Source organism: Puccinia triticina, chromosome 5A (assembly GCF_026914185.1).
Source record: "Puccinia triticina chromosome 5A, complete sequence".
Lineage (NCBI taxonomy): Eukaryota > Fungi > Basidiomycota > Pucciniomycetes > Pucciniales > Pucciniaceae > Puccinia > Puccinia triticina.
Window position 1 is genome coordinate 38757 of NC_070562.1, and position 60948 is coordinate 99704.

Sequence of the window (60948 nt, forward strand, 5' to 3'; positions counted from 1 at the left end):
CACAATCCTGCTGCGTCTGTATCTTGCAAGAACAGATCACCTCCAACAAGACAGTCAACCGACTAGATGAAAAGTTTGCTCATTTGCTGTGGTCAAAGACTTGCCTGACAATGGCGCACAATCTCCAAATTTGCAAGAGACGTCAATGGAACACATGATGATAGCACATTTCTTTTCCACTTCTCTTCCTCCTTCAATTCCTTAATCTAAGCCAGTTTAACTTCAAGTTATAAATGATGTGGGCACTCTCCAAATATTTAGATGTGGTTTTTTTTAGCCTGTATATGCTTTTTTACCTCCAAACGGAGGGTATACACTATAGTGCACAATGTCAAATCAAATCTGCACTTAAAAAAAAAGGCCTGCATTGGACTGCAGCTCTGACTGCCTCCCGTGCAGAGTCGGCCACCAAAAACATTTGGTGGCTTTGGGGGGGTTGGGCCGACGCATTTCCCCACGTCAACCTTGCTTCAACACCGAACCGTGGTGTACACTCTCCCGCGGGCCGCTACGTTGGCCAGCAAGAGGGTCGGCACTCTCTTGATGGCCAGTCCCAGCCACCGAGCGGGTTTAGGAGTGTTTAGCTCTCCCGATGGGGGGCAGGTACCGCCGGTACACCGCCTGAGTACCCCCGGGGATGTCCGTCTGATTACCATCTCTCACCCACAGTGCAAGAGTTTTATTTTTTGGTTAAGGCCCGTTTGGCACCAATATAAATATAAATGATATAATTGCTGATTAATTCAATAAAAAATACAAGATTCAACATAAAGCCTCCAAATTTTTTTGTAGGCAACCTAAAGTGCTGGTCTCTTCAACTGTGAACCCAGAATCAACTTATCCAGCCATCTTCAGCACCATAATGCCATTATATCGCTTCATATTGGTCAAAAGTGATATAATGGTATTATGGTGCTGAAGATGGCTGGATCAGTTGAATCTGATTTCAAATTTGAGGAGACCAGCACTGTAGGTTGCCTACAAAAAATTTTTGGAGGCTTTATGTTGAATTTTGTCTTTTTTATTGAATTAATCAGTGATTATATCACCTATATTTATATTGGTGCCAAACGGGGCCTAAATGTTGCCTTGGAACAGAAAACCCATCACAGATACGCTGATAAAATATTTCTAGTAAAAATGTGTTGAAGGTTATATGTATCTCTTTCTGCAAGGAGTAATATTAATCATGGCAGTCTGTGAATTTATAAAATTTGAGGATTCTCTGGCGTCTGCCACGCATAATTACGTGATCTTGTCGAAAAGAGAAAGAATACGGCCAGGATGCTCTCTAGGAGCATTGTGCAATCCCCAGCCCATCATAATCCTCCCCGGCATGCCCCTCCCTGTACATGACTGATCCCACCGGATGAGGCAATATTATTACTGCCGGCCTCTCCCGAGCTGGATTATGTAGTGGGGTCCCACCCGGGTGGGCGTCGGATACTCCCGGGTGCTCTGCCAACTCTTTCCTGTTGACCGTCTCGCCTTTTTCCGCCACCGACTTCTGCCCCCAACCACCTCAGCTCTCCACCCTCAGCACTCCACCGAGCTACCTCGTCAGCATACAAACATCGACAAGCCAACCCAGTCGAGATGGGCGTCCCGAACTCAAGAGCCTCCCTGCTCAGTCTGGTCTCACTCAAGCGGCAACCCAACCAGGAATCGATTCGAACGATCAAGTTCAAACTCATTAGACCGGCCTCAACAACAACCACCAGCTCATCATCAACCACCTCGACAAACCCCCAACTCCTTCATCATCATCATCAACACCACCAGAAAAAGAAGATTCCTATCAACCATCGGTCGCTCACCAGTCTTCCACCCAATCACCATCAACTCTCCTTCTTTGACCCCTCAGCCAGCCTCAACTCATCCGACTATCCTTCTGGTCATCAGATCTTCCAACCTATCGATCCATCCGCCTGCCACCCTTCCACTGTCCCAGCCTCATCATCCTCTTCTGCCCCTCCCCACTCTCGCTCCCCCTCATCACCCTCAAATCAATCAGGAACAAGATCTACTCACACAAACTCTTCCGGTCAGACTTCATCAACCCTCCTTAACCATTCATCCGAACCGGATCCCACCCACGATTATCATCACCTCAGTAGTAGATCAACAACCTCCCATCTGTCTCCTCACAACCAATTCAGTCCACTCAATCTCTACGGCCACTCTCAATCCAACAAGAACCATCAACTGCTAGAACCATCGAAGTCATCATTCCTACAGAAAAAGAACGTCTTCGTCTTCAGGAATGGCGCTAGTGGAATTCCCAAGAACCGTTTCCATGGTGGCGCTGGAGGTGGTGGCAACTCCAATAACAGCAACAGTAGTACCCCCAACACTACTAGCATCAATCCTGAAGCTGAGAAGCTAAACCCGATGAGCAGTGTTCAAGTTGGAGAGGATTCTTACTTTCTGAGAAGTGACAGCCTGGGCGTCGCCGATGGTGTTGGTGGTTGGAGTGGAAAACCGGGTGCGAATCCGGGGTTGTTTTCGAGCAAGCTCATGCATCGTTGAGTCTACTTGATCCCACCGATAAACCAAAATCCTTGGCTCGAATTGACATGAATGTTTTTTTTGTCTCTTCTGTCTTGGCCCTACCCATCTGCAATCTTCCAGATTGTTCGACAGAAATATCTCGATATGAAGACATAGATGATGTTCGCTTTCTCTCCTACAATGCAATCGACCCTGTTGAAATCCTGCAACACGCCTTCGAACGCTCCATCCACGAATCAAAACTAGAAGGTTTATTAGGCTCCACGACTGCTTTGATTGCTATCCTTCGCGATGACGAACTGAGAATTGCCAATCTTGGAGATTGTTGTTGCTCGTGAGCTCCTTTCTTTTTTCCCAAATTAGTAGAACATTCAATCATCCATCGATTTACTTAGACTCTCCGTTTGTCCAGTGTTATTCGCGGAAACGATTTCATCTTCAGAAGCGAAGAACAGCAACATTCTTTCAACTATCCCGTTCAGATCGGTACCAACTCCAAATCCACGCCCACCAGGGATGCTCAGCGGTACAACATCAAAGTGCAAAAAGACGATGTAAGCTCGCATCCTGCACATACATTCCGAAACTTACTTCGATGGCCTCTTACTCTTGATCATGTTTTTCACTCGTTACTAGATTGTCATCTTGGGATCGGATGGATTGGCGGATAATCTGTTCGATGAAGACATTTTAGAAGAAGTGCTGAAGTTCACAACGATCTCAAACGAAGACCATGCCAATCCCGGTGGTGCCGGAGCAGCACTTCCGCGGCCGTTTACCCCACAAATGATCTCCGACTCGTTATGTCTAAAAGCTAGAACGGTAGTTGAAGATCAGCAAGCGGTTACCTCTCCATTTTCACAACGAGCAAACGAGGAAGGGATTCATTACGTTGGTGGCAAGAATGACGATATCTCCGTCCTAGTAGCTATCGTTGGCGATCAAAATGATACTTAGCGTTAGATGCTCCTTATTTGGTTACAAGTGAGTCCAGTTCAGTTTATTCACCCGCTCGTCTTGTGTCATGTTCGTAATAGTAACAATGTCGGATTTTATTCTTGGTGTAGATTTATTTCATCTTTCTTGGCATATTAATAAATACCGTTTCCACTTGATCTCCCTTTCGTTCTTGCCCCTTTAGCTAGAAAATTGGAACTTAAGTGAAAGTCGAACGAAAAAATAATTCTCTTGGCGTCTCATTTTCCACTCTATTTTTCTACCGCATCGTTATAATCAGTTGCATCCGTATGCTTCCAAAACCAAAAAAAAAAAAAAGTCGTCGTAAACATCTGCAGCCACCTGATCATATCATCTCTCGTTCCCCTTAGTAGCTTCGTCAGAAATTCATGCTTGCAGACTAGCTGCTCCCCCCCCCCAAAAAAAAAAAAAAAATATATGCAAAAATGATGATCCAAATGTTTACGGTTCAGTTGATTAGAGACTGGATTCTGCTCTAATGGAGCAGTTCGTTCTTTCCCCTACATTTTACTTTTATCTCTGTTGAACCCCTTTATCTATTGTAGGTGATTGATTATCTTCATGAATCTGTATCTTTTTTGATGTTCTCTTGCAATTGTTGTGTTTTTCTGTAGCCTATTTTTGTCTCTTTGGGGTGCTATGTTTGTTTGTTTGTTCTGTTGCTGAGAAGTCTGCGGGCTCTGGGTGTGCAGTGCACCAAGTAGAGCAGTCCTTCAATTGCCACAACACAGCCTCCTGGAACTTGAGTGTGTAACGAGCTTAACTAGGCCTCCGGGCGGGAGCGGTAGCGAGCAGCGGAGCTGTCCACGCCAGTGGAGGCCTATACCTTAAGTCGGGATTCCCGCGTGATGAGTTTTTCGATTTCGCGGGAAAACCCTCTTTTTTGACTTCCTCCTCCTGTACCCGCTTCTTTGATCTCATCCACCTGATTTCCTTAGCAGACAATGAAGGCCTGCTTCTTGTCTTTCTTTTGGTGTTATGTATCCTGTTGTACTGGTCCTCACTGATTTTATAAAGATTTTTGAAAACTGTCTGTTTTCAGCTCCCGAGGACTTGTTTTGGTGTGCGCGGGGTACTCGAACCGCTCGTTCGAGCAAAAAAAAGTTCAAAGTGTGATTTTATGAAAATCATTATAAAATCACAAGTTTATGTACTTGTTCTGAGTTTGGGTTGGATGAACAGGAAGATGCTGCTCTTCCATAAAACCTGCTCAGAGATCCTCAAAGTTTTGAGGACATTGTGTAATCCGAGGCTGGAGTTTTCTCCCACCAAAAGGTGGGAAACTCATCACGCGGGTTTGCCGACCTAAGGCGCAAGTCCCCCCTGCGGGGGGGTTCACTTCGCGAACCAACCAGCCAGCCAACTGGCTGGCGTACCCCGCAGCAGGGGACTTGTGTTAAGTTCGAGTGTGTAACAAGTGTGATTTACAAAAAAAAAAAGAAGAAAAGGCCCTGTCCAATACCCTGATATCATCTTGATCTTCTGCACCACACCTTTTCTTGAGTTTCATGACTCTATTGGTGTTTTCTACTCTTTAGCATTTCACCCAGAGGCCAGCCTTTTCACACACTCACCCCTTCACCCAGAGGCCAGCCTTTTCACACACTCACCCCCTCCACAGCTATATCTAATAATCTATCCCACAGAGTAGTCCCCACAATGCCAATTGGACCTTTTGGCTGCAAATATGAGGCCTGATCCACCTGATTGAATTTTTCAAGCACTGATGAAAATTAGCCATATAGGGAGTTAGATTTGCTGTACAATACTGTACAAATCTATTAGCATGGAACTGCAACACTGCTTTTTGATTACATCAGCTTAAAGGACTCTCAGAAAGTGATTTTCTTTGAGACCAGCTCCAGCTCATGGGAGGAGGGCAATGGGGAAATACCTACCACCAATTTGAAAAGGAGATGCAGGCCTTTTAACAGCTCAAGGGGCAGGAAAATATTATTTTGGGAAGTGGGTGATTCAGGTGCACAAAGTTGGCTACCTGCAAAAAACACAAACTGTAGCAATGGGCCTCTCATGCCAGGAGTCATCACCAGGGGAGAATTTGACACACTCTCCAGAGAGTGCAAGAGTCTAATTTTATGTTGTTCTGGGTCTGATGTGAGTAAGATTTGTATTAGGAAATGATTGATAAATTCTTCAGAAGTCAATGGGAAGTCTGTCAGAAGTAATGTGGAATTATCACAGGAACTTGTGCAATTTTGTATAGAACCATTTGATTTTCTAAGTATAACTTAATTACAATCTTTTATGAAATCACAGTTAATCAATGCCCAATTATTACTCATTTAAGGTGAATTCCTGTTGATCAATTTCTCTATGTCGAAGGGGTTCCAAACAATGTAAATGTGACCTCCGGGGGCTTTCATGGCTACCTGACCAGTTTTTACTTGCAATGGAGCTGTGAAAGGCGCCTCCAGTGATCTGTCACCCTAATGTACGCGCGTACACAAAGGTGACATTGGCAAAGTGGAAAAAAACTCACATGCATGTGCATGGAGAAATTAGAAAACAAAAAAACAACTCACAAACTTATATATTTTAAGAAGCCAGGATGTCTATCTGAAATCTGGGACCACACACCTCCAAGCTTGATCAAATCATATTTTCACCCTACTTTCATCCTTTTTTGGCTCAATTCTAGATGATACCGGCCTTCTTTAGGAAAATATGCCAATTCAGATGGGCCTTTCACATCATTCTAACAGGGATGTACATTTTGTTGATCTGCGGGAGGCCCAACCTGCAATTTCTAACAAACTTACACACACGCACATGACAGTTACATTAGCAAAGTGAAAACAATTACCACCTTCATGCGCATATAAATAATATGAATTGAAACCCAATAATTCATCTTAATTACCAAACACTGCAAATTAAATTATGCTTTGATTGTGGCCATTGTGTCTTGGTGGTTTCAACCACATTCCAGCTGTGTTTGAGTTGACTTCTGCATGACTTCTGTATGGTTTATGCATGAATCCAGGATCAGTTTCAGATCATTTGTGGATTAGTTCCAGAACTAGAGGCCAAGGCGGCTGCGCCACTGCAGATTTCAGAGAACATGTCCCAACTCGCCATCTGCTAGCTTTAGCCCAAGTCTCAAGAACAGAGACATTTTGAAACCAACCACTGTGTGTGTGTATGCCTGTTGGAAGACCCACATGAAATTTCTGGTATTTTCTAATTACCATTACAATTTCAAACAGTGTGTGTTATTTCTGCTTCTGACCCTGTTCAATCCCCCTCTGGTTTTGACGTCCAGACGGAGTCCATCATCTTCATCCCTTACTTTCAAACTCATGGCTTTTCTTGCAATTCCCACACCAAATTTACTGGACACCGTCTCCACAACTCCTGTCCCTTAGAAACACCCCTTTTTTGATTTTTGGGATAGATAATCATCATGTAAAGGAAGCAAAAAATACATATGAAAACACTAAGATAAGTGGGTGAAAAGATCAGTGTGTTTGAAAAAATTGGACCAAAACTTTCATTATCAGCTTGATTTGGTGTCTTCACCCATGTACCATTGAGCTGTGGATCATTGTTCAGCAGTTCTAATTCCAAATATGTTTCCATTGTGTCTGGTGTGTAGAGTGGAGATGTTGGAGGAGAATAATTTCAGGGACTGAGTTTGGAGGGTGGTCAGAAATGAAGTTACTGACAGATGTGTCATCTTCATCAACTAATTTCCATTCAATCTCAACTGTTGGCCATCCACACCAGTGATTTTTCTATTGATAGACTGGGCATAAGTCAAAGTGACAAAGGGGTGTTGACTACAGCCAGGACAGGCAAGCAAATTGACTGGAACCGTTGTACTCGGCATCTGTGAATGGGATGGAAAGCTGGAATGGTTGCAGACCTGGTCAAGGAAGTCTCTGATCTCACTTGAGGTTTTTGTTCTTAAGGGGGTGATAAGAGGCAAAGGATGGCAATTGAATGGGTGATTTGTCTGAATCTCAGCAAGACACAGTCCGCGTAATTGGCCAGCTGTTGGGTAAGTGGAGGGGGTACAAGTAGAGAGCATTTGGAGGCCTTGGAAGGGGCTGGCTTGAACACCGGATGGATGGCCTTTTTGGGAAGCGAGAAGATCCGTGGGGCAGAGATTCAGGATGGGTGGTGCGTCATTTGCCTGCTTGACGCCGGGTGAGGGTTGAGTGTCTTGGCATGGTGCCCTTAGTCAGCCCCAACAAGGTTTGGATCGGGCTCTCATCTCACTGGCCCCATAATATAGGCTTTCTTGTGCGAGGAGGCAGGTGAGACGTCGCTCAAAGGGCAAGTGGGGAAGCTGTGGATTTGATCGGGCGAGGCGAGTATGCTGGGGAATTTGGAGGGCAAAGCCAACACACCAAGCCAGCATGCGCGGCGCTGGATTGGTGGGAGACAAAGGAGAGGCGTGTTTGGCGCTTCAGAAGCGCCCAGTGGAGTGCGGAGGGGCAAAAACTATGAAGAAAGCAAGATCAACAAATCTCTGCGATTGATCTGAAGGAATCAAAAAATCTTATTGATCCATACTTCTTACTCGGAGTTTCACGATGGAGGCCGCCGCCTCCACCGTGTCCGCCGCCGCCGACGGTCTGGTTCAAGCCGTGGAAGACCGGCTGACAGGCGCCGGTGAGCTGGGAAGAGAAGGAGCCCAGGCCTTGGCCGTTCTGGTTGACTTGGTTGGGAAAGGTCATTGGCTCAATGATCAGGCCCATTAGAATCAGCATGAGCGGAATCCCAGAAGTCAAGCTGGATCAGTTGTACATCCAGAATAAATCAAGCGCGGCTGTAAGAACAAGCAGGATGGATTACTGTAAATTTTATCAATCAAAATCAGTTTTTTGCCGGATGATTTGGGTACATGTGTAGTTACCTATGTGTATGTGTGTGTGGAGACTGACTTGATGTAATACTTCAAGGACACCGGGGGTTGCATTGTCGAACTCATTGTCAATGTTTTAGAGGCTGTAGAGATGGATGGGGAGCGTGTAGGAGGGCAAGACGGAGACGGAGGCAACGGTTGACAGGCCAAACTGGACAAAGACAATCCGGTTTAGCTATTCTCGCTCGTTTCTGGTCTTCAGCTTGTGGGGTGTGGGCTGTGGTCAATGGCTTGGAGGCGAGGGTGTTGGTGGCGGGTTTGTTGCAATGGGAGATGCGGTGACAGTTTCGGTGGCAAGCGGTGACGGTCAAGGAAGTGGAGACAAGCTGGAAGGTGGGCGGTGGCAGGTGATAGTCAAGCGGTAACGGCAAGGCATTGGGGACAAGTTGGTGGGGGGGGAAGCTCCAGACAGCTTATTTAAGGGGGGCGGTCCATCAGATTTGAAGGCCCCAGGGGATCCGGTTTCGTCCTACCCCCTCCCTGGGAGCCCCCTAACTGCTTGGTTAGGCCCTCCCTGGACACCTTTAACAACCGGCCCACTTTTGCTCGTTGCTATGGCACAGCTGGAGGGTCATCCATAGGACCTTTGGGTCTTTGGGGATTTCAACTTGTGCTTGTGTTTAACTGTGTGTACTATTTTTTGTAGTGATTTGTAAATAAAACACCCCAAAACTTAGATCCAGGATTCTAGGATTCTGTGGATTTAAGAAAGTGGGATTTTTCATTAATTCTTACACTACTTTCATCAAAGGCATCCAGCACAGTTACAGAAAAGGGGTACAGTATGGCACTCTCTGGAGAGTGCACCAAAATCTCCCCTGGTGCATGGACTGCATGCAATTCCCTCCCTGACAGGAGTACACACTTTTTGCCCCTGTGTTCCAGCAGGAAAGGGAATTGTGCTGAGTGTTCTACACCTACACCTGTAGCCATTCAATTTTTACATTTCATGCAGATAGTATCACCAGGAAAAAACAATGTTCCCTTGGCATCAAGTGAAATTTGAACAGCTCTGACCAGCTGGTACATCATAGCACAAATGCCATAGCTGAGTATAAATTTGTTTGCCTTGCACAGCCAGCAGCAGCTAGTGTAGCTCATTCTGCCATGTGCACACACAGCTTGTGATGTGCATCTGCTCAAGCAACACGTGAGTTGTTTGACACCCCTCTCTCTACATTGGCACTGGGACAAGGGCGTTGATACACACACACCCGTCCCCCTGGTGCACGCCCACACCCACACCTTTTGAAAAGGGCGCGTGGGGCCACACACCCTTCAAAAAGGGCATGTCTGTATTTTCGGAGGGTGTGCACACCCCTGTATGGGGGTGCAAGGGCATGCATGCCCCCCCTGTATGGGCGTGCATGCCCTACATGGGCAGGGGTGTGCCCCGTGCCTGCTTGCCAAGAGAGATACCTCTTGGGCAGGTGTACGTATACCTGCTCACTGAGAGCCCCTTGGCGGGCAGGTGCAAGTATACCTGCTTGCCAAGGGGATTACCTCTTGTCGAGCAGGTATACATACACCTGCCCGCCGAGCCTCTCGGCGGGCAGGCACACATGCACCTGCCCGCCGAGGGGCTCTTGACAAGCAGGGAGGTGTATGCCTGCTCGCCAAGAGGGATACCTCTTGGCAAGCAGGCACAGTGCATGCCCTTTGCACGCCCTTGGCAAATACAGGGCATGCGGCCCCACACACCCTTTTTGAAGGGTGTGGGTGTGGGCATGTCCCCAGAGGACGTGCATGAATTTATCAACTCCCATTTTGCGGATCAGGGGAAGTATTTACAATTGTGTGTAACAGCACAAAATTCCCTGCCTTTGCTGTATGTACATCTACATAGCAAGAGGCAGGCCTAGGCAGGCTTGTTGAACTTGGACCCAACACTCATAAGCTCATAGCTCAGTGGCTCACTGTTAGTGCAGAACTGTGCCAGAATGGAAAATGCTGGGTGGCACTGGAGATCCTTGAGCTGGGCCAGTGAGCACTGAGCCATGAGGATATGTGTGTACATAAACCACTAAAACACACTGAGCACCAAGGACACAGGTGGCACAGGATCAGAGCCACTTTGGAGCTGCAACCAAAGCTGTCAAATGTCACTTTTCTCCAAGGGACTATTGTTTTTTCCTGGTGTATATTCACTCTTGCAAATTCTCAGAAAATCCAAAAATAGATCTTCAGAGCAATGGAAGATCATTCAGGATTACTTTGACATTCAAAAAATATTCCTTCAATCAGTTGTGGAGCTTTGAACTAGAGAATTTAGGGAAGATTTAGGTGAGGGTGTCTCAGTACTGCCAATAAAATTGTTTATGCAGATTTATTTTTACATGTTTTATGGATTTTCAAGTAGTGTTTCTGTGATTTTGGGATTGAAAATCCTTCATTTTTCTGCAAGCCTGCACACATTTTTCATAAGCCTCTGCTATGGAGAGCCATTTGGGCATGTTCCCCAAGACTCTCAGTTGAAGTGGCTTAGCTAAGCTAGGTGCTGTGTGTTATAAATTTGAAGATTTCTGATGTATAATGCAACATCCAAATGGGGCCAAAGTAAATGAATGAAGGCCATGAAGTAACAATAATAACACTGAGGCTCAGGATGATAATTGGGCGGGCCAACCCAAAGCCGACCTGAGACCCGTTGGGTTTTGGGTTGGGTTTGGGCACATTCTTGAAGAAAATGACATGACCCAAACCCGAACCAACCCGACTTGTAAAATTGCTGGGTCGGGTTCGGGCAGCCTATTTCCTAATTGGGTCAGCCTGCGACCCGACTATGACGCCTCAAACAGTCAAATTGGGGGCTTTTAGCGCCTATGAGGTTGGGTTGACCCAAGACCCAAACCGACCCGACCCAAAATAGTATGAAATTGGGTTGGGTTTGGGCAGCATATTTTAACATCTGCCCCAACCCAACCCGACCCGCGCTAAATTTTGGGTTGGGTTTGGGCGCTGTTTTTTGACCCGAACCCAACCCGTTTACATCCTGAACTGAGGCCCTGTTTGGATGCTTTGTTATATGTGATAAATGTGTGTTTTTATCACTGTCAACCTCTGTGGGTTCAAAATATTTGGTGGAGAGGGGGGGCAAACTTTGGGACACACTTCATGATAAATTTGCATATTTATCCTGTATACCAAGGCATCTAAATGGGGCGTGAAAGTTTGTGGGGAAATAAGAAGAAAAAAATATTTTACACAAGGCACAAGTCGCTCATCTGCCGGGGAGGGGGGGTCCAGCCCAAAATGCCTTGCACAAAGTGTGAAATCCCATCAGGGAGTGACTTTTACCAAATCCCTGATTTTTATGAGAACTCCACAGATGGTTTATATATTTTGTAGGTGGCCACCAACCCTGTATGTCAGCCTGAGAGGGTCCAAAAGGCTGATTTTTATCTTCAAAGGACTCTTCCCTTTCTTTGCCTTCTGCCTCACTCTCTCATCCCAGTCTTCCTTGATTTCTAGTATGCTCACACTCATGCTTGTTACACACACCTTGGTTTTCTTTTATTACTTGGTCATGCTGCTTTTCTTACTGATCTTGTAGACTTCTATCCCTTCCCAGAATAGACTGTTGGCTTTCCCTGATTACTGCTTTCCTTGTGTGTGCGTGTGCTCTGCCTGTGACAGATACTAGTGTCTTGTGAAATCTTGTATGAGAATTCCAGTGGTTTCTATTCATCTTTTCATATTCATTATTATTTTCTCCCACAAGTTGATCTCTTGTACTTAGTCTATATAACTATGGTATTCAAAATTGCATATGTCACTGTTTAAATAAAATCATAACACCAATTTTGCTTGGGAGATGTCAGCATGCATAAAACTTAAATTGACATCTCCCAGCCAAAATTGCAGTTTATGGTTTTATGTAAAAAGATCTTATGTAATTTTGAATACCATAAACATAGCCTAGCATCAAGAAATCAAACCCATCAGTTCTCCTCATTTTTTCTCCGCGCCCTTCCTTGAGCCGCATCCATTGAGCACCTCACCTCACTGTCCCTTCTCAAGCCTCTGGCTCAATTCTTTTCTCTTTTTTGTGAGGTACACAGTCCAAATCACAACACTAATGTTAGCAAAGTGCTTCACAAAGTACAAGAGTCCATGAGATTAAAATTCACATTTGAACTATTTAATTTTTTTTGTACCAGAGTATTCAATAGATGTAACAAATCCATTGCACTATCCAAATGTGTTGAATTATATTTTAAATATGTTACAGAAAGAAAGAGCCAGGCTCTCCAAATCTCACTTATACTGCCCCTCCTGACTCAAGAGGATTTTCCCCCACTTCAAAATTATACCAGAACAGGATATTAAATGCTGCATCCAGAAATTCCATCCGCTACAGCCCAGAAAGGCCTTAATCCCAGTTACCCTGCTTCAAGCACATTGTACCTGCAAGTAAGTAAATTTCTGGGCAACCCAGAATATTATTTCTCTCTCATTTCTTAGTCAATCATGCCTTCTTCTTGACTCCATATTCATTAATCACCCCATTATATATGCACACAGTGTTGATAACATATATACAATGAATAAAAACTTGAATAATCACATTATTAAGTGTTTGGTGGTATTACCAGAAAACCACATAGTTTTCCCCTTAAAAAACCTTAGTCAGTTTCTTTTGAAAAAATTGGGCTGATCAATGGTTGAACCTTAATCAGACCTTACTCAGTTTCTTTTGAGGAGGAGGCTAGAGCTAGAAATTCAAGCTCAAAAGATTATAAATAAATATCTTCATCTCTTAAAACATTTAACCCACATCTTTGTACTTACTTTGTCTTGCAAATACAACTTTATTGCCCCCCACATCTTGTGTCTGCCTGTCACGTAAGAGACGCTGGCTGAAATGTCTACTTTTATTCTACAATTTGGTGGCAGTCACAACAGCACTGGGCCTCTATTTTACACTTTTCTACAGGGGACGGACCCGCTAGTGATCAGGTAGCCACCCTTGCCGCAACCATATCATACGCTAAACTACAGCGCACCTACAGGCTAAAAGGGGAAGAAAGCCACTATAAAACAAGTAGGCACTACTTTGCAGCGTGTGCATGTAGTGTCGGCATAGATCCGGCGGAAATTCATCACAATATGCTAAACCGTAGCAGATTTTTGCTCAGGTACACCCCACCAACGCCACACTTAGCGTAGCTGGCCCACTGTTGTTTCAAGCTTTAAAAGTTGAATATGGCAGCCTGAAATTTAACCTGCTGACTCTGAAAACTGTCAGAATACAGGAGATGATGCGCAACCTGCAAAGAGGCGCAGGGGAGAAACAGACTGTGATGCAAAGACATGTAAGCACAGATGTTTCATCCCTCCAAACAAAAAGCCACAAGTGTGGTAGCTAACTTCGGGTTGTTTCATTGCGACTACAGCAGATGCTACTAGCAACAACACCCCTAGGATGCAAGCCACAGCAGCAAGGCAAGCACGGTTCCAAGACCTTCGGAATCGTGAGTATTTAAGCAGCAGACTAAGACGGACAGAACCATCAGACTAACAGCTCCATCGTCCGCATAGCTCTTTATACCACAGAATAACCAATCACCCAGCCAGCCTCAACTCTTGTATTAGTCCGCTGACCGACGAGTGAGTGCAGACTCCATTCATAGCTAGACCGTCACATGGTTGAGACTAACCAGGACGGTCTCTTAGCCACAGCCTTAACCAGAACGACTCATTGCGATCATAGACCGTCACTACAAGCGTGCAGATTACAAGAGGTAGAATTTCTCTCCTCCTACAATAGATCATGCAATTAGCATTGAGTGAGCTAGCTGACTCGTAGCGTTAACATCGCAGACAACAGACTGCTCTCTTGTCTGAAGCCGATCCCTTCCTACTTCAACCCCTCTCAAGACCTTGTGTTCTTTCAATTTCCTTTTTCTCTCTTCTACTCAAAAGCACGGCAAACCGGCCTGCTCTTAGGTGATTAGCTATTTCACTCCATCTCCTCATCATACTCAGATAGCGGCAATATGACATTGTACATAGTTTTGATCTAAGTTTTTCTAACATGAAATTGCATCTTAGTTGTCAGAATTCTTACAAAAACAAGTTTGACAGGTGTGTCTTAGTTCTGTTCCAGATAACATTATTCTTATGTAACTATTGCATGCAACTGATGATTCCAATGGTTGGTTTTACAGGGTCCAGATGGCCTAGCGGTAAACATCACCCACAGAAGCTTGGTGTCTCCCCTGCAACAACGTAGTATAATCACTTTGAAGAGAGTGAAAAGTCCAGTGTTTGAATCCCAGTGGACCCAACCCCTGGCCGCTACCACTTCTGGGCTTGGACAACTACACACCACCCATTCAACCTTCAACCCACTTGTTAGAGCATTTCCACCGCGGGCGGTAGTTTTGGGGCGCTAAAATTTGAACTCTGGGAGTGCGCAGCTAGTTTTAGCATCCCAAACTGCTGCGGCATACACCATGAGCCTCCAACGGAGTCTCTAAAAATTCCTGAAAGGCCTATCCCGTCGCCCCCGGTCCACTCCCCCGTCAACGACTATAATGGATTGGCTGGCAATCATCCGGAGTGCTATCAACACTCAACAGAGAATCATTTCAACGGCAAGCCAGTCAACACAACAGATATCAGCCGTTCTTCAAGGCAGAGCCGCCGCAGCTCAAGAGATACTCCGACAAGAAAGAAAAAGAAGAGAACAAGCACCACCAAAACAAGGCGGCTCACAAAAAGGACAAGCACCCAACATCTGGCAAGACTTTGAAGCAGGATACCAGCTCTTATATCATGATTACTTTTCCAAAGCACCCAGATACTCTGACTATAAGTTTTGCCAACGTTTCAGGATGCAACAAGGACTCTTTTTGAAGATTTTTCACAATGTCGAGCAGCACAATGTTTACTTTCATCACCGCTGTGGTGAGCCTCATCAAAAGCACCTTCACTCTCCGCAGGCTCCAGGAATCAACTATCAAGGCGACCAACCACTCAGGACAACAACACGGAACACCAGACACAGGACCCAGGCGCCTCAACATCAAACACTCCATCATCGCCAAATCCAGACATGCATCAAACATCAATCCACATTGGTCATCAACTCAACAGCCCTTTCCTTGTCTCTTGGTTTCACACTAATGCACCTACTTTGGGATTAGTACTTGTCTCATCTTCATGCGCCTCATCCCTTTTGCTCATTTCTCTTACACTTCTCCTTGATTGAAGTTTTTCACTGTTTCATTTTTCCCACAACCACAAGTCAACCGCCCCCCAGATTGTCTATATAAACTGCCCCTTTGTCCACCCTTTTGTCCCCCATCAGCTCATCAGACAGTAGTTGTTCAATAGTTATATAGTCTCATAGTTACCTTATAGTCAATTACAGTAGCCATTCTGCCTTGACAATTATATCATCTTGCCTGCTCAACATCCAGTAACCATTCTGTGGGAGAGCATTACTTACTTCGCCATTTCATCACCTTACCCTGATATCTTCTCGATCTTCTGCGCCACACCTTTTCTTGAGTTTCATTACTCTATTGGTGTCCTCTACTCTTTAGCATTTCACCCGGAGGGCAGCCTTTTCACGCACTCATCCCCTCCACAGCTATCTCTATCCCACGGAGTAGTCCCCACACCGCACAAACACATTGGGGAATCTAGGCTTGCAACACCAGGGAAGCTTTGGGGGCACTCCCCAGGGAGTGCCACAGCTGAATTTGGGGTTAGTTTGTGTCTGAACTGGGGCAGAAGTCCTTACAATGTGATGGTTAATTGTTCAATAACTGGGCAAGAACTATAGACCAATCTAATTTGGAGTGATATGTAACCGTTGGACGTGAACTATCATTCAACTCTGTTGGATTCATCTTGAAGTCAAGTTCATGTCAATCCTAACTTCAGTTCTACATTTCAAAATCAGGTAGCTCTTGCTTATCCATTTTTTTTTTTACATTGGGGTGAACTCCCTTCATCAAATATATATCACACCTGAAACGCAACTGCCTAGATTTGGATAAAGAAAATTGCAGAAGTGCAAAATGTTTTAATATTTGCACAAGAGCAATAGAACTATATTTTGGCTGGGTACAAAAGGGTGACACAGTTCATAAATCAATCAGCTGCAAATGCCCCTCTGTTCTAAAAAATGTGTGATTGGTGTGTGATTTGTCACCCTATTGTACGCGCGTACAATAGGGTGACAAATCATATTCCATCAGGGCAGTACTTACACTAATTTTTTCTTAAATTTTACCCTCATTTACTTGGCAGAAGTCCCCCTCTGGAATGAAAAGTGCCTGATTTGTCACCCTATTGTACGCGCGTACAATAGGGTGACAAATCACAAACTTTTCAGACCAGAGGGGAATTTTCGCCCAGTAAATCAGGGTGAAATGGTTTGGAAACACTTCAGCTGGACATGTCCCTCTGGTCTGAAAAGTGTGTGATTTGTCACCCTAGTACAATAGATTGACAAATCACACACAAGTCACACACTTTCCAGACCGGAGGGACATTTCCAGCTGAATTGTTTCCAAACTGTGTCACCCTCATTTAAATGGCAAAAATTCACCTTTGGTCTGAAAAGTGTGTGATTTGTCACCCTATTGTACGCGCGTACAATAGGGTGACAAATCAGGCACTTTTCATACCAGAGGGGGACTTCTGCCGAGTAAATGAGGGTAAAATTTAAGAAAAAATTAGTTTAACTGCCCTGATGGAATATGATTTGTCACCCTATTGTACGCGCGTACAATAGGGTGACAAATCACACACCAATCACATTCTGTTGAGGCCACAGCAATGGGTACAGGATGATGAAATGGTTCCAACACTATTCAGATTGACTTCACCCTTGGGTAAAAACAATGTGTGAGTGGTGCTTTGCACTTGAGTTAAAGTTTGGTTACAGACAATTTGTGTTCTGTGGTCCAGTTTAGTTACTACTGATTTACAGAAGAGTTCCAGCTGAGTTATGGATACTTCATATATACTTGTATATCATTTCATGTTTGATTACACATATGATGTAGTAGACATTGCGCTGAGTTATGGAAAAAATTCAACTTAAGGCACTCCCTGGGGAGTGCCCCCCAAGCATCCCTGGTGCGAGGCATCCAAAAAATCAGGGCATCTCTTGGAATCTTGGCATATGGTGGGTTGCCCAATGCAACCAATGAATACATTCAGATATTGTTGTTGTTTTTTTTTGGCTTTCTTCATTGATAAAATTTAAGAAAAAATAACTCAAGCATATCTCAAGGTCTCCTACTGACCATTGGAACTAGACAGATTTCTTTTTTGCAATGCTTTCTGTGGAGCCGGAGTTAAAATTTCTATTTCATCCAAGACTGAAAGAAGCCATGCAAAAATCAACATATCCTGCCCAACAACGTGAAAAAACAGGAAAGTATTGAAAAACTTACCGTGGTCGTTACTTGGCATGAGTGCTTGGAGCGCCGGGTCAAGAATCATTTTGGTATTCATTGCTGGATGTTGTTATTGGTGGGTATGAGGGATATGATGTTCAGGGGTGTGGTGGATGGGAAGTTGAAGTTTGACAAGGTGTTTTTTTGTGTGAAAGGAAGTTGAGAAGGGGATGGAGCAGTTCCTAGTGAGTCCCTAGAAGTCCCTACATGTAGGGACTCAAGGTTGATATTTAGGGACGGCCATAAATCTTTGACGCAAATAGCGCCCGCGGTGGGTTGGGTTGAGGCGGTAAACTCCTGAAATTTCCAACTAGGGCCCTGATTTAGGGCCCGCGGTGGGAATGCTCTTAGTTGTCCGCTTTACATGTATAAAAACTCTTCAATTTCAATACCCGTCACCCAATTGAATCAACCTGAAAAATGGTTGCACCCCATCCACCCCACAAACCCACATCACAACTCATTGTCCCTAGTTGTTAAGATTACCACATCCTCTACAGAACTTGGCCCCATAGAAACAAGTAGTGAAAAAAAAAACTACTACAAACATAAATAAATAAAATTCTTGTAGGTAGATATCTTGATATTCATAGTGTGCAATGCCAAAGGCAAAATTACACTTTAAAGAAAATGGCTGGTTTCTTCATAATGGGGGTACAGCAGAAGGAGAAGAAAACCATATGTAATAGTTTTTTATCATTTTCGTCTCTCTCAACGGTCCTTCAGAAAGGATAAAATTCGATACTTCACAGACACTCCCTTTTTTAATTTATTCCTCGAATATGATTACCTATAAAGGCTGGGTTAGTTTCTGAGAATTTCTGAAATCTGCTGCCATACTTCCAAGACCACCGAGGCTTGATGGAGTGGATTCGCAGAGGGTGAATGTTCGACGTCCCACGAGCAGGCTTCGATTTCGGGCCGGTTGAGTGGGCTGAGAACCCATCTTCCGACGTCCCGCGGATCCTTACTCGGGTTAGAGGCATCCCGACCGATGCCGATACCAATCGTGAACAGGCTCTGGGGTGAATGCGCCTTGAGACTGGCAAAGACAGATCTGAGACCGTTGTGACCCTTGTGCTTTGATGACTGAGGGGGCCGTTTGAGCCGAACGGTGAGCGGTTTGAGATCAAGCTCATCGTGGATAATGATAAGTTTTGTACGTTCGCCAGACTTGGAGAGTTGTGAGTGATAAGATTGGACAATCGGACCAGAGATGTTCATTGCAGCTCGAGGTTTGAGAAGGTGGAGACTAAGGTTGTTTGGGCTAGTCCCCTGGGTGGATGATAGCTGGAAGTCGTGCCTTGCGATCCAAGCTGAATGCGGCTTGGAAAGTTTCAGGTGATTAGATAGATCCGAGCTCGACTGCATAGATTGAAGCCGAAATGGCGGTTCCTTGTCGGAAGTGGGCCAGGATGGAGAGGCTGATACATAGTTAGCTTTGTACCGATGTTGGTGATTCAGCAGGTTGTGGATATTTTCAAGTGTGAGTTGAGAAATCTGAAAAAAAGAAAAACGGAAGAACCAAAATTCAGCACATTTTTCTTGATCACCCACCCAAGACGTTAATAACCTGTGACCTCCAATGGGAGACAGACTGACTGAGTGACGAGTGAGTGGATGGGTGTAGTTGCCCAGGCCGACGACCAACGCGTTCAGACGGGACATGCTATGTTTGCGGTCAGATGAAGCCGGCCGGCCAGCCGCGGCGAAAAACAAAGGCAGCCAGCGGACGGGGGAGTCACAATTAATCCACATGGCGTTTCAGCTCCACACCCGGTTTCTCTCTCTCTCTCTCTCTCTCTCTCTACATAGCTACATAGCTCAACGTTGACAACATCAGTGGCTGGCTGTCCCTTCAACGTGCAACGGTACCTGACACATTCACCAGCTCACAAGGGCTGCTTGCAACGTGTAGTGGTATGGCGTCGCCAGTGCAGACTAAATTACCATTGCTGAATCTGAATCATCTTTATCTCGAGAAAAATGAAAGCTAAGAGTAATAATAAACATAACAAAATGAAACAATCTGAAACAGAGATAGGTTGGAGTTGAACTTTTCTTCTTAAAAAAAATGAACGGATTGGGTTTCATGATGACCGATTTCCTGAGTCTTTAATTTGTAGCTCTGTCATCTTTTTGCCGTCCTTGGTGCCGGTCGAGGCCAGCATGGCTTCGTGAGCTTCAGCCTTGGGTATCAGTTCTTCTTTGATGAGTCGCTCTGCTAATGCTTTGACCGTCTCGGCCTGCGTGAGTTCGGCCTGGGCTGAAGAACCGAAACTCTGTTGTGATCGGCCTCTTGATTTTTTCCGGCCCGTGGTTGATTTTTGTTTCTCGAGTCTTTCCAATTCGAGTTCCCGTCTCGCCAATTCGTCGACCTCTTGGCCCCATCCGATCGGTCGATAGAGGAATCTCTGAGCCTTCAACGCTACATTAGTCCCTCTGACGGCATCCGTCCTGAGATAGTTGATCCACCGATTGATCACTTCCTCGTTTGCGTCATAGGCTTTGATTACCCTCCGATGGGTCAACCGCCAGAAGTTTTCTTGAGATTTCTTGTGAACGAATCCGGACCTCAGAACGGTATGTAGTTCGGTTTTGATGGGCATTGCGGCTGGTCGGGTGACGGGTATACCGAGGTGATAGGCAGCCTGGAGCGCAAAGCCGGCGACGAGGGGTAGTTGTTCCTTTTCTGGATTGTAGGCTTCGATGACCAAGGTGGCGACATGGATCCGATGGGTCGGTTTTAGAACTGGGGGGTCGTAGAGCTCTGGATGGGCCCTCATAGCCCAGCCCGGGCTTGCTGGAACATGGATGGGTTCTTCAGCCTGGCTGGTAGATTGAGCCGGAGGAATACTAAATAGAAGGCGAGATAAAGGAAGGCAGCTATTCATTAATTTTTTTTATCAAATTAAACAAGAATAAGAAAGACTGACGGTGGACTGATCGGAGTACTCGATCCAGCCAGTTGGGTCACATAATCCTCGATCGAGCTCGATTTTTGGCGTTCAACCTGAGTTTCCGGCGTATCGGATGATGATGGCTTGGGAGGATCACCCGGGCTTGCGACTGAGTAGGTTCTCCGAGGTATTGTTGCAGATAGCCGAAGCAGACGAAAAGATGAGGAGAGCATCGTTTGGGGCAGTGTGCTGGCAGCCTCGCTGTCCCCGCTGGCCCGAACATGGGCACTAGAGCGAGGCGGGGGGCGGGTGCTGCGGACGGATGGCACTCGGGGGTCCTCACGGGGGGCTGGGACGGACTTGAGCCGGCGGTCGTGAGCAGAAATGGGCAGCGGATACTTATTGCGGATACTTTCAAGATGGCATCGAAAAGCCTTCATTCGACGCTCAGATCATCACTATCAAGGAAAACTTCATGCCTCCTCATCAGGCATGTTGCCATCACCTCCAGGAGCACTCAAGCTAACGCACAAGTCCCCATTGGCTCAACCCTCGTCAAGCGACCTTCGCAATCATCCCATCCTGCCACTCGATCAATCCCCTCTCAGACCCCTCCTTCGAAACTCTTGCCCGTGGGAGAACCTGTGCAAAGAGCCTTGACTCGTAAGCATTTTTGTTTAATTATTTGGTCACCCTCTGCGTTCAAATTACAAGCTGATGATGATCTGCAAAAATTTGATTAGGGACAAAGAAAATCCAAACCAAGGAGAAACCTTTATCAGAAGAAGAGAAAGAGAATCAGCGAATTCAGAGGGAAGTAGAACTCACCGCACAACTAGAGAAATCCTTCAGACCGCCCAAGATTCTATTCGAAAATGAAAAGGTGGTCGTGATCGATAAACCAGCTGGATGTGCGCTACAGGCAGACCCTGGATCAGAGGCTTACATTCGATGGAAGTTAATCATGGATTGTCAGAAATTTTCCCATCCTTTTCTTTAACAAATAATCATCAGGAGGAAAATAACACAGGGGCGTTTTCTCATCAAGATCTCGAAAAAAGACGAGGAAAGCTGTTCATAGTTCACAGGTTAGACAAATCAACGACTGGGCCTTTGATCCTAGCCAAATCACCCACTGCATCACGCACGCTTTCGACTCAATTCAAGAACTCGACCATCAAGAAGATTTACTATGCGGCCATCCAGTTCTTGGGTGACAGGATAGGCCCGATTCAGGATGCTAAATCCTCCGGCCAGATCGAATGTAGGATGAGGGACCGGAATGATCGGATGGTGATTGCGGAAGGTTAGTCAAAGAAAGCGGTTTTCTTTTCTCTTTTTTTTTTTTTTTTGAGTTTTCGCGGTTTGGTTAAATATGATTTCCCAATTAGCAAATCGAACTGGTGCGGATTGTAAGCAAACTAAAACAGAATGGGAATTAGTCACAGCAACAGTTTAGCTCTCTCCGCATTTCTCCCTGATCTTCATTTCACCGAGCTCACCAATCCTATCATCTTGTCTGCTCATGCTGATCCCTTTTTTTTGGGGTTTTTTTTTTTTTTGATATCAGTCAAACCATGCAATCGTCAGATTGAGACCGCACACCGGTCGGAAACATCAACTCCGGCTACATTGTTCAAGATTCTTGGCTGGGCCGATCGTTGGTGACTTCAAGTATGACTTCCGCTATCTTAGCCATCAATCCCAAAAAGCCATCCACAACTTCTTAAATCGGGAGGCTCCTGGAAGAATCTTGCTGCACTGTTCTGAAATCGAATTCAAAGTTTGCCATTCGACCTCTCATCGCCTCACTTATTCCAAACAGGGATAGCTAATGTTCTCCTAATTTTATTATCGGCATGGGTTCATCCATCATCCAGCTTTACAAGAAAGAACAGCCCCGAGAGTATACAGTTCGAGTCAGCAGTCCTATTCATGACGATTTCAGGATCGTCTGTGATCAGCTGGATCTCAGTACAACTTCGATACTCTAGCACATTCCGTCATCCTGGTAACTCGAGTCGCTCGAAGCCCAAGATTGTCAGATTAGGAGGGGGAGGGGGGCGTGAAATGATGCGGTCGACAGAAAGATGTGCTCGTCACATCAAACTTGCATCACCACCCTTGTTTCGAAAACGGAAAGTAGAAAACCACCCCCACTGCGCCCAGGATTGGTTTTCTGCCCAGCTGCACAAAGCGTCAATATCTTCTTCTGATGTAAGAGTGGGGTGATTTGATTGTTGTTGGGACGGACGGGAATGGTTTTAGGGATTGCAATCCAGCTTTCAGATTGTTTTGCCCTTGCAAAAGCGTAGTCGCTGCTTGCTTCCTTGCACTGCCTAATTATTTACAGGCGTTGTCGGAAAAGAAACGCATGGGAGGCAACTTCATGTGGGGATGCTGTCGGCTGTCAGCGCGACACAGTAAATATGTAGAATTTGAATTTTCGTGGAGATGGAGTGATGACCGTGGCAGTCTGGCGCCATGCGGGATGTCCCAGCCCTGTTCCCGGTCTGTGACAGCCCGCCGGGTATACATATATCCCGCCTCCACCCACCCCCACCCAGCCACCCCCACCCACCCCCACCACCATGCTCGCGCCCAAGACCATCCCCCTGCTGCTCTCCTCCCTCCTGCTCATCCAGGCCAGGGACTCCCTCCCGCCCAGCTCGCCCCGCAAGTCGCTCAACTATGGCCCCGAGCTCACCACCCACGCCGCCAGAACATCGCTCTACGCCCACAACAGCAACAACAACATCCACAGCGAATTCCAAGCTAGCTTGATTCGCTTCAACGCTGCATCCGCCACCTCCCTCCTGCCCATCAAGGACTCCTTCCACCAGGCCGATCCATCCTCCCTCAAACAGTTCGGTGTCAAGATCGCCGCCGAGTTCCTCCACCATCTCCACCCCGCCGCAAGCCTTAGCTTCCAGCTCACCTCTGCCCATATCTCCAAACACACCAGCGTTCTCCACGCCTACTTTGTCCAGACCATCCCGCTCGGTGATCTCGATCACCACCTCAAAGTCCACAACGCTGTCGCCAACCTCAACCTGGATCTGGACCCCCGATCGCCCTCCTTTGGACATGTGCTCAGCCATAGCGACTCGTTCCATCCGATCGTCGAACATCCCTCCTCAAGCAATGCGATCAACTTCCTCAATGCCTTCGAGGATCACCAGGACTCTACCTGCGCCCACCTCAAGAATCAGTTCGATCGCGTCCTGCGATCCCTCTCCTCGAGCCATCAACTACTCAATCAGCAAGTCATGGGTCTGTTCTCTGCCCAGTCGAGTCAGCCCTCGGCCGAGGATGAGAAGAACCTTTTGACCGATTTCAGTGAGGATGAGCTCCGCCTGATTGCCGAGTGTGAGATGTCGAGCGGCGCGAAAAAGCCCATTCGCTCTGACATAGTCGATCCCAGAATCGCCCTCGTCAGCTTCCTCACCTTGGCTGCCGACCCAGAGACAGAGAACCACTTGCGCTCCCGATCTTTGGACGATTTGATCCAGTCGATCGGCATCGCCAAGAAAGCCCCCTCTTCCTCCTTCCAAGCTACCAGCGACTCGGCCGAAGGGCCTGCTAAAGATGCCCCGATCTTCGAGTTATTCAACGTGCCAGGTGCACTCGGCCCCGACTCGCTTGATGGTTCATCCGCGTCTAGAGCTACCTCAGCCGAGCTGGCTTGGTTGAGCGTTGATGACGAGCAGTCAGACTCCCAATCCTGCAAACGCGAGCTGAAGATGGTTTGGAGGTTTGAGTATCGGAGCAACTCCAACTGGTACGAATCCTACGTTGATGCCAGCTCTCCTGGCTTGGTGCCCATGGTGGTCGATTGGGTCAATGACTTCAGACCTACTAGGTTCGTACATCATACCTCTCCTTCCACTCTCACATCCTCGAGTTGTGCCGTCTGGAATGGTGCACTGATCCCTGCTATGTCTTTCCAGCGAATTGGCGCCCTCGTACTCTCAGCACATCGCTATTCAAACGGCTCTTACTGAGGAGTTTAAACGCCTCCCGACATCACTCGGATCCCTTGGTAGGAATCCCTCGCAGCCCAAGTCCGAGGCGGATCTTCCCGTCTTACCCAAAGGGGCTACCGAAGAACGACGGTCGGCTTCATATCGTGTATTCCCCTGGTCGGTCAATGACCCCACCATGGGCAAGCGCGAGATTGTTGAGGCTCCCTCCGACCCGGTCGCCTCGCCACTTGGCTGGCATACCATCCCACCCACCCAACGTATAAGTCAACAACGCGACATCAGTCACTTGTCCGCTGGCTGGTCTCGCCATCTACCTCACCATGGGCTTCGAGCTACCGATAGCCGTGGAAACAACGTCTATGCGCAAGAAAACTGGGAGGGATTGGATAACTGGGAGGCCAACTACCGACCCAACGGTACCGATGACCTCCAGTTTCACTTTCACTTGGGCTGGAATCATACTCATAGCCCGACTGAGACCCACATCAATCCTAAACGGTACATCGACGCTGCGATCAGTGAATTGTTTTTTACGTGTAATGAAGTAAGTGATGGCCTATCTTATAAGCCATCTGGTCGATTCTAACTTGGTGGCTTGGCTTTCGTTGGTAGTATCACGACCTGACTTACCTCTACGGATTCGATGAAGGTATGTGATTCACTTTATCCTGTTTTTTTTCCCATGGTGATTCCGATTATTGATCTAATTGCCATCTCAACCCCAGAATCTGGAAACTTCCAACAACACAATTTCGATCGAGGCGGCAAAGGTAATGACGCTGTGATTGCAAATGCCCAAGACGGATCTGGATGTGAGTTCGGTTGTCCTGGCATTGTAACAATTGGTTAAACTGATTTGATCCCCCCCCCCCCCCACCGCATTAGACAATAATGCCAATTTCGCTACTCCTCGTAAGTTGACTCAACTCCATTTACGCTCGCGCTGCAAATCCCGGTGCTGATGGCAACTGCTCTACAGCTGACGGCCGCAATGGTCGCATGAGAATGTATATTTGGAATGGTGCTGAGCCATGGCGTGATGGTGATCTTGAAGCCGGGATCGTTATCCATGGTGAGTGAGATGATCAAGTAGAGGATATTGTTCTTCACAAAATATTTAATGTCGGTTGGCTGCCAGAATACTCCCACGGTGTCAGCATTCGTTTGACTGGTGGACCGGCAAACAGTGGATGTCTTGGTTGGGGAGAATCGGGCGGTATGGGCGAAGGTGTGTGAAATGGCCTTCATCAGATCCTACCCCCTCTTCCGCTTACCCCGCAGCTAATCAAGAGAGGACATCCGTTTTCTTGCAGGTTGGGGCGATTTCTTCGCAACTCTGATCAGAATGCACAAATCGAAGCCGGTTGATTTTACTATGGGAGAATGGGCCAGTGGGGTCAAGGGGGGGATCCGAAAGTACAAGGTGAGGAACCCATCGATCGAGTCTTCGTAATTTTTGGCGTATTATTAACGACCTTGCATGTTTATTTTCTCAGTATTCATTGGACAACAAGATCAATCCGGAAACCTATCAGACTCTTGACAAGCCTGGGTACTGGGGTGTTCATGCGATTGGAGAAGTCTGGGCTGAAATGCTTTTTACTGTTGCTGAAGAGTTGATTGCGAAGCACGGCTTTCAACCAAGTCGTGAGTACATATTTATTGGAGAATTACTATTTGTTTCAGTTTGCGTTGGACCTGACTGCCTTCTTGACCCGTTTGCAGTGTTCCCGCCCACGGGCGAGACGGATGAGGATGGCTTTTACAAGGTGTCCAAATTGAGTGGCAAGAAGGTTCCCAAACATGGCAACACGTTAATCTTCCAACTGGTGTTGGATGGAATGAAGATCCAACCCTGTCGCCCCGGCTTCTTTGATGCCCGTAATGCGATCTTGGAAGCCGACTCGATCTTGACTGGGGGTGAGAACCAGTGCGAGATTTGGAAAGGATTCTCTCAACGTGGCTTGGGACCCAAGGCCGCCATCAAAGGAAACACTCCTTGGGGCGGCGGTATTCGTACCGATGATTTTTCTCTTCCCCACGGTGTTTGCGAACCTTGATCCTGGAAATATCTGGGATCTCGTCCTATCAAAAACTTTTTTTTGTCTCTCATGCATTTCTAAGCCACTTTCCTTTTTTCATCTCACGCAACCGCTAGCATGGATCCCTCAAACAATCATCACAGGTTTCAAGATCCGCTACAAATGCTGACCGATCAAACCGGATCTTCAAGCAGGCGAATGTTGTTGTACACAGTCTTTGTAAAACCACGATTGATAGCTCTCATCTCTCTATTGATTGTGTTCAATTATTTCTTTCTCTTTTGTGAATATTTCTCCTTACTATCATTCACAGTACATAAATATGTACATATTTACTACATTGTTGTTTTCCTAGAAATTTCTGACCCTGCTCGTCCCTTTGATCAATTTCTCCTGGGATGCAATGTTCAGATCATCCTTTCTCGCAGTGTGAAGAGCACATCCCTACAACCATTTTGCCTTAAACTTAGTCAGTCCCTCTTCTGCCTCCTCCACAGAGACCCTGCCGGGCTCTCCTCCAGAAAAGCTTTGTTAAGCTCGATTTTGCCTCGCTTTGCATAAGCTCCAAGTGCTGAATCCGCGAGGGTAGGCGAGGATGCTGGTGTCCTGCAAGCTCGAGTACATAAAGTTCGAAATTCCAACCAAGTCCCACGCTGCTGCGAGTTCAGCCTACCCCCAGGGGCCCAAAGTCTCGAGGGACTGTGTTCAGTCGGGGTAAGATCCATTTGCATCACAATGCCCATCTTGTCTTCTGGTCGATAACAATGCTGCTCTGCGTCCATGGTGAGAGATTTGGTTGTGAGCACGTCAGATGGGGGCACTATCCAGGCCGGCTTTCAATTCGCTGTTGAACGGGACCGGTGATGAATACGCTGTGACTTCTTCTCAATCTGCTCAAGGTGGTCCCACTGGGAAATTCACCCCTCTTTCTTCATGGACCATGTGAATGTAGGACCTGATACCAACGAGACAAGAAACCGATTTTACCCGCTGCGCCTATACCAAACATTCATGGTGATTAGATGACAAAGCGGCTTGGTTGCTCTCAAAAAGAATATTCTTCATTACGGACTTGGACCCTTATAGCGTTAGCTGGGGAATGCCCGAGCCTACATCGATATCACCCTCCAGCTCACATGATGTTGGTGCTTCCGCTTTGTGGCGCAGGCCGGAAAAAAAAAAATCGGCCCACGTTTCCAGATGGTGATCGAGTCAAATTATCTAGGCCTCTCTCTGTTCGACATCTGGACTGCAAAGTATTTTCGACACTTGAGAGTAAATCCACGTGCAATCGATCGCGCAAGACCATTCGCTGACTGAAAGGGTTGTGTTCTTCAATTTTTACTCACCCAGATCACCTCATGAATTTCTATAAGTTTGAGCCCCGACAAGTTGGACATCGCTTCAAGTGTAGCCAACTCCTGAAGGACCACTCAACCATCCATCTGCATTGTAACAGGCTTGGTAAGAGTTTTCCATTACTGATTCAATTTTGAACTTCGCTAACCTTTTCACCGCCAATGAAAGCAAAAGTTTTCAGCTTTCCATACCCTCTTTATCATTATTCATTCGTTTTACAACTACACACCATCATGCGTGTATCATCTTGCTTCATTTCTGCCGTGATTTTACTCGGTAAGTCAGCACTATATAGTGGACCTCGTTGTCATTTTCCAAGGGATAATGAGACTATTGATATTGAATTTCTAATTCTCTTATAGCCGGTCAATCGCAGTCTGCCCCGATCTTTGGCCTGGATGGCGGGCTTTTGAGCACTAACGATCAGCTCCTCGGCGGCCTAACACACACCGTCAATGCGCTTCCCGTCACGGGTGAATTGACTCACGGTTTGCTCGGAGTGTCTAATGATGGTTCCACTGAGGCACGTTCCACTGACGGCTTACTTGGAGAATCGAAATTGGAGGATGTCCTTAACGCCCCGAAAACCAACAGCTTGCTCGGAGGCTCCCAATCTGGTGGATTATTAAATCTTTCTGGATACGACGGCGGCTCTTCTCTCCTCAAGACACATGGTCTATTGGGCGAATCGTCACTCAGAAAGCGAATCAGCCTGCCCTTAATTGGCGAACTGGGAAGCTTCAATGGATTTGCATCTAAAGCAAAATCGATAACTTCCAGCGTAGGTTCTAAGCTCGGTGGGCTTCTCCGCAGGCGTGATACCCGCTCGAGTTTGCCTTCGTTGAACTCCGTGCTCAGCAAGATACCGGGCGTGGGCTACCTACCGGGTGTGCCTAACATCCCAGCTCTCAGCAGCTTGCCGGGCATCAGCGACATCCCCGGGCTCAACCTCGTCCCTGGTCTTGGGAGCACAACGGCTGCCAGCGGCCTCGGTGCTACCGTCACCCGCATAGCTACCACCCACGAGAGAGCTACGATGGCTACCCTGACTGACGGCCCTGCGCAAGGCATAAACACGGCATTTACTGGGTTCTTCGGTGGCTTGAGCCAGGTCCCTGTCACTTTGGACAACTTCTTTTGAGGTCTTCTGAGGGAAACCCAAATGTCAGTGTCCGCGTTTGAATTTAACTAGATGCAAAGAAAACTCACGTGTGCTTTCGAATCTAACTATCTTCCAGCTGACAAATTCCCAGAGGCTCGGCCACGGCAGCAATGTCTTTATCACAATGACATACCGTGTACAACTTGCGCCCATGAGCTTCCGAACTGAAAATTTCGTCCAAACCGATCTCATTACTATATGGCTTGTCATAAGAACACTCGATCATTTCATCTAAATATCACATGAGCTATCCAATTCCTCAACGTTACACCCACACTGTCGTAACCGGAGATTATTTATTTTAGAGATCTTTGCAAGCCTGGCAGTTAAATTACTACTTACATTGACCATTTCCTACACGCAATTGTTAAAGATACATTTGTTCATCCTACACAAAGCCCTCTCCCCCTCACTGTAAGTGGGAAGCGTAACTGCTGTTACCCAGATAATTAAGGTGAACAAAGCGTGCGTTCATCGAGGGTGACCAGTAATAATCACTATGGGCTGTAAAGCTTCGTATAATTAGTGCACCGAATGGCAATTAGCCCACTCCCAGCCTTATTTTAAAGTGCCAGTAATAATCACTGTGAGCTGTAAAGCTTCGTATAATTAGTGCACCGATTGGCAATTAGCCCACTCCCAGCCTTAATTTAAAGTGATTGTGACTTGAGTAACGTTGAAGCAAGTTGCATGTTGATTTATAATGTTTCTTGTTTACAAAAGCTTTGCCATTTTGCACGTCCATGAATCCCAACTCGTTAATTATGAGGACACAATCTATTTGTTGAAGTCTGTATCTGATTGTATGTATGTACAGTGACTGCGCATGCACCCTGCATTATGGGGGAGATGAATCTAGCCTAAGCAATTCTGCTTTGGTAGAATCACCATGGTTATCTACACACAAAAAAAATGGTCAAGTACGTATCCTCCCACCCAGCCGCGGGCGGATCTCATCCAGTATGACCAATACCAATCGCCGGCGCGGGTATTGGTCATACTGAAACGGACCAGAATGGCCGGAACAAAATGTCCATTGAGGGGAGTAGTTTGATCCCTTCTCAATGACCGGTCGGGGTCAGCCATCGACGGCTTGGTTGGTGAGTTGTTCTTGAAGGCCGGATGGCAGGTCGCGAAGGGAGTGTGTACCTGACAATGATCAAGACAAGGTTCACACTCCCTTCAATGACCGGAATAGACGGGCCATCGATGGGAGTGTGTACCTCCTCTTGATGGCCGGCTATCGAGTAGTGTGTTGCTCTCGATGACCTGTACAAGCGCCGGCCATTGAAAGGACATTTCGCACTCCTTTCGATGGCCGGATGTACGAGAAAGTAGATTATACACACCCGGCATCAAGAGCTCTTCAGCCTTGATGACCGGTACGGACCAGCTACCCGGCCATCGAGCGTGATCGCCGACACATGCTGACACATATGTAGATGAGCGCCGAGCGGTACAACCGGCCACGGGGAGGGGTAACATACAAGTCCCCTCGATGGCCAAGTTGTTCCGGTCATTGAGCCTCGATGACTGGTCCGTTCCAGCAGTTAAAGCACCCGCTTCCCGGGGAGGCTACTCGGCATGTCGGTTGCTTTTTTTTTGTTGCACTTTTTTTTTGCTGTTGTTGCAAATCCACAACCAAATTAAATTGGTGATCTTTGTTTAGGCTACATTCAGGTTCGCTGCATTATGGCAGCAGGCGCGCGTTTTCCTGGGCAGACGCGTCCGTTGGCAGTGGCTGGACTCCTGCGCCGCGCCCGCCGGTGTCCAACTGTCGCGCCAGCTCGCCTCAATCCCTGTTGACCATCTCCACCACCAACCAACCACCAACGGAATATATAGCAACGAACAGATACATCATACACGACTACCAAACGACAGACATACGCAGGAGACATCCGGGGCAGTCCTCCATCTCATCACCCACTCCGACTCACGCTCGTCCCCCACGGGATATTCTATTCCAGGATGTTTTTCTCATCGGAGATGCTCTCGAAGCGAGGGCCACTGGCTAAGGTCTGTCTTACATTCACCATCCCACTGCCACCGAGACTGACTTGTCAATGAATTCTCTTGATCACTTTCAGGTTTGGCTGGCAGCCCATGTAGAACGCAAAGTCTCGAAAGCTCAAACCCTTCAAACATCCATCCCCAGCACTGTCACCGTCATCCTCGAACCTGCTTCGACGATGGTCTCGGCTCCTCCCATGGCCCTGCGTCTCTCTGGCCAACTCTTACTTGGAATAGCGCGGATCTACAGCAAGCAAGCCAAATATCTGCTTGAAGATTGTAGCGAAGCATCGGATAAGATCCGGACCGCCTTTCGCTCGGAAACCATTCAGGCTATGATGGACGAACCAGCTCGGGAAGACCATCTAATCCTACAGGTCCAACCTAATGTCACCGGGCGTGATGCAATCAATCTCAGAAGTGCTGCCAACCGAGACCTGTTTGATTTTGAGCTCGAGTTTGGAGAAGGCTTCGGTTACGGCTTTGGGGAAGGCTGGGAAGACTTAAATCAACCGAATGGAGCTAGTGAGATCGTACCCATCGTCAGCACGAGTAGGTCGAGGATTGACGGCAATATTGGTGATATCACTTTGACTGAGCACCAACCCTTCATGCCTGGTGGCGATCAACCGGAGGATAGACTGGATGACCTTGGAGAAGAAGATATGAACTTGATGGGCGAGGGCGCCCCGCTCGACCTCGGTCTGGTCTCCGAGACCGAAGGTTTAGAATCTGAAGCTAGAACCCACAGAAAAAATCGCCAAACACGCGACGGTTCCGCCGTTGATGATGAGAGACAAGTAGCTGATGATACCATGGAGATGGAAGTAGGTCGTGATGCGCCAGGAACAGCTGATAGACGTAGTGCTCGGGATTCGTTGGTGCCGGGACAACTGGGTGATCTATCGGTTGACAAGAGCTATGATATGCCTTCCGGGATGGGTGATATGAGCTTTGATCTTGGAGGCCCCGCTCCTGGCTTCGAACCGGCCGGTCTGGATGTGGAACCTGGCGTCGATCTTGGTTTACATGAAAACCAAGATACAGGCATGCAAGATATCACGATGGCCGATGGTCAAGACGTTGCGGCAGGTGGTAAGATCAGTTTCATTTAATGCTGCGTGCCAATAGTTGATGGTCAAACAGTATTAACCGTGCTTTGACTGCCTTCGGAATTAGATGGTCAAATGACTCCCCGGGCCACAACACCTGTACCCAACCCCATGCTCGATCAAGTTGATGTTACCCCTCGTACCTCTCATCACCTTGCGCCCCACCTCACTTCCCCAGCTGTAGGACCAGAGGGGGCTGATCAACAGCCACCCAGGAAGAAGACAAAGCATCAACTAGTCGATCGCGTCACCGAGCTTACCGGGGGAGACCATCTCTCCTCTTCGTTCAACACGGGTATCAACCAGCAAAGTACTCTCGATCCACCTAGATTCTTACCAAAAGATCGTTACCAACTTCAACATCATCGCTTGATGCTCGACCCCTCGTGTCACGAATTTCTACCCAAACTTCTTGATGTTGATGGCGAGAGCTGGCTGATGGCTGCCCCAGCGGGACTTTGTAAAGAGTTGCAAGAATTATTCAAGTTTCCGGCTAAGGCCAGCGCGTTGTCAGCGCGAGGACAGGGTACGAAGAGACTTCGAGACGATGAACCGGAACGAGAAGAGCTGGGAAGTGAACACGGCAGGCGGGCACATAGTGTTGGATTTGGAGAAGGGGATTTCAGCCGGATCGATACCGTTGGGGACGAGACCTTTGATTTGATGGGTCACCGAGAGGACGACCAGGGAGGACTGTTCGGAGCAGACGACGGTTTCCAATTCGAGTTGCCCGATAAATCACACGCCGAACAAGAATCATCCGCGCCCAACGATCCGCTGCAACCAATCGAAGGACCTGAAGCTGATTTAGACCAACCTCTCCCGCCATTACCTGCTGAGCCAGAGGTCCGGCGGCAAAGGGCCGAAGGAGAATCTTCAAAGTTGGACGTGTTCGATGACTCAGGTGATCTTCAATCCCTAACTCAAGCCGTCGAGTCAGCCGAGATACCCGGAACAGCAAGTCGAACCAAGTGGAGTAGGAATACTGTCAAGGCTCTTACGGTCTTGAAGACTGAGCTCGCAGACGGACCTCCGATGCTCAAATTTAAAGAAGTATCCGATAAAGTAAGTACACTCCCTCCCTTCCTGACAGCGATTCCTACAAGCCCCCAAAACACTAACACCTCTCATCATCATCATCATTTTCTCTCAACCTCAGGCAAGCAGACGAGCTGGCGCTGCTTTCTTTTTCGAACTGTTGGTCTTGGGTACCAGAGATTGTTTAAAACTCAGTCAATCCGAACCGTTTGGGGAGATTGAAGTCGAGAGTCAAGATCGATTATGGGAAGTTTTGGAAGAGCAAGCCATTTAACTCTGATTAGCGTTGTCCCATGATGAAGAACTAAAATGATTTACCGAGTGCTTTGAACTTAATTTACCGAGTGCTTTGAACTATAACAAATTTACCGGGTGCTTTCCAAAAGTATAGTATCTGTACGAGCATTGACTCTGGACATGGTTTGGCTTTTTGGTTCATTTGCCTTGTGTTGTGTTGTAGGAATGTGTTATGATGTAGGTTGTGTAGTAACTTTGGATGAAGATCTGGTAATGTTTGTATACCTGCATCTGATGTATCTGGGACTTATGTGTGGAAGCGGGAACTTCGGAGAGCCTGGGTCCCCACAAAGCCACAGCACAGGGAGAATTTCAAGTTTAGGAGGTCTATGTAGTGGGCATTAAAGTTTTATCCCCTTGTTAGATCACCCTGGCGTATGCTACAGCAAATATATGTGCAGCGGAAGAGTGAGATCGGGCCTCACTAACCTTTTGACGGAGTCACAGTGTCAGGTGGCTCACAGCGCATAACGAAGATGCCAAGTTATGTATGCGTCCTCTCCAAGCATCACCATCACAATGACTAAGAAAAGTGTCTATTGCGAGTGGTATTGTGTTTTTCGGCCATAATATGACATATCGCCTGGCCGGACGTCTCAACCTCTCAAATTCCAATTTGGCCAAACCGCTCCTGATGGACTGTTTCCTACTTTTGATAGGCTCTTTGGAAAAAATAAAATAAAAAAAAGGCGGCCGGTGGGAGTCGAGACCACTCACTATCTGATCAATCCGACTTATTCAAGTTGTTTGTTTGAACATGAAAGTTTTCCATCAATAGCGACATGATCCTCGTGTATAATTATGCCTCCTTACTGGGACGCTATCAAGAAGAGGAGTTAAGGCCTCGAGGAAATTGAATAGAAGACTTTACGGTCCAGCTGTGTCGCAAATTGCTGCTGCTCACACGTGTTCTCCAAAAACAAGGTAAGTCCACTTCCGATGTCGAAGTGTTCTAATGGCCAGAAAATCAGCGAGTCAAAGTCACAGGAAGTGTAACTCTCTTCAGCGCTCATGATTGCGAAACACGATAGTTTTGAGCTTCAGAAAACTATACAAATAGCTTGGGTACATCGGGGGAGGAATGCCGAGCTATGCCGAGCACGGAAGGGAATTCCATTTACCAAAAAAGTTCAAGACGGATGATCAGCGGTAAAAACATCACATGTATTCATTTAGGTGGCTAAATCACTGGGTGAGGGATGGGGATCTTTCCCGCCAAATGTTGCAAATATACGCAGTGCACAGTCACCCTTGTAAGTTTGAGGAGCTATATATCAGGTCCTGTCCTGTCCTGTCCCAAGGCATTCGGGAAAAATCGAAAGGGTTCCTGAGCTGAGCAAAGTCTGGCAAGAAAGTCAGAGTATAGTGGGCCAAAATAAAAGCCATTCTCATATTTGAAAAACCAAGTCTCCAAAGTTGGAGATTGTTGCAGTCTTTCTTGCCATTGATGGTAAACAGATGATGTGGCCTGCATCTCTCTCCATGATCATGTTTTTGGATACATCCGCAATGTTGTTTGTGGTAGACAATTTTAAATGTGAAAGATATGTGAGCAAAATAGACTTAGGAAAGTGATAATTTGTTATGAAGCTTGCATTATCATACTAGGCAAGATCTGGTTGGACCTCTAAGCTGGAACCCCCGGGCCACTTTATGGGTTACTATGTCACTGGCAAGTTGAACTGTTTCAACGTTCTAAGTGTACAATTGCTACCATAGCTTGCTGTTACACGACTTCTTGGCAATGTTGCAAGAGATCTACATCAATGACAAAAGCGGACTTGGCCTTTCTCGGGCGGTTCCTCAATTGGATGCAATCTCCTAAACACATCTCCAATGGTGCACCTAGGGTTGGAAGAGGTTCATTTACACGCATCTGGGAAGACCCCCCAGCGGCATCCCTAACAATAGACAAGGTGTGATTATACCTTGAGAATGTTAAGCCTGAAGCTTGAGGGTGGGCCTTTGACCCTCTCTGCAGGATTTTATCTTTGGATCAAATCTTTCTGGTAGGCAACCGTATCCTTGAGCTGACGCATCAATAATGTTGGCCAAAATTTGAGTTGACCCTAGTTGAAACTTGCCCCCATCAGATCACTGTTGCACTGTCACCGGCAAAGCTTGATTAAAAACAGTTTTTGATTTCACATAGAATTCAACAAGCCATGAAGCTGCTACATTCATCAAGCAACGACTCTAAAAGTTGATCCAAGTGAGCCGGGGTTGAGGCTGATTATCAGATATCGTCGTATTTTGCTCACAACTTTAACATTATTCAGCATTGTGTGCCACTATTGTCAGGAAGGCTAGGCCAACAAAAGATAGCAGAGCGGATCTATTTACTCAATGTTGCAAAGGAATCCGCACATCTAAATGAATATTTATGTGGCCATCCGTTTACATACTCTTCCATCCATTGTACACACTTCAACCACTACCAGATATCCAGTAAGAAATCCAGGATACCCTGTATCCCAAAGCACACTCTGTAATAGATAGGAGTGTGCCAAAGCACACTCTAATAGATAGGAGTGTGCCAAAGCACACTCTGTAATAGATAGGAGTGTGCCAAAGCACACTCTGTAATAGATAGGAGTGTGCCAAAGCACACTCTGTAATAGATAGGAGTGTGCCAAAGCACACTCTGTAATAGATAGGAGTGTGCCAAAGCACACTCTATAATAGATAGGAGTGTGCCAAAGCACACTCTGTAATAGATAGGAGTGTGCCAAAGCACACTCTGTAATAGATAGGAGTGTGCCAAAGCACACTCTGTAATAGATAGGAGTGTGCCAAAGCACACTCCGTAATAGATAGGAGTGTGCCAAAGCACACTCCGTAATAGATAGGAGTGTGCCAAAGCACACACTCTGTCATAGGAGCGTGCCAAAGCACACTCTGTCATAGGAGTGTGCCAAAGCACACTCCGTCATAGGAGTGTGCCAAAGCACACTCTGTCATAGGAGTGTGCCAAAGCACACTCTGTCATAGGAGTGTGCCAAAGCACACTCTGTCATAGGAGTGTGCCAAAGCACACTCTGTCATAGGAGTGTGCCAAAGCACACTCCGTTATAGGAGTCACCAGGGGGGGATGTGTTGCACTCTCTAGAGAGTGCCGGACCATAATTTCTATCTAGAATTCTGGCAGATATGTTCCATTGCCTCATGTGTAACTGAATTGTGGGTTGGTTGTATGTTTATAATCAACTCATACTGATCTTATCTGTGTCTAATCTTGTTGTGTCTGGCAAGTTAAACTGAACTAATGGGTATTTCCACTCAGTGGCAAGTGCACAAAAAGGGATTCTCCGCCAACCAATTTGTACCCGCCATCAAGTGGAGACATCCTCTGCTTTTTTACTTGGTTGGATGCCCATCAAGTGGAGGAAACCTCCACTTGATGAATGATTTAGATGATCATCAAGTGGATAAATCCTCCATTCTATGATCTTTGCTATTGACCATTGAGTGGAGAAATCTTCCACTTGCTGACCACGTATAAAGCCCATCAAGTGGAGAAATCCTCCACTGCATGGACAGTTTCTATGTTCATTGAGTGGAGAGCATCTTATCTCAATTACTTGTGTATACCCACCATTGGGTGCAGGAATCCTTCACTTGATTACAGGTGACTGGGCTGTGAAAAGACCAGCTCAACAACCAGTACATGTAGGTAATTGAGGAGTCTCTTTACCAGCCATTACTGTACATTGAGCTGTGCAATTCCCAGCTAAAAGGCCAGTAAATTCTGGCCATTTGGCGGCGCTTTTGCAAGCTGGGGCGCCACTTTATACTGCCCACAGAGCTTGGGAATGTTGGCTTGATGACCAGTATGTGCTGGTCATCGCACTAGGGTTTTGCCCATGTAATGACCAATAGGTACTGGTCATTGGTTTTGAGCTTGGATAGGCAGCGGATTGGTGTCCATGGCACTTGTCCACCACAACACTTGAGTGAACATTGCAGTGGACAAATGACAGGGGTCCCCGAGTCGGGGAAGCCCTATCCCAATAACCAGCAGATACTGGACATCGCACCGGCCTTTCCGAGCTTGTTTTACAGAACATACTGTCCAAAGAGCTCGGGAAAGCCCAGCTATAAGACCAGCATGTGGTGGTCAACAAGCCAGGAATTTCCCAGCGCGATGGACAGCACCACCTGTTCATTGAGTCTGGGTACAGGTGTTAGCTGCTGGCCAATGTCCACCCTGACGTTCAGACAAACATGAGGGTGGACATTACAGAAGTAAAAAAACCCTCCCGAGTGAATAAGGGCCATGCTGAGCCAATCCAAATTTCCTCACCCGGCCATAGCTCACTTGTGCCAACCTTCAAACACCCATAGACAATTTTTTTAATACTTGTCCTCACATAATTATGCTGCTCCTGCTATCCTAAGGCCAATGATTTTGAGTGGTCTTGATACAGCAGGTCCACAGTGCGGAATTAATAATTAAAAGCCAGTGCTACGTAAGCACCTGTATGTGATAAGAGCATTCAGTACTATTTTTTTGAACTATGCACATGGAAATAAAGGTACATGTGATGAAAAAATGCTTCAAATAGGAGAAAATTTGTGGAAAACATTTGCAGATAAGATGTGAAGATGGTCAATCCACAAGACAAAAGGTGTTACCCACACTGGGATGTGCGTGAAAATTTAAGAATTGAATGCTCACTGTGGAGTTCTCAGATCAGCTGCTGAATTATTTCTCCAGCTGGTTCCAGGAGCAAGGGAATATTGGTGCGCCTGTCAATATCCACAAATATACCCCCCTTCCCTTTATAAGCTTTATTTTGGCCTCTAGGCCGTGTGTTTTCCAGTCAGTTGTAGATAAAGTTTCAGAAATTGTACCAAGTTTAGTCATGTACGAGGCAAGATGTAGATTCCCAAATGAACAGCTATTCACACTTCCAACTTGAAAATTATTTTATGGCTCATACCTTGGTAAAAATGGGAAGGAAAACCAACTCCGGTATTTTCACATTTCATATTGCTTGGAGTGCAAGCCCACATTACGCAGGTCTTCCTAGCTTTGACACTGTTTGATACTTGAAGAATACAAATTGATTTCAAACTAATTTCTGCCCAATTTGATATGGGAATTTGCATGACATAAATACGCTCAAAGGATTCATCTCGCAGCTGGCTGATCCTCTGAATTTGCTATATTTCACAAGAACTTTTCATAATTTGATGTCATGTTTGTTTTGAATGAAAAATTCTGCAATGCAAAATATTCCCTGTCACTTGGCTGAGGATATATTTTAGCATAAGGATAGGGGAATTATTGGATAAAATTGTGTTCATTGAAGCTCAATTCCACAATTGTGGTAATGATGAACCCAGCACAAAACTTCAGCAGAGATATATTCATGCGTTGGAATTGTGTGAAATATTAATCCAAAACAACTTGAACTAAAGTTACACCTGTGTTGGAAATAAAGTGAACAAAGATTCAAAGTTAACATTGAACTAACATCAGACCTAATTCAATATAAAGTTACAGCTTGGCACTCTCTAGAGAGTGCAACACATCCCCCCCTGGTGAGTGTGCCAAAGCACACTCTGTAATAGGACTGTGCTTTGGGATACAAGGTATCCTGTATTTCTTACTGGATGTCCCACTCAGGATATCTGGTGGTGGTTGAAGTGAAGCCCAGTTTGACCCCATAACCAATCCAAAATTCTAGGCCGAAGGGAGGCCTCTAGCCTAGCTCACGTGTGCGCGGGGACTAGGCTACAAGTCCCACTTTACAATGTCCCCATGTGCACAGACCTGCACTTCTGGTAACAGAGAATGACTGTGACCCCCAAGCCCCGTAGGGGATTGGGATTTGTTTTCCCCCCTCGAGCCCGACTTCATCAACGAAAGTCTTCACGCTACCCATGGGTAGCGTGAAGACTATTGCAATATTTTCTTCCTTCACTAATCACACAGACGACCTCCTTGGGACTCAAGCAATAAGGCTGTGCCCCAAAAGAGGGTTTCGGGTCATGCCCCAGGGTCCGGGGCATCGGGATGGGCCTTAAAAATGCCCCGAACCCCGGTGCATATAGTGTTATTTCGCGGAAGGAGGATTTCTTTGGGGGTGGTGTCTTTTGTTTTTATTCTTGACATTAAAATGGCCATATGTAGTATGTACAGGTTTATTTTAATGAAACAAGTTGAGAAGCACAAGCAAGAACCCCAAGGAAAAGGGTGTAGGCACTGATAAAAGATGAAAGGATGTTACAAGGGGCCATTGAAAGCCTGGTACCATCCCTCGAGACACAGCAGGTGCTTGATGTTCCTTGGTTTGAGGGCGGATTGCTGCCAGTAGACGATTTGTCGGCCTTTGGAGAATACACGCTTGGAAGCTGCGCTTGTTGCCAGGATTGACAGGTATTTACAAGCCATTTTCAACAGGATAGGATAAGTATTGGGTTGACCGGCCCAATAGGCGAGGATCTTAGTGCCTCGCGGTTTGGGATCCTCCTTCAAGTAGCTTGGGATCCTCCGTAGCTTGGGATCCTCCTTCAAGTAGCAACTGATTCCAGAATCAATCCCCTCAATTGGTGCGGGTTGATGATAAAAGGCAGTTGGAAAGAAGTTGGAGCCTGATCCGGAGGCTGGGGATTGTGCTTGGGTTGATAACAGACTCGGCCGTCCCGTCTTGTCGACACTCCCACTAATTTTCAACTTAGAATGTTATCTTTCAGCGGCGTCATAGCTATGGGTGATAAGTCCAACGCAAATATCTGCAGGATATTACCACGAGCACGTTTAGAGAGTAACACTTTCAGAATTAAACCGTGGGGATAGTGAAAAAGGCTAGGATTTATATTGGAACTGTTCTCCCAATGGTTGAGTTTGGTCGGATAATTGGGAAGATGAAAGGAAAGTTTTTTATTTTTTATTTTTTTTTTATTTTGTTATATTTAGTCAATTGATTATTTATATGTTGATTTTGTTTCTTTATGTTGGAGGTTCAGTGGAGCTATAACAAGAAATTCTATTTGTTGATTGGTTGTGTACAGCTTTCAGGGTTTACGGGAAAAGGAAAGGAGTATGTAAGTCTGAGAAGAGCTCGCCGGCTGACTACTATGTTCAATGGTTTGGTATTATTTGTCAAAGGTTACTTGTCTGAATGCCGGCTACTGATGTCTGGGGAATGTGGAGATGTTATTGGCTTGCTGGTTGACTACTGGGGTTAACGGTGTCGGAAGAGAATACTCGTCAAGGCCGGCTACGGGTGTATGATAAAGATTTTTAGAACAATTCAAGCTGCTCTAGCAAGAGCCTCATAAGCTGTTGGAGGTAGAGCTCAAGGAATCAATGATTTCATTACATACACCAGGGGGGAATCCGTGGCACTTCCCACAAAGTGCCATATCGTAATTCCATTAGACCGGGGGACTGATGTCATGCTGGATTTAACCATAACTCTTGTATAACTTTTTACCCTATGGCAACAATCACTGAAGCCCAATTTATGCACAAATATCTGTTGATCAAATGTTTCATTAGGGATCATCTGGAGAGGACAATGTATTCATTTCATGAAGATCCCCATGTTCAACCAATGATGAGGTTGATTCTGGGCCCCCTTGGGTAAGACACAATTCAGCTTCTTGATTTGTGATTGAATCAACAAGCACTTTCCAAGCTCCTTTTGAAAAGAAGATATTGGAAGATTGAATTAGGCATCTTTGTGGACGTATCCACCTTGTATTTATACTACTGTGGCTGGTTGGTTGCTTTAAATCATCTCTAAGATTGGAGAGAACATTCTTCAATCTTGCTTCAGATTTGGAATTTCTAGTTTCAAGTCTCCAGGTGCAGATGGTCATTCCTCCTCAAAATGATTCTAAAAAGACTTTCAAGCTGTCAACACCCCTAATGTGTGGAAAGCTGTGACCCTCTGGTATGCAGAGTGCCCTGACAAGATTAATGGGGACATGATGTGCTTTAATAATGGGATTTCACCGGTGACATTCCCTCAAGATTGCTGTACCCGCCACGCTGGATCCAGGGGACACAGGCACCCTTGGAGTTGGACCACACTGTTTTGTGATCACCAAAAACAAGCTGGCCCTGATGTCAGTGTATCAAGTGAGTTCTGACCATGTAGTGTACGTTCCTTCCTTTGGGCTGGATTGGAATTTATTATTGGGTTCTTACAAACGGATGCTGAGAGGTGTGAGGGCTGATGCAGCTGATCTTCCGTGCAATGCATGTATGTTGGTGCAAAGGTAGTATTATCTGTGCGTGATAATTTCTTGAACTTACCATGGTGGGCTTCCAGGTTCAGGGAGAGCCAGCTGTATTGCACCGGATATGTCTCAAATCACTCGTCCAACGTGCGGGTGGGATGGGAGTTGAAGGGTGGATGAACGCTGTGTGATGTCCACCCTGACGTTTGCGTGAACGTCAGGGTGGAAATCTATCACACAGCTGCTTGCGGGGACTCCAGGGCATTTTCCCCATGGCCCCGACCCCGCTCTTCTTGGCTCACCAGGGTTTCTTGGCCTGCCAAACTTCCTGGACATTGTCCCCAGCCAAGAAGGTGTTAGACGCTCAACGTATGAACCCTCATGCGATGTCTGAGCGTCCTTGTGGCAAGGAGACCCAAATTGACCCCTGATGCAAAACTGTCACGGAGAATTGCCGTCTCACAGTGCAATCAGCTTGCATGTGATGACCCGTCCTCACCCCAGCAGCATGCTCGCAAAGATAATGGAGATATTCCCCAATCAAGAAGAGTTCACCCAACAGAGGCCTCTGCCTACCGCCAGAGATGTCACAGTTTTACACGCGGCATATGTTTTTTACCCATCCCCATCTTTCCAACATTTTTTAAATTGCTAAATTCTGGTTGGCTCCTTTTGTGGCTGTTGTTAAGTGCTCCAAACATCACAGCCCATCAGCAACAACCCGGTCATGCATCCTGGCGTTCCTGCACACCCCTCCAGCCTTCTCTTCATCAACACAACACCCAATCAGGACCTTCCCAGCAAACCCTCTTGCTCTGGAAACCCCCGGCGAATCATGATCACTTTGACAGACCTTCCTCAGATTATCACCAATCACACCCACAAGACTTTGTTCAATTCTTTGATTGTGGGTTCAGTAAAGGCTTATGTCAAGAGTAAATTACATACTTGCAAAATGGCTGTTGGCTCAGAGATTAAGAGCCGTTTGGATCATGAAATGAATCATTTTTTCTGTTGATGTAAAATGAATACATTTTACCTTTCCTCCCCTACCTTCCAGTAGTTTGGTTGGTTTAATTAATGCAATCAAATTCTACCATGTAATTTCCTAGTTGCTGATACATTAGTTAGACAAGACATCACTATGAATTCAAGATCATATGAACAATCCTTCAGGCATTATTTACAGATGCACAAGTAGTTGACTTCACGAGAAGTTACTGAAAAAAACTACGGTATGGCACTCTGTGGGAAGTGCCACGGATTCCCCCCTGGTGATACATATGGAATGACTCTAAATAGTATCTACAAGAGTATGTGACAGGCCACGTAGTCAAGGTCACTGTACATGTCATCTACATTTACCAAAAAGGCTGAGCTCCTTTTTGCAGGCGCATCAGTGGTATCAAGTGGCTGCGACTTGTTGGATGTCCCCCCGGTGGAGGCCTCTTCTTTTTTGGTATACCCCTTTGTCACCTGCGAGTAGGTAACTGAAGTGCTAAGTAGACTGGCAAAGAAGAAGGCCTCAGGGCCTGATCACATTCCCAATGAAATCCTCTCCATATGCGCAGCAGAGCTGGCTGACACTCTTGCTACCCTTTTCAACAGATGCATACGCGAGAACTGGTTTCCCGCTGCCTGGTGCATCGCCACCACAGTCATTATCAGGAAGTTTGCAAAACCGGATTACACCAACCCAGGGGTGTACCGGCCAATAGCCCTGCTCAACACAATCAGCAAAGTCTCTGAGTCAACCATTGCTGACCGACTTACTTTCTGGGCAGAATCGCAGAACATCATCCCCGACGGACACTCAGGAGGACGCCGAGGTAAAGGGTGCAAAGACGCTCTGCTGGCGCTAACTATGTGGGTAAAGCGGAAATGGAGGGAGGGAAAGACAGTCACGGCTCTGTTCTTAGATGGGAAGTTGGCCTACCCGTTGGTCAACCCCTGCTGCCTGGTTCATTCCCTCCGTCGGAAGGGATGCCCCACCTATTTGTGGAAGATCATAGGCCGTTTCCTGGAAGGTTGACGCACAAGAATTTGCCTCGCGTATTACAAATCAGCTGAGTTTGAAGTTGATAAGGGGCTCCCACAGGGCTCACCCTTATCAGTAATCCTGTACATCATCTACAACTCTGATCTGTTGCTAAGGCAATTTGACTTTGATAGGGATGAGGTGTCTTTAGGCTTCATCAATGATGTTTTTGACCTCTCGGAGGGAAGGACCGTAGAAGAGGCCAGGGCGCGATTGAATCAGATAGGGGAGGAGTTGCTCTTGTGGGGCAGGAGCCATGGGGCTATCTTCAATAGCCGGAAGGCACAATTCGTGATCTTCACACATTCAAAAGCGGCTAAGTCCCCTCTCCTCTTTAATGACCAGGAATTGGCCCTGCAGCGGGATGTCAAATGTCTGGGCCTTTGGCTTGATGAGAAACTGACGTTCAGGAAGCAACACGCACAGGTTAGGAAAAAAGCCGATGACACTCTAGGCCAGCTCCTTAGGATCGGCAGCTTGGCGTGGGGAATATGGGAGCAGGAGCGCGGGATTCTGATCTTGGCTGTTCTTGTGCCCAGGGTTCTCTACAGGTTGCAGGTCTGGTTCACCTCCCTGAACAGGCAGCAAGTTTCAAACATGATCTCATAGAACACTTGGCGGCACGTTTTGTGTTAGGGGCTCTGAAGTCCATGCCGGTCAAATACCTCAACAAGTATTGGCCCTTCAGATGCATCAAAACAACCGCTATAAACCGGATTACAAACTTTTACCTGAATAAGCTGACTAGGGTGACTCACAGGGCTACGGCAATAGAGCAGCAGATTTGAACTGAACTGTTGTGGACGGCCAGGGATTTCCCTAGCCCGGTCCACGCCTCCCTCAACCAGGAGGTACTGGCTGGCCTCGCGGAGAAAAGGCTCAAGGTGGTAAATTTGGACAACGTTAGCAGGCCCCCATGGCGACCCAAAAGACATGTGAAGCTTGTTGTTGACAGGGCCAGCAAGCAGGAGGCAAAACAATCAGTGGTATCGTTCCTCAAAACAGTAAACCCCGCTTCTGACCTGGTTATCTTCACTGACGGCTCTGCTCACCCAGAGGAAGGGCTAGGAGCAGTGGCGGTCTCAATAGATGGAAGTATGTCTGAACTTGCATTCTTAGGTCCGCCGGGCACGGCCTCCAACTTCAAGTGTGAATTGGTAGGCATCCAGCTTGGACTGGAGATAGGCAGCATGGCAAAGCTCCCGGTAACCAGGGCCCGAATAATCATCTTGACGGACAGCCAAGCAGCCATTGACAGGTTGAGGAACCCAAGGGCTCCAAAATCAGGCCAATACATTCTTTCTCAAATCCAGGGTACAGCTGACTCTATCCCAATCTCAACACAGATTATGGTCCGATGGTGCCCGGGCCACGTCAGGATCAAGGGCAACAAGCTGGCCAACAGAAAAGCGGCGGAGGCCAGAAGAGCTTCCCTCCTCAATGAGTCAATCAGGAGCAGCGTGTCAGCCAAGAAGACCAATTTGCTCCAGAAGGAGAAACTATGGAAAGGGTCCCTGCGAATGACCTTTCCTGTCCAGGCGGCATTCCATCAAACTTGCTCAGGGCACATCCATTTGAATGCTTTCCAATTCAAGTGCAGTCAAGCTCCATACCCAATTTGCTTGGAGTGTGGGGTCCCCAAAACAGTGGATCACTACCTTGTCTCTTGTTCCAGGTACACCAGGGCTAGGGCAGTAGCCAGGACAATCCTCCGCAACAAGAGGATCACCACAGTCACGACCAGAACTCTCCTCCACAACCCCTTGGCCTTCCTGGCCACAAAAATCCTTCATCAAACTCTTGGCCAGACTCCCTCAATTCCAACGGGAAAGCAAATTTGGGGATACCCTTTGAGATCCCCCTTCCAGCTCTTTGGACCCAACTTCTCCCCACGGGTTCTTCCCTTTTTCTTTCTTCTCTTTTAAATAAATAGCGAAGAAAAACTCTCAAAAGCAAACTCCTAGAAAGCCCGTTAAAGTTCTCCCCTCTATTTTCAATTGTAAGGCTGTGCGGTTCTGCTCCGTAGTTAAATTTGTAAGCTAGTTGAATATGCATAGTTCACAATGTTAAATCAAATCTGCACTTAAAAAAAATAAAAAGAAGCCCCTTAACCTGTTCATGGCCTGTTGTTATTTCATTTATTTTCATTGTCTGGGTGCAAGTCACACGTACAACTGGAGGTTTTATGGTAGTTTCACAATCTGAGATGTGGGCGAGACAGGGCCCAATGGATGCAAGAGAGTTGGCAGCTTTGCATCCATGATCCATTTAGCATTCACTGCCGTTTATTTCTAGTACTCTTGTCGAGGATAGTGTAAAGACATACGCCTGTGTTTACTGCGCCGATGTCAAAGCCATGCGCCTTAAAGGTGTAAATTTTCCATCTTCTAGGGCTAGTAGGGACGTTGAGTTCTCAGCTAGCCCAAGTGTGGGAAAAGATTGAGAGTAGAAAAACCCTTGATTTCCTAGCCATCCGGCGTATCAAAGGGTTAGTACTCAATCAGACTAGAAAAGATATTTTTGTTGATTGTAGAATTTTTCAAGAGAGAGTTTGAAGGCAAAAACCCTGCCTGCCCTCAAAATGGGGTGGGTGGGTGGTTAAAAAAAATTGAGTTTGAAACCTTTTTCCCCTAGATACGTTGTTGTGAAAAAAGGGTCTAAAACGAAATAGCTAGGATGGACGGTCGGGGAGCGGTGAGCGAGGGGAAGAGGTCTCTGAGGAGGATACTCTTTATCGACTCAAGACTATCTTCTTGACCAACGCTCAGGCCTGTCTATTCTATTCCGGGCGGATCATTGGTCTACGAAACACGCCCGTCCAATCCTGCGCATGGACTTTGGCACCCTCCTGCGTTCCTTGCTCGCGTGCCATCAATCTGAGATGTGTGCGAGACAGGGCCCGATGGGCTCGAGAGTGGGGAGCCCAATATTCCGAGAATCCGACCAGATATTCCGGGTTTTTACCGGATATCACGTGACCGCTACCGGATATTCCGCGCGGATGTTTGAAGTGTACAAGGTGTTTCGCCAGCAGACGGTTTGATGGCGCTGTTCCTTCGAGTCTATGTGGTGCAAAATTTGGTACATAAATCCCAACAGGCCCAGGCCTCTACTGAAGTCCCAGTGCATTTTGAGGTCAGCAAATGTGATATTCAAACCCTCCCATTCCTTGAAGTTCAGTTGTATATCAGAATGGAACTAATGCTTGTCTTGGTCAGCTCGAGAGAGTTCAGTACCCCAAACTCTGCTCTCAGTGGTACGATAGTAATGAGGATCAGCAACTTGATCAAGCCCTGAGATCGTCTTATGAGAAAACTTTAACCATAGTTGCAGATACATAATTGGTTCAGTGACCTCTTTGCAAGCATTGCTTGCCCAGGTCTCCTACCAGGCCGTTGATAGTCTGAGGCCGTGTTGTGTTTTTGGAAAAACGTAGTCCATCGGTGGCGGGTGGATCAGAGAGATGGGAGACTCCCTGTAGATACCACTTCTGCAATTAAAAAGAGGCTTCTCTCTGAACTGCAGCCCATCGAGTTTTTGAAAACTAAAACGAACTTTGTCGGGCGTTGTAGAGGTAAATATCCTAGCAGCTGATTAAGGCCGGTAGGGAGTATCGTCACCCCAGTCGCAAGCCGAATGGGGGGGGGACTTCGGCGGTAGACATTATCATCGCTCATTAGCCCAGCTTTCATCTCCTTAGCTTTACTTTCGCAAGCCCGGCTCCCTCAGACACCTGCAACTTCAAGGCAGACACAACCTTCCTCCGGATAATCGCCCTAGACCCCAACCTCTTGACATCTTCGTGAGGCTTGATTTTGTGTCGAAGCTGCCGGTTTCTTTTTCACGTACCCAGCAATATTTTTGTGTTCGTCCTCCTCCTGCATAAATAAAATACTGAGCCTCATCATTAACTGGGGAAACATATCCTCAACAGCCCGCTTTCTCATCTGATCATCTAATTGTCCAAAACTCCATCTCGCCTCGTACTGATTACTAGTTAAGCGGTCCCGAAAAAAAAAGAAAATAAGACAAGAAACTACTACATAAATAATAGTCTGTGACCATTAATCTGCAGTCTTGAGGACAAGCTATCTCAAATGAGTTTACCTGAAGCCGATGGAATCCGGGCAAGGACCAATAGCAACGGCGGTGGCAACGGCGGTGGTCGTTTGGACCATGAGATAATACCAAAGGTATATGGCGAAGATGGGTGTGAGATACCGATAGCGTCAGCTTTGTAGATTACCAGATTTCGTTGCTCAACCCACCCCAGCTCAGTTTCAAGTTCAAGTAGCTGATTTGATTTCTTCTCGTATCTTTTCCTATCTTTTCTCAGTTTCAACGATCACAGCCTCGGAGAAGAATGGTCCAGTGCGAACAATTTGAGCCGAAAGAATCCGACCTACACTGGTTCATGTTCTACTTTACTGGCGCCATCACTCGACTTGAGCAGCCCTGGCCTTGAGCTACCTGCAAACCCAGTTGTGCTACCGCAGGGCACGTGGGATCCACTCCTTTTTCCGAACCAATTGGAGCAGATGAACTTGGGGACTCCGACCTCTGAAGATTTCTTGAGGCATCAATTCGACTTTCTCAATACCAATGGCCAACCTGAGCTCTTGAGCTATGAGTATAACCAGCCAGTAATGGTTTCAAGCCCTACCTACCAGCTCTCAGAAACAGATTCGCTTCTTCCTTTCGAAAACCACTCGCACAGCAGCTCGACCTATCATCAAGCGCCGGTAGCAAATTCGAATTTCTTCGCCAAAGCGATGGAAAGTCGAGATATTTCACCATTCATGCCCTTCAGCCAAGATACCGCTTCTAGTTTGATTAGTTGTCCTTCTGGGCCACAGCCTCTCCCAATACTTTCGTCTCCCCTGGGCCTTGATTATTATAATTTAGAGACTAGCCGAGCTGCCCCGTTGATAGGTTTGAAACGATCACTACCCATACTGAATCGAGGAGAAATAAACCATAACGCGCACGAGATCAAAGAAAGCTTGCTTGGATTCGACGCACGTGGCGGCCCGAGTTTAATGTCTGATTTTAACGGCTTGCCCGATTCAACCACCTCGAATTATCATACCGAAAGGTTCCCTGAAGCTGGCGAGAGCTCTTCCCAGCTTTCATGGGATATGAGGACGCGGTCCTCCCCATCCCGTTCCCCATCTTACGATCAATCTTCGAGTGAGCCTGCGAAATACCTCGACATGAACACTTCTGCTCACCTCGGCTCCTCAGGTCTCATCTCGTCCCTGCGTACATCAGGGGGTTCTCCCTCCAAAATCGTGGCTCATGGCGGCACTCGAGAACCTGATAAAAGTACGAGTTCTGGAAAAAAGCAAAACTCGCCACAGATGACTGGAAATCGAGAATACCAAGCGAATCAAAAACGAGTAGGAAGTCTGATTGATATACATCATCTAACGAACCATGTGCCGAGAAGAAGGTTAACTGTCGAGCAGGAACAGATACTCTTGAGGCGTTTCGCAGTTCAAGAGTATCTTAGTAAACGTGAGATGGAAGAACTCGCGGAGAAGTTAAAAATACCAACAAGTCAATTGAGGACATGGTACGCGGATGCTTTCCTAACTTCTTTCCCGTTCTCTTGTTTTCTGTAGGGTGCTGCTTGACTGATTGTCCTCGGCTTCAGGTTTGGGAATAGAAGATCGAAGCTTAAAGCTGCTGCTAGACAGAAGGCAAAGATGGAGGCGGGAATGGGGCACTTGTGAGCTTTGGAACCCAAGGCGCGCAAATAGACCAAGTATTGAAGCTAACTTGGAGAATGTTCACTAGGACTGACGCCGAACTCAGAAGCCTCAACAAGAGAAGCTAAGGAGAAGATAGAATCCGATTCTTGCCAGCTTTGCTGAAAGATAAAAAAGGAGATTATGACTTTCTTCCTTTCCTTTCGAGTGAGTTAAAATCAACCCGAAAAATGAAGAGAAAGAATGATGTCCGTTCAACATATCATTCATCTGCAACGTTGATACTTCCCATCGAAATTGTTTAATTGAATTTCTATTAATCCTTTCGTACTTCCGCTCAACCCCAAAATCTCTTCAAAGGGAATCCCATGTCCAAAACAATATGATCCATAGAGCTCATTATTCAACTGATCAAATTAAGTAGCTGGCTCATAGAAAACCCCGCCTGTTACATCAATTGCTCCACTTTTCTCAAGACTTGTCTCAATATTACACTTTCAGCCCCAAATAATGTTTTTCACTGTAAAAAATAGAGAACCACCTGGGCCATGTAAACAACAAACTGAGTCTTCTTGAAGAAAAAAATAAATCATTGTCCATGGTGATCTACATGTGGATTATAAGCTGTCAAGGATGCCAGCAAACAGTACCAACAGTGGGCCGCTACATTGCACTGCGCTAAACGGACACATCGCGCTAGCGTAGCGGCGCTTGCCGCAGCCCAATTATGATGTAGTGTTAGAGATTCTACGCCGCGGGCCCTATATGGATCAAATAGGGCCACAAAAAAGATATGGGCCCGCGCAAATTCTCTTTGTCCACTGCAAGGGCTGTAATGACCGATGAAAGTCAACCAACTGGGGTTGTGGTGTGCATGAGAGTTTGTGAAATCTTCCAAGGTGGGAAGGATCATACAGGATGAGGCATTAGGGCTGGGTGTATTGAGCTGTATATATAGATCTCAATAGGGACACTTGATCCTTTTCCCTATTAGGATGGTTAAAAATCAAAATTATTCAGTAACAGAAAAATGTCAAACCAGCAAAGAACATCAGGGCCTGTAACATAGGGCATGAAAATTCAAATTTGGCAAATTTATTTCTCTCAATATTTCTTAGAACTAAAAGCAAAAGTGAAACAATCCAATACAATATAAGTATTGGTTGACACACTGTATTGTATTATTTTTTTAATAAATAAGAACTCAATACTATTGTATCAAAAAAAAACAATAGAATACTGAGTATTGCATCAAAAAAAGATACATTACAGACCCAAACAATACACCAAGTATTGGATTGTATTGGTTACCCAAGCCAAATTTATTAGATTGTATTAGTGACCCAATCCAATACTGATGCATGTGAATTGTACTCAAACCCAATCCATCCAAAATCCAATTTTGCTACCAAGCAGAATTGTTTTTTTTTTTTTTTTTGCTTAAAATCCCAGTTTTGATACTGTTTATGTGAGTATGTTCAAAAAAAAAAAGCTTTACTCCCTCCATGAATTTTGTGAATTTCAGTGATTATTTTTTGAAAAATTATTTGGCCAATTCAATCAATTTTTTTTTCTTACTTCAAGCAGTTTTGCTACCAACACAGACCAACTTCATCATGAGTATGTGAGTTGAAAAAAATCCAAAATTGCTGCCAAATTTAAAATTTTCATGAGCATCCACCATGGGAGTTTGCTTGGCACTTGCGTGCAAGTGCCATTGCACAATATTGTTTAAGAACCCTGTTAGATATATCCTGGAACTTGAGCCTCAATGTATGCTGAATTCATGATGAATTTATGTTTAAACTAGGGAAATTGCGGCTGCGCCGCAGGAACTTAGACTGAACTCAACAGATAATCAAAGGAAAACCAGTTAATGTCCGCAAAACTTGCAACCTTTGCAACATTGACGCACGGAATGCCATTACCGCTACAATGCAACATTGACGCACGGAATGCCATTACCGCTACAATTTCTTGACTCTTGAACCACAGTTATGTACCTGATCAGACACATAATAGCTGTCACATTAATAAAATGTATAGCAAACCACAAGAACAGTTGTGCTGAATAGTTTTACAATGAGTACACTTTTTGTAATGTGTCCTGGAGACTTCAAATGTTGGCAATGTTTTGTTCTAATTCCCAGTGGAGTGCTCCACATTGCAGGAATGTGTTGCTGCAAGTTTTGCGACCAAAATTCTCCAAAATATATTCTTCTGCAGTGTGGTGTGATAATAACTTGGTAACTATACCAGGGGCTAATTGAGGGATATTATGAGTGAAGATTTGAATAATATTCTTGTATTCAGAGGTGTTGAGATTGGTGATGGGGAAAGTATTGCATGCAAGAGTGTAAGGGTTGGGAGACCCTTCACTGTTTGGAGGCTGAGTGGTGCAGTGGGACAAGGCACAAGGCCTGGGACGTTCTAGAACCAACATCATCGGGGGCTATATATTTCAGGGCTAGCCAGGCGGAGAGAGATAGCGTTCCAGTTCTTTCTGTTAGTCTAGGTAAAAGCAGAGAGTCAGAAAAGAGAAGAGAGAGAGAAATACACAGCTCACCTGGCCAGGTGGAGAGAGATAGCGGTCCGGTTCTCTGCCAGGCTAGGTGGGGGCAGGGTGATGGCTGGACTAAAGTCACTGTCATTTGACATGGCCCGTGAGGCCTTGTGAAACCCGCAGGGAGTGCGGGGCTTCACAAAGAGTTGGGTACAAGAGCGTGAACTGATATGACCCTGATTAATGTATACTCCTGGTGATTGAAAAATTGGCTGCATCCCAAGAATATTGTTTTCCAGAAGTGCAATTCATCACTGGCCCACAACCAAGTTGTTATGGAGAGTATAGACTCACCCCTAAATGTATGTGATAACTGACCCAACAACACAAATCAGCAGCCGGCTCCGGATTGAGCATTGAGAAGGTTGCTCCGAGGCACAGGATTAGGACCTCATCTACACCTCACAGCATTAAATATTGTAGATGGTTTGCATTGACTAAAAATGTAAACCTGGGATGAGTGGGCTGTTTTTGGACCAGGTATGCCCCTGAATATGATTAGGTGAACTGGGTGAGATGTTACTTAAATTTGTTTGTTACATCACAAGACAGGTAGAGTACCAGGGGTATAGATGTGTGAGGCATACCTGGGTGAATATAGATACATACTCTGTCTTGTAGGCAAGCTGGTTGGAAAATGGAAACACATTAATGTGTGGGATTGTAGATTAGCTGGACCTGGTTGATAGGTTTTGTATAGTTAATTTTTGTTGGATGAAGCCATCTCAACATGGAAAGCACTAATTTGGATATAATGGCAAAAGGACACTCTGGCCACACAACCGGGATAAGAAATCCAATCTCAGTTACCAGAATTAGGCCTGGGACTATTTATTTTATGGTTTAGACTTTTTGCAGCGGTTTCTTAATGCTACAGGCACAAGTCTCATTCAGTGGGCTAGAGTAGTGCAGAGGAAGAGGTGTCATCACAATCCATCACAGGATCACAAAATTAGCCATAATAGGAACAGAGACTTGTGAACATGAAGCCAGGATATTATTCCATTTTAATTACTGGAATTGGTGTTGGTGTGGCCTGCTAAGGCCCATAATTTGGGCTAGGAAAATGGTACAATATAGGAACAGAGATTGTGACAGTGAAGCCAGGATATGGTTACATTTTAATTACTGGAATTGGTATTGGTGTGGCCTGTTAAGGCCCATGATTTGGGCTAGAAAAATGGTACAGGGCCTCGAGATGATGCAACCGGAATGCAAGTAAATTTACATTTAAATCAAATTGTACACAGTGTTATCGGTTTACGGCACATGATTTGGCGGTGGAATTGCAGTTCAGGGTTGAGTGGAGGAAAAGAGGTCAGGTGAGTTAATTTGAGCACACAGAATAGGAACATGGAATGGTAATGCAGGCAAAGCAATTTATTGGAATTGGAACAATAGTTTTGACGCGCATGGTACATAGAAATTCTGATTTGTGGAAATGACCGCACTGGGAAAAACTGCTGTGGAAACAACCAAAAAAATTGATGTGCTGCATTTGGTGTTTGGTTTCAGATAGTTCTGAGTCATGGAGATGTATCTAGAACCAAATGTTTAGAGGGCAGAGCTGAGGGGCAGGCCAGGTGGCATTAGGAATTGGGATAATGCCACTCACGTGTCATGTGCTGCATTTGGTAGTTGGTTGTAGATAATTCCAAGTCATGGAGATGTAACTACATATATCCAAATGTATAGAGGGTAGAGGGGCAGCTTAGCTTTAATTGGGAATTGGGATACTGCCACTCGCGCAGCTCTTGCTGTATATATGTCTTGTGAGGTAAGAAGCATCAGCATGCCAAGAGCCGAGGATAGTGCGAACCCCATTGGAACAACATGCCAAGAGCCGAGGGAAGTGCAACCCATTGGGCCTCAGCTCTTTGGAAAAAAGTTGTTATGTGCTCAGCGTGTGTGTCCATGGAAGGAAATCTGCAGAAACAATGGAACTATTTTGATGTATCCCCTGGACAATAAGTGTGTGATTAACTGCTGAAATGCGCAGAAGAAGAAAAACAACAGCTGTCAAACTAATTCAGTAACTGGGTCGTGTATAGCAAAAGGAAATGCTGTGGCAAGGAAATGAATGATGCGGCTGTATCAAACGTAATAAGACAGGGGCATTCAAGACAACAAGACACATTTAGATGATAGTATAACGTATTGAGTTTATCAATTGGTGCAATGCTGCAGATACCAAATGCATTGCAACAGACGTTGTTGTGATGCTTGCCGGTTTCACGAGCGGGAAAGGTGTGAGCAAACTTGGTTGGGGGTTCATTGCAGGGATGGGGAGGTCTATTTATAGCTCGGGAGAAGGTGGAGCTCGCCTAGAAGAGCATAAAAGGTATACAAGAGGACCCGAGACTTATTGGATGAGCTCGTTGGGATCAGGGAAGATAGAAAAAGAAGGCCGGACTGGATTTGTACCGCGAACGGCTATATATGAGATATTGGGCCGAGAGCGGCGAAAAAGCGAATAGGAAAGAAACGCTACTGACAGCTGGGTCTCTTACCTTAATAGGGCTACCGGAGGTCGTTTACTATACAAGGAAGTGGGAGACTTCACATTGTCATGGGTGGAGAACACCAATACGGAGAATGTCACATATAGCGGTGTGAGAACTCCTTTGGGACGGGTGGCAGTTCTGTGAGGGGGAGATAACAAATATGATATTTGCAGTTAAGCAATATTTATGTTACAGGTGGTTTGAAGGACCTGCCCCTCTATTGTACTACACAAGGATTCTGACAACAAAATTTATTTATTGTTGTGGCAAAACCTTGATAGAGATCACTATGTGCAGTAGTCTCTATATCAGACCTAGATCAAACTTGAATTCAGCGGAAAAGTGGATTTTGTAAGGGAAATGGAGTTAGAGTGGTTTACAGCAGCCTTGAGTCAGATAATGGAAATGAGCCTAAACGTAAGATAAGTTTTATATGGTTTTATATGTTTGTGATATGAAAGTGGAGATAAACTGATACAAAACTTCTGAGAGAACTGATGTTATATGTGAACTATTCAAAGTGTCTTTGCCCTCTTCCTTAACCTTCAGTTAAGAGCACAATGGGTTAAGATCACTCTGACTTGTTAAGAGCACAAGTGGGTGATGCTTGCTACTTGACTACTTAGAACTACTCTGAGGCATGAAAGATGTTGATGGGCAACTTGATTGAGATCACACTACTGGATTTTATGTGGATGTGACTAGTAACTCTGAGTGAGATGTGTGTTCTGGTTAGGATTGCCTGAGTGGCATGCTGAAAACTGAGGAGGGAAAATCTCCTCCTTTTATAGTAAAATGTGAGGGATTTTTGCTGGTGGGGATCCTTGTGAGGGATTTTTGCTGGTGGGGATCCTTGTGAGGGATTTTTGCTGGTGTGACCACCACACAGGTGTCCATGTGGTGATGGTATCCACGTGGTTGTGGTGGTGGTGTCCATATGGTATCCACGTGGTTGTGGTGGTGGTGTCCATGTGGTGTCCACGTGGTGGTGTCCATGGCGCCTACAAAATTATGGAGTTGTCCACAGGTGGAGCCATGCTGTGGTACGTGGGTGGAGCCAAACAACAACCCTGGAGGTGTCCACAGGTGGAACCATGCCGTGGTGCGTGGGTGGAGCCAAACAACAATCATGGAGTTGTCCACAGGTGAAACCATGCCATGGGCAGAGCCAAACCACGCCACTACATACACTATAAATATGTCCTTCAGTCTAATTCTATACTATGTACTATCAAGATATCTCTACAGTATGTAATTATGCTTATGAACACAGTATAATAATAGTAACTTTTGACTGAGTGCAGCTAGCCTAGTGGTTCCAGTGAGTGACTAGGGGTTAAATGACCTGTAGAATCCAATTATGCAATAATACATCTAGAAATATTTCTCCTTCTCAATATTAAACTGTGACTTTATGTGATTTGATACTTGAAACACATTTGGCACACCACAGCGGTGCAATGTTACGAAGATGGTTGAAGTCCCGGATGTGGAAATTGCACTTAACACTATGTTGCGGCAGAGTTAATGTCGCATATAGCGGTGCAATCACAAAGATGGTCGAAGTCCCGGATGTGGAAATTGCATTCAACAATGTGTTGCGGAAACAAAAGCAAAGCCTTCCGGAAGAGAACCTGGCTGCAGGAGGAGACCCTGGCTAGCTGCGACCTGAAGAATATAAAAGGAGGACGCTGACGGTCAGTTGGAACGGCAAAGCCGCTGGGGGGTATTGACTGGCAAAGCCATGATTGTTGTCCTCCCAGCAATGGTCTTTTCTTAAAGATCACTGATTACATCAACAACTCCTTTTCCTGCAGACCCAACATGGGGAAATGCTGCACAAAAAATGGGGTTGTTGACGTAATTAGGGATTTTTAATTATGCTCAATTGAGCTGAAGGCACTTTGGAAAGGATTTGAATTCAATTGAAAACCAGCTCCAACTTGACTCTAGTTATTACTGGAACTACTAGAGGCCAAGGCAGCTTTGCCGCTGCAATCTCCATGTCATAGGCTGGCCTCCGCAGCATATTTTATAACATTATAATTTACCCATAATGCACTAAGTAATTGTCAATTTATTCCCACCATCATACTGATGGAATGTTCAACACTTTCAACAACTCAAGATATGCAGGCCAATAATATGGAAATTGAGAATAAAAAATCACACATGATGATGAATGGGAATTAAGCAGGAGCGAATTGCAATGTATATCAATGGCCTCTCCATGTCAATGATTTCCTCAACAAGGGAAGAAAATAGGCTTGTACTTTAGATTTTCATTGGCAAAGCCATCTTGAGACTTGGCCCCAAAGATCCCCAATGGAGAAGTTTTGATTCATATCTGTACATGCTGTATGGGTGGGAAAACCAGATCTAACACAACAATCAGATTATCTACACTTCATCACGCAGCTTCACCAGCCAAAAAAAATATTTTGAAAATGAGAGGAAGGCTGAGAGAAGATATATCAGGAGGGTCAGGATTATAATTTAATGAGAAGCAGATGTGAAAACATTGATTCACCAGAAAACTCACCAAGCCCAGCCCAAACCTTTCAAGGACAAGGATGTCCGCTGGGCCCATGTCTCTCTCTCTCCCTTGACCCCCCTGATCCATCTCAAGAGGAACGATACCATTTCTTTGGCTTCAAGGATCCGTCTCCGGTAAGTTCCTTGATCCCCCAACAAGCGAGCGGTTCTGCATCTAGTGATGGACCAGGCTGTCAAGCTTCTTAGATATTGAAGATGTATGATTTGTACTTATTTCAACAAAATATTACAAGTTTGATTGCCTATGCAATGATAATGATGATGGTACTGATGCTGATGGTCATGAAGGCGCATTCAGACTCCACATAAGACTAAAAGTACACAACATGCTTACCCACAAAAAAAGGGGGGTGAGGGGGAAGATGAGAGATGAAGAGGAGGGGGATGAGTTCTAGAAGTTGAGAATGGAGAGGCAGTTGATGAAGCTGAGGATGCCAAAGGGGGGCACAGTGTGAGAATAAAAGCTGATTAGTCGGTGGAAATGTCCGCTGACCGCCTCCTTCAAGAATATTAGTGTCCAGGCTGTGTGATTATTGGTAACTCAGCTCCGCACTGCTACTTTCCGCTAGCCTTCAGCGCTCCTCTACTGAGCCTGATCTATAGCGTAATAATCCGCAAGTGAATGAAGCTCTGCACTTCGTAAGCACAAAATCTGCAAGTAACTCTTCAAAGTAAAGATAAGATCGCAGATAATCTCCTAATAACTCTAGTACATCTGTAGTTGTAAGTACAATCATGAGTAATCCCAAGAATGATAGGATAATAGGATAAGGCAAGAGAAAATCCCTCTGTCCCCCTTTTCCCGTCCTTCCCTCCACGCACATCGCCGTTGTGGTAGAAACTTTAGTTCTGGATGGAAAAATTCAAAAATTTCTAGTTTACATATGTAGTGTTACATTACACCATCTTTTGACACACACACTCCCTTCAGTTTACATACACAGTTTTACAAAACTGCATGTATATAGCTTACATACTACCCTTTTACATATATATGTGGCTGCGTAGCAACCAGCCAGCCTCATATGCAGCTGTGTAGCAACCACAAGCCCTTATTACAGTAACCCAGCAACCACAAGCCACATTAATAAAGCGGCATAGTAACCATGGGGCTGTGCAAGTCAATCAAGCAGACTACACAGCAATACAGAAAGCTGTGCAGCTCACTTGAGAAGATTCCATAGCAACCAGAGGGCTGTGTAAGCCACACTTGTAACTAGATCACCAGCTAAATTTGCTCATGTATACACTGCCACACTGTACATAGCTGTATTTGCACAGCATTTGTAAAGGCACACCAGACAAAACCCCTCATGTACATAGACCACCAGCATAAATGCCTCACATTTTCCTATATAAGGAGGGGCTCTCTCTTCCTTTTCCCCCCATCCATCGAAGGAAGGAGATCATTCCCCCCCCGAGATTCAAATAAATTGTCACCCTCACACTCTCCACCACATAATAAAATACTAGCTTTATATTTTGAAATACACAGTCCATTGTGAGCCACTTGTGAGAAATGTATTCAACTACACTAGACCACTGTCTTCTTGCTTCCAGCCTAGCTGGGGGTGTTGTCAGTCTTTGTCTTTCAGAGAAGCAGGGGTTTCCCCACACATACTTCTCTAAATTCAGCCATAAGAGGTGCAAACCGCTTTTGGAGTCTCACACCGTTCCCACCCAATCCCGCATGTCTGGCGCTTTCCCGCACTAGTCCTCCAGCTCCGCCCGCTATCCCGCTCGTCACTTTCCCTGACTCCGCTCCTCTCCGACGCTTGACCTCCCACCGTCCTCTGTCTAGCCCCCGCCAGTCGGTCTCTCGCCACCGCCTCCACCCCGGTTCCACCCGCTGGTGCAACCCGCTTAGGCTGCCATGGCTCACCCGCTGACGCGCCGCTGATACCAGTCCACGTGTGTAGCCCTGCCGCAGTCCAGCCCTGTCTTTTCCGCTCCAATCCGAATTAGGGATGATAATCAGGCGGGTCCGCCGACGGGCCGCCCGAACCCGGTCGGGTTTGGGCCGGGCTTGGGCAGTTGTTTTTGGTAAATCTCAAATGTTGGCCCGGCCCGGCGGACCCGCGAGAGTTCTTGGGTCCAGGCAGTCAGCCCGTCGGGCCGACCCCGTATCACCCGGGGGCAACCCCCGTGCAGATATATGGACTCCAGGAGTTCCGATTCGGAGTTCCCAAGGCCAATCCATGAACCACAACCAGAGTCCAGACTACCAGTTACTTTGACGATATTGGCCGCCACCCTCAAGTCTCGACGTCATGGCGGACTCGGAGGCTCCCGGTGAGGAAATCAACATCCAGGTTACTGCCGGCCCGACCAAAAGCCAGAGCAAATCACAAGAGAAAGACCAGCAAAGCAAAAGGTGAAAACTCACCAGCGGGGTTTGGGAGCACTTCACAAAGATAATAGGTGAGTCTTTTGTTTCTTCTATCTTTGGCTTCCCTATCAAACAAGCTCAGTCAATGATTTATTTCTGTGTCAATATCTAGATTCCAATGGCAAAGAGAAGGCCAAATGCAACTACGGCGATCTGAAACTCACAGGTTCCTCGTCCTCTGGAACCAACCATCTCCGTCGCCACTTGAAGAACTGTATAGTCAAAAAGGGTGGCGTTGAAGTAGCCAAACAGTCCCTCCTGAACTTTACCACATCAGAAGCTGCCGCTGGACAGGCCGTCTGGATTTACAGCCAAGATCAATCTCACACCCGCTTGGCCAAAATGATCATACAACACAAATACCCCTTTGCCATGGCCTAGCACAAAGGCTTCATCAACTTCATGAAAGAATCCCAGCCTCAATTCAAGATGCCAGGCCGTCAGACTGTCCAAAACAATTGTATCAAAATCTTCACCAAACGAAAGGCTGTCCTCATTGAGATGCTTTCCAAGGACGCCAAGCAGGTTGCACTGACAACCAATTTATGGACCGCCTCCAATCAGACCGGGTACATGGTGGTGACCATCCACTATGTCACCAAGAGTTGGGACCTGGAGAAGCTCATTGTTAGTTTCCGACCGCTCCCCCCTCCCCACTCGGGCCCTGCAATCGCCGACCAACTCAGCCTAGTGCTTTGTGACTGGAGGCTTATCAGCAAGATTGCATTTGTCACTGTTGACAATGCTTCCTCAAACACCGCCGCCATGACTAGACTTCAACAATATGTCGATGATTGCAGGACTAACCCCAGTGCAGCAACCTTGACTTATTTCCACTTGCGCTGCTTAGCTCATATCATTAACCTGGTCGTCAAGGATGGAATCAAATTCGCCGGCACCGCCATTGATCAACTCCGAGATAGTGTACATTACATCCATGGATCCTCGAGTCGCATGGACGCTTTCAATAAGGCCCTCATTGCGGTCAATGTTGACATCAGGTCAAAGCATCCTTGTCAGGATGTTCCGACCCGATGGAACTCAACTTATCTTATGATTGAGGCCGCTCTTCCCTGTAAGTTAGCCTTTGAAGAGCTAGCCATCCAGGACAACAAATACAAATATTGTCCAACCAAGCTCCAATGGGAAGAACTCGCTTCCATGGAAAGATTCCTTGAACCCTTTTATCAAGGTATGTTGTGTATTAGTGTCAGCTCTCTGATTAATCATTCACCTTTTTTTTAACTCATTCTTTGTTGTAGCTACCGTGCTGTTGAGTG

General features: G+C 46.2%; 7 protein-coding genes across 7 annotated transcripts; 5 read left to right on the forward strand and 2 right to left on the reverse strand.

Annotated features, from left to right (window-relative positions):
* Window positions 1-1596: 1596 nt before the first annotated feature.
* PtA15_5A6 (uncharacterized protein) lies at window positions 1597-3468 on the forward strand (the record flags this gene model as incomplete). The annotated part of the gene is made up of 4 exons (XM_053169489.1): window positions 1597-2524; window positions 2632-2845; window positions 2924-3065; window positions 3148-3468. 4 exons carry the CDS (start codon window positions 1597-1599, stop codon window positions 3466-3468), a joined length of 1605 nt encoding a protein of 534 aa, XP_053019991.1.
* A 15138-nt stretch (window positions 3469-18606) lies between these two features.
* Window positions 18607-19470, reverse strand: PtA15_5A7 (uncharacterized protein; the record flags this gene model as incomplete). Its single annotated transcript, XM_053169600.1, has 2 exons — window positions 18607-19302; window positions 19405-19470. The coding sequence occupies 2 exons, from the start codon at window positions 19468-19470 to the stop codon at window positions 18607-18609; spliced, it is 762 nt and encodes a 253-aa protein (XP_053019992.1).
* Window positions 19471-19892: 422 nt separating this feature from the next.
* Window positions 19893-20935, reverse strand: PtA15_5A8 (uncharacterized protein; the record flags this gene model as incomplete). The annotated part of the gene is made up of 2 exons (XM_053169710.1): window positions 19893-20658; window positions 20739-20935. The coding sequence occupies 2 exons, from the start codon at window positions 20933-20935 to the stop codon at window positions 19893-19895; spliced, it is 963 nt and encodes a 320-aa protein (XP_053019993.1).
* A 186-nt stretch (window positions 20936-21121) lies between these two features.
* PtA15_5A9 (uncharacterized protein) lies at window positions 21122-26748 on the forward strand (the record flags this gene model as incomplete). The annotated part of the gene is made up of 13 exons (XM_053169769.1): window positions 21122-21365; window positions 21446-21673; window positions 21751-22008; window positions 23478-24564; window positions 24653-25232; window positions 25301-25337; window positions 25414-25500; window positions 25574-25600; window positions 25668-25760; window positions 25827-25916; window positions 26002-26111; window positions 26185-26335; window positions 26414-26748. The coding sequence occupies 13 exons, from the start codon at window positions 21122-21124 to the stop codon at window positions 26746-26748; spliced, it is 3327 nt and encodes a 1108-aa protein (XP_053019994.1).
* A 4474-nt stretch (window positions 26749-31222) lies between these two features.
* Window positions 31223-33688, forward strand: PtA15_5A10 (uncharacterized protein; the record flags this gene model as incomplete). Its single annotated transcript, XM_053168838.1, has 4 exons — window positions 31223-31270; window positions 31342-32359; window positions 32444-33441; window positions 33536-33688. The coding sequence occupies 4 exons, from the start codon at window positions 31223-31225 to the stop codon at window positions 33686-33688; spliced, it is 2217 nt and encodes a 738-aa protein (XP_053019995.1).
* An 8296-nt stretch (window positions 33689-41984) lies between these two features.
* On the forward strand, window positions 41985-42746 carry PtA15_5A11 (uncharacterized protein; the record flags this gene model as incomplete). Its single annotated transcript, XM_053168849.1, has 2 exons — window positions 41985-41999; window positions 42597-42746. 2 exons carry the CDS (start codon window positions 41985-41987, stop codon window positions 42744-42746), a joined length of 165 nt encoding a protein of 54 aa, XP_053019996.1.
* A 5296-nt stretch (window positions 42747-48042) lies between these two features.
* Window positions 48043-49784, forward strand: PtA15_5A12 (uncharacterized protein; the record flags this gene model as incomplete). Its single annotated transcript, XM_053168860.1, has 4 exons — window positions 48043-48173; window positions 48282-49520; window positions 49602-49676; window positions 49745-49784. The coding sequence occupies 4 exons, from the start codon at window positions 48043-48045 to the stop codon at window positions 49782-49784; spliced, it is 1485 nt and encodes a 494-aa protein (XP_053019997.1).
* Window positions 49785-60948: the final 11164 nt, after the last annotated feature.